Source organism: Pagrus major, chromosome 7 (assembly GCF_040436345.1).
Source record: "Pagrus major chromosome 7, Pma_NU_1.0".
Classification (NCBI taxonomy): domain Eukaryota; kingdom Metazoa; phylum Chordata; class Actinopteri; order Spariformes; family Sparidae; genus Pagrus; species Pagrus major.
This window is the reverse complement of record NC_133221.1, coordinates 7,524,733-7,591,059: the sequence shown is the minus strand read 5'-3', so window position 1 is coordinate 7,591,059 and position 66,327 is coordinate 7,524,733. Positions and strand designations below refer to the sequence as shown.

General features: G+C 40.4%; 4 protein-coding genes across 6 annotated transcripts; 3 read left to right on the top strand and 1 right to left on the bottom strand.

Moving 5' to 3' along the window:
- Positions 1 to 577: 577 nt before the first annotated feature.
- Positions 578 to 2,108, bottom strand: cebpb (CCAAT enhancer binding protein beta). Its single transcript, XM_073470347.1, has one exon. It carries the CDS (start codon positions 1,914 to 1,916, stop codon positions 1,041 to 1,043), a length of 876 nt encoding a protein of 291 aa, XP_073326448.1. The 5' UTR covers positions 1,917 to 2,108; the 3' UTR covers positions 578 to 1,040.
- A 4,860-nt stretch (positions 2,109 to 6,968) lies between these two features.
- On the top strand, positions 6,969 to 14,055 carry peds1 (plasmanylethanolamine desaturase 1). The gene is made up of 6 exons (XM_073469627.1): positions 6,969 to 7,148; positions 8,076 to 8,195; positions 8,295 to 8,386; positions 8,535 to 8,679; positions 8,834 to 9,046; positions 10,041 to 14,055. Exons 1-6 carry the CDS (start codon positions 7,013 to 7,015, stop codon positions 10,160 to 10,162), a joined length of 828 nt encoding a protein of 275 aa, XP_073325728.1. The 5' UTR covers positions 6,969 to 7,012; the 3' UTR covers positions 10,163 to 14,055.
- Positions 14,056 to 15,415: 1,360 nt separating this feature from the next.
- LOC140999298 (ubiquitin-conjugating enzyme E2 variant 1-like) lies at positions 15,416 to 19,895 on the top strand. Of its 3 annotated transcripts, none has more exons than XM_073469629.1 (4): positions 15,416 to 15,498; positions 16,503 to 16,651; positions 18,217 to 18,342; positions 19,261 to 19,895. In XM_073469629.1, the coding sequence occupies exons 1-4, from the start codon at positions 15,477 to 15,479 to the stop codon at positions 19,405 to 19,407; spliced, it is 444 nt and encodes a 147-aa protein (XP_073325730.1). In that variant the 5' UTR covers positions 15,416 to 15,476; the 3' UTR covers positions 19,408 to 19,895. The 3 variants fall into 3 exon arrangements, with proteins under 3 accessions (XP_073325730.1, XP_073325729.1, XP_073325731.1); XM_073469628.1 differs by having other exon boundaries at positions 15,489 to 15,557; XM_073469630.1 differs by lacking the exon at positions 15,416 to 15,498 and adding an exon at positions 15,586 to 15,707.
- A 3,209-nt stretch (positions 19,896 to 23,104) lies between these two features.
- On the top strand, positions 23,105 to 29,564 carry slc52a3-1 (solute carrier family 52 member 3-1). Its single transcript, XM_073470434.1, has 4 exons — positions 23,105 to 23,327; positions 25,533 to 26,616; positions 27,497 to 27,620; positions 27,924 to 29,564. The coding sequence occupies exons 2-4, from the start codon at positions 25,616 to 25,618 to the stop codon at positions 28,134 to 28,136; spliced, it is 1,338 nt and encodes a 445-aa protein (XP_073326535.1). The 5' UTR covers positions 23,105 to 23,327; positions 25,533 to 25,615; the 3' UTR covers positions 28,137 to 29,564.
- The last annotated feature ends 36,763 nt before the right edge of the window (positions 29,565 to 66,327 follow it).

Genomic DNA, 66,327 nt, shown 5'->3' with positions numbered 1-66,327 from the left:
CAAATCAATGAGCACACAGAGGAAAAACAAATGGCATAACCACATAATAGTGTGGAGAGTTGGTTTCTTGCTCTGGTCGGTTAGGTATTAACCTCACCTTTGTATTCTATTTAATGGCAAAAATAAAATCTCAACAAATCCTCATTTTATATTCTCGATTCAGGACCTGAGGAGGTTTCTTTCACCATAAAACTGCGTTGATCAATCCACTACACGTCATTGTTTGCTTTGTGAAATCCATGACTGATTCTGAATTTTGGTCATAGTGATCCAAGGCATTATTTAAACGTTGCTGGTGACGTCTAGATTTATATAATTCACTCTATATCTATAAAGAAACATCATGTTCCTACATCAGTTTAATACCTCCTGAAATGTTGGCATTTGGCCTGAATTAAAAGGTTGTAAATGTGCCTTATCGTCTAGCCAGTTTTTATCTGCAATATGTTGTAATTGACATACACCATAGTACACAGTCTGACTATCCTTGAGTGTGAATATTTAAAGCGAGCGTGCACGTCTGTCTGAGCCTTCACCTGCTTCGAAAAGGACAGAAAAGAAGAAATTACAATTGAAATTGTTTAAACAAAGTATAAATCTGTTTAATTCAATAAAATATCAAGTACAATTAAAGCATTTCCCATTTTAATATTAAATAATTAGACTTATTTCATTCATTGCCAATAGTATTACAAAGAGTTGCATCATTTCACTGCAGCACAACTCTTCCCTTGACAACCACTGCTCCAGATACACAAAATGTAGAAATTCACTCGCATGTATGTAAAACCTGCACAGAAATACTGCATACACAAAATTACATCTGAGAATAAAGCTACGGTGACATTTGAAGAATGGTGAATGATTGCGCAATCCATGCACCCACTTCTACAGTCCCATTCAAAGTGTCCTTGTAAACTGGTGGTCACTGTCTTCACCTGTGAAGCGTACCGTTTTTCACCTCCGGCTCTAAAGTCCACCAATGATTAGACAAGCGGCCCAGTGATCCGTGAGGAGTCTCTGGAGGAGGTTTTTTTTTTTTAACATTGTCCAGTGGCGGAGAGCAGGTTGCGCAGGGTGGCCAGCTCTCTGGACAGCTGCTCTACGCGCTTTTGTAAACGATCGTTCTCTGCAGCCAGTTCCAGCACTTTATGTTGAGTCTCCAAGTTGCGCATTTTTGCTTTGTCCCTGCTCTTCCTCACGGCGAGGTTGTTCCTCTCCCGCCTCACCTTGTACTCGTCACTGTCCTTGTCCAGGCGTTTCTTTGACTTCCCGCTGGAGATTTTGCCCCCGTGCGATGGTGACCTGCTTTTACCTGACGGGGCAGGTGTGCCGGGCGGGCTGGAGCAAGTCGAGGACGCAGTGGAGATGTTCCCCAGGCTGCCGCTGGTGGACTGGTAATGAAGGTAGGACCTCATGTCATAACCAGACGACCCGTTCTCCATCTTTGCGTCTTCCTGACTATCGTCTCTCTCAGCAGCGGCGGCGGCGGCGGCGGCGGCAGCAGCTCTGTAGCGACTCAGTTCAGGGCTGAGCACACTATCCACTCGGGTCTCCTGCAGCTCGGTGTAACCCAGCGCGTAGGGCTCCCTGGGGTCCCTCAAGTTGTCGCACTGACTTGTCTCCAGCTCGTTCAGCAGCGAGTAGTTCTTGTAGCTCTGCAAAGCTGCAACTCTCTTGATCTTGTTCTCCGCCAGGAAATCTGAGTACACGTCCCCCTGTTGATGCTGCTGCGGACAGTGCAAAGCCGAGTCCAGGTAAACACTGAAGTCTATCGCTCTCTCCCGCTCTTCGATGCCCAGCTCCGTCATCGAGTCACCGAGCCTCCAATATGAGCCGCTGCTGACGGGACTGATAATGCTGTCTCGATTGTGGATAGCGAAGCTGCCCTCGTCGTAGAAGCCGGCCACTTCCATGGATCTTAACACCCGCCGGATTGCAGGAGCATGGAGGGCAGAGATCAGACGCCCCGAGTGGTTCTGGTCCGGTGGTCTCAGATGTTAAATGGCTCGAGTGTGTGAATGTTGTTTGTTTAAATCCCCTTAGTCACTGCCTGTGACAACACGCAGTGAAACTACTTTGAGGAGGCAGTGCGACTGGATAGAGCAATTGACAGGTCTTCCTGTCTCGTGGGGGTTTTTATTAAAAAACGAGGGGCGGGGTTTAGCTGGGCAGGTGTGTGACGTGCATCGAGGAGCCAACCGGACAACCTGTGCTGCTTTTAGAGGGCCTTCCTCACATTTAAACGTTTGTGTCCGGACATAATGATTAAAAAACAACTTAATCTGTGTTTGTATATTTGTTCTTGTGTTTTGTGTCAGTGTCACGGACTTCAGGCTGCAGCAGCAGAATAAAGAGGGGAAACGCAACTTTAGTGGTTTTCATTAATATGCCATTAAAGGAACTAAAACAGAAATAAAAAGTGATCATAGAAACCCAGAGAGCCAGACAACATCTGTCAATACAAAATGAGACGAATACTTCTGGTTGACAGCCCGTCCATTCACGCCCTCTACAGTCACAACTCATTAACTCGACAATAATGGAAAAATCCCATACAGAGGCAACCATTTTATAAGTTCACGCTTGATCATTTCATAAGAAGATTCTCCGGAAAGCAGCCGTTAACACATCACCAGACAGCTGTTTCCCCACAGAATCAACAGACTGGTTAAAAACAGTCTGTGTGTGTTGTTGTGTGGCGAAAGTACAAGATGATGCATCAACTCCAACACTGTATGAGGGTCAGGGTGGGTGTTGTGAGAAATGTAGTCAGCCTGGTTTGTGTCTAAAACGGTTCAGTGTTTTCTTAATAAAGTCTGACAAGATTTTCTATGTCTCACCGTGCATCTTGATTTTACTCGAAGAATATATGCTCAGTAGGTCTAATCAGCTCAAATGACTGTTCATAACTTGACTTTTTGCTCTTGTTACAGAGTATCACAGTACAAGGTTGGTTTTGGTTTCAATGTGAGGTCTTACTGCCATCCTGTGGTGAGCTTCATGAATGTACATAAGCAACATCTCTTACAAGAAGAAGTTTATCCAAGTGTGCTATGCGTTCAGTTTACTTTACATGTACTTGTCAGAGAGATACTTTACAAACTTAAGTTAAAGTTTACTTGGTTTATACTGAAAAGTATACAGAAAAGTATTTGGCTTATACTTGTACTTAAAGGGGCAGTATTTAGTTTTGAAAAAGAAAATCAAACTCAGAATTGTAATATTTACAATATGAATGAGGTAATGACCCCTTGGCACCTTTAAAGCAGTATAGTTGCACTACAAAATAAAACTTTGATGTAAACCAGTTGTATACTCAAAGTTACTAGTCATACACTTAAAGTATACTCAGAAGTATACTTTTATAAACTAAAAAGTGGGTGAATTTAGTCCCAAGAAGTACTGAAGTAGTACACCTCTAAGTACACAACTAGTACACTGATATAAGTGCATTTACTACATAAAGTAGACTGAGAAATGTATTTGAATTGTACTTTAACTGTCAATAGTATTCTGCTTTAACTTATCGTAAGAAGTAAATGTTGATTGCAGGAAAAGGAAGGTTAGCTGGTGATACATTTCTATTATAGACTAAATGTTTGAATAAACTTAAGTTTTATCCTGTGTTATTGTTATTAGTGACTCTGAGGAAAACGGAAGCAATCCACTTATCTTTGCAATAGCGGTGGTAATAATAACACTTGGAAACGCTAGGGGGGAAAAGTCATCTTTTGCCACTTACAGTTTACTTGATAAAATTAACTTGAAGTATGCATAGTTTTCGTGAGGGATAAGAGAGTTCATATAAATGTTTAGGACATGTGTACCTCTTCATAAACTGTTTCACTGGTGTGCAGCCAAAAACACTTTCCTGTTTGGGTATGTTGTCAAAACATCTCCTGACTTCGCCTGAAATTTACATCCTTCCCTTTTATTCTGTGACTCATTAGAATCTGTGACCTAATTGCTCTGTTGTCTCCTATTTGTTGTGTGGATTAACTGTTAAATGCAAAAATTGTGACTCCGTAGATAGGACATACGCTGCGGCGGATCAACATGTTGGAAGGCCCTGGAGCAAATATTTGCTGTTTGGCCCCTAATGACCAACCACCTCCAATCAGTTAAGTATGTCCTCGGTCGCCTCCGAGTTTCAAGTACACTGACATTGTCCACATGGCAGCTTCATTATTTGGCCAGAAAGAAACCAGGACTCATTATGCTGGGAAAATACCACCTGACTCCAGGTTTTCTACATAGCAAAGGTCTAAAAGGGTATGTTCAGCCAAAAAAGAAAATTCAGTCATTATCTACTCACCCCCATACCAAGAGAAAGTCAGGTGAAGTTTTGTAGTCCACAAAACATTTTGGAGCTTCACAAAGAAACCACGTTGCTGCACTCTGCTAAACAACTGAAGTAAATGGGGACTTGTTTTAAAATATTTAAAAAAACAACAGAAAAAAACTAGAATGGCTCAGGCATACTCCAAGTCTCCACAATACACGAGATCCCAAATTATTTGAAAAGACATTATTTACACACTCTACACCTGGTCTAGTTTGTGTATCAACCTTAAACAGAGTGTGTTCTTAAACGGCTGTAAATAATGTCTCACAAAAATAATTAGAGAGATAGATTTTTGACACAAAGTCTCTCAAAACCTGACCACAAGATTAACTAACAATGTAAATCCTATCGTAGCTGATATTGTAATATATTGGTGCATTCCCTACCAAATTTGCAATTAATCAAATCAACAAAACCAGTTGGCACACAGTGAACCTTGGACTTTTGACCCCTGGGGGTCAGTTGGCACAATTATCTTGGCTCTTAATCCAGCCTTGAACACACATTTTGAAGTATTGAGATCTGTGTAACTAAAGTTAAACTAAAGTAGGAATAGCACAGTCTAAAATACATGCCAAGTCCCTTTCACACTATCAAAGTATAATGTATAATTTATTACAACTGATGCCTTGATACTTGTACGGGTCAGTATACTCACTACAAGTACTAGTAAGCAGGGTCTAAAAGCTTCCCAACCCCCCACACCTGTTGACTTCAGATTATTGGTGGCTGTAAAAGTACTTCATAAATTTTTGTGCAGTTGAATCTATAAATGTTTGCCACATTTTATTATCTGATTAAATGGTTGCGTATGTAAATGTAAGTCAAGTGCAGTGGAGTAAAAAGTACAATATTATTTACATAAAAATGTATTGGAGTTAAAATAAAGTATAAAGTAAAATGGAAATATCAAAGTACTACAATATTAAAGGTTAAGGTACTTACTGTTATTACATATTGTACCAAGACAAATAGTGAATACAATTAATATTAAGATACTGTAAGGTCAGCTTGTTAGTTGTTGCACAGACTGTTGGCTGGTATAGTGTCTAAATATGTAACTAAGAACATTTTATTCTAATACTATACTACTACTTGGTTCTTGTAGCCTACTTTGCTTGAGTAATTAATTTTACTTCTACTTCACTCTATCTCAGAGGGAAATACAACACCTTTAACACCGCTATAGTGACTGACTACTTTGTGGATTCATATCCCTCATAAATAAATAAAAGCCAGGCGAGTGAATGTGACACACCTTAAATATAAGTACTGTGGTACACAGAAAAGTCTATTTGGCTTACACTTGTACTTAAAGTGGTATAGTTGCACGGTGTATTTGCAGTACAAAATAAAACTTAGATACAAACTAATTGTGTACTCAAAGTTTACTAATCTTACACTTAAAGTATACTTTTTATAAACTACAAAAGTTGGCCAAATCAGTCTCAAGATGTACTTAAGTAGTACACTTCCAAATATACGACTAATACAGTGAGATTAGTTTATTTACTACATAAAGTAGACTTGGGAAATTCACTTAAACTGTACTTAAACTGTCAATAGACAAGTTTTCTGCTTGCATGTAATGGATATTAAAAAAAGAAAGTATCTGAGTACATATATGTAAGTACTGTGGTTAAGTACAATTTGAAGAATTTCTATTTGATGCTTTATTTACTAAACTTCTACTCCATTACATTTTAAAGGATAATATTATTTATTTCCTCCACTATATTTACAACTCCATTATATTCATAGTTAAATTTAAGCTTCAACATTAAGCTGCTGACACAGTAATGTGTATAGTATTCAAAAATACAGTACTGTAACTCTGACAGGGGCCATTCTGTAAAACTTATGTTAACTTCCTCTTGTGGTACCTTAAAGTACCTTTTAGTGATAACACCAGGACCTACAACTTACTTGTAAAGGACTACTTTTACGTCGACAATAGTGGCAGCTACATAATAATGGAAAATGCTAAAATGTCGGCTAACAGTAAGACACAGTGAAGTGCATCTAAAGTTAGCTAACATTAGCTACGTTAACCACCGACAGCAACTGGTCCCACCAGACCAAGTGAGGCTTCAGCAGCAAAACCCCTGACTGTAATGGACTGAGCAACGGTTCGTTTCAGTGTATATGAATTAAACTTTGAATTTGTAGGGGGGAAGAATGTGTTATTTCTTATTTTAAAAGTTAGCTACACAAGATCTCAATACTTCTTCCACTGGGCCGTGAACGCCTCACCTGACTGAGTTGACAACCATGAGTCTCCTCCACGGTTAACGCTGTAAAATCAAACTATCTAACGGGTGACAGATGTCGCTACAACACCTAACTACTCCACTTTTTTTTTTCATATAATGTGAGAGGGCTCCATCTACTGTACATCCAGCAGTAAAGGCTGAGAGAGAGAGCACAAGCGAGCTTCAGAGAGGACGGGTGGGGTCAGGAAATGCGGTCTTTCCCCTCGCAGTCCCTATTGGTCAATCGGCTGTCTGTGTAACGTCTCCCCGACCGATGATTGGCTGCTGCGCTCAACGGTTCGCACTTGATTGGTTGAAAACGCTACGCTGTCTGTGGGCTGAGAAGTTGATGATTCCGTTGGTTCCTGACTGTGAGTAGAGAGATTGAAGGGGCTGGGCCCACGGTGGAGAAATGGCGAGAATGGTTAACGAGAACGGTTGTGGAGCGGAAACACAGAACCCAGAGCCGCAGGGACCGGGCCGGGGTACGGCCAGATGGGGTCCACAACACGCCGGTGCCCGAGAACTGGCCAATTTATACTCACCAGGTGAGTGGATCCTCTTAGCGGCTCCGTCTAAACGAGCTCATTCGCCCGGTTCAAGTGTCCATGAGTGGCGTGACATAACGACAGGCTTGACACCGCGTAGTCAAGAAGCAACAAACTGCAAACAACTACTAAATTCAACAGCAAGAACACCGGTTTGTCTTCAGCTGCCACTAATACATGACACCGAACAATGAGCGACAGTGCTGTGTGTGTGTGTGTGTGTCAGTGTGTGTGTGTGTGTGTCAGTCACACTTTTGTTGTTACACAATAGGAATCATGTGAGATTGGGTGAATTTGTGTTTGAGTCGTTGTTGTCCTTTGACATTTCGAGCATCAGGCAGAGGTTAGAAGAATCCACTGCCTCTGCTTTAGGCTCAGGAGCCTCGTTTGGACATGGAGCTGGCTGTGACCTTTCATAACAGCGCTGCTGCTAAGTCAGCCTCATGGACTGTAACTCACAGAGGAAAGCTTTACCAGCAACTAAGGATCCAGATAGTTTTTAGATTACACTCAGACAGTCCTCCCACCACCTTCCATGCTGTTTAGTGTAAAGCCTTCACACCCATTGTACAAATACTTGCTCCTCATTATCAGTTGAGGATCTGAATCTGAGTTTTACCTGCCTGAGGGGCTTTTTTTTAAATATATATACTAATTAGGACTGTAAAGTGTGGACAGGTATTTCAGGCCCAGCTGCTCACCAGTCACGTCCCAAGTAAAGCAAGAGGAACGTTACCTCACTTGAGTCTCACTGTTATGAAAAAGCAGCTGATAATAAACGGCACTGACTAGATTAACTCAACCTTTGGACATTTTTAGATTGTGTGGTGTAATGTCAAGTTCATGTGCAGGACTGGAGACATAATATAACTGAGAATCTTATCAGGGAAGTTTTCCATGTTTTAATCACGGTGTTTTTCCTTTAAGGCAAAAGATGTCAAGAATGGATAAGTGTCGTCCTCTGCTTCTCTCTCATGGCCTTCAATTTCATTCACCTTCTTGCCAATTTCCATCTGGGACATCTGTGGTATATCCTGTTGAGCATTGGTAAGTGCTGCCTGAAAAATTACATCATGTTCTGATGTTTTTGTCAAGTTTTTCCAAGCTGTGTTGGTCGTTCTCACTTTCTCATTCCCTCATTTTCAGCGGCAGGAATACTCACCGCAGACTTTGCGTCCGGATTTGTTCACTGGGGAGCTGACACATGGGGATCAGTGGATCTACCCATCTTCGGAAAGGTAACCATGAGCCGATTTCTGTTTTCTTTTTTTTTTTTCTTTCCCTAAAGTAGAATCATTTGTTTGTGCTATAAATACTCAGAACATTTTCCTGCATTTACATTGTGTATTGTTTCTTGTTTGACACCCTGTCTGATCTATCCTGCAGGCCTTTATACGACCATTTAGAGAGCACCACATCGACCCCACAGCCATTACCCGTCACGATTTCATTGAGACCAATGGTGACAACTGCATGCTGACCATAGTCCCTCTAGCAAACATGGCCTTCAACTTCCTCACCCTCTCCCCCGGTGAGTTTTGCATCAACAAACTCAGCCTGACATTTACTTCTACATGAAACTGCTGTGTCATTTTCTAAGCTGCTACTTGAAAGTAGCTGATCCAAGGAAATAGGAAAAAGACAACAGAGTTCTGTCTCACCCTGTCTCTGTTTCCTTTTCACAGCGGAGATTTACCATAACTACCCCTGGTATTGCTACTTGTTTGCACTGGCCATCTTCGTGACCCTTACCAACCAGATTCACAAGTGGTCGCACACGTACTTCGGCCTGCCTCGCTGGGTGGTGTTCCTACAGGACTGCCACATCATCCTCCCCCGCAAGCACCACCGCGTCCATCACGTCTCCCCTCATGAGACGTACTTCTGCATCACTACAGGTTCCTCTTTATTTCCTCGTTATGAAAATTCACCTGTATGTAGTGTTTTAAAGTGAAATTGAAAACTTTATGGTCGGGTTGGGCAATGTCTACCAAATTGGCATATGATGACGTCCACATTGAAACAAGAATGATGATGACGTTGTTGGGCAGTGGTGTTAATATGGGTTTCTGAATCGGAGGTAGTGTGTCCCCTCAAAAGTTGCCATATGGCAGGAGCTCAGGGCTTCGGGGTGAGACTATTTTGGTTGCACATGCGCACAAAAGTCTAGCACTGGTGTGCCTGAAATGTAGTTATTTACTTTATTTATTTATATTTTTTACACAGTTGAGGTTATCACAATTTCTTGTTGCATGTGCTGTGATTTAAATGCAGAAAAAGATGTATTTGCACTTTTATTCCCGTTTACAATCGTTGACATAATGTGTTAAGAAATAAAATTTATTATTACGTGCATCTAAATGAAAAGGTTAGGTGCTCTAACAGCACTCTCCAACCGTCTTATCCAGCCTAGAAAACTGTCTCCCGTTACCAGCAGAGTCAGATCAACTCTCACATTCCTGGCTGGTGAACATTTGACATTCACCCTTGTGACAGATTTAAAAGAGTCTTCGTTTCTGCACCACGTCTTAAACTTAGTTGTGTTCAGCCTCAGAAGCTTGAAGCAGAAATAGAGGGAGAATACTGAGGAAGCCAAGCTAACAAAACATAAATAACAACGGCAAGAAGTCAGACAAGGGTTCACCTAACAGGTCAGGTTTATTTTGAAAATAATAAACGGAACATGGAGATGTGTTGTTCGTGCATTAAGCCGCAACAAACTTCTTTTAATTTCCTCTCCTATAACGCCAACAACTCTCACCTCACGGCAACTGTGAGGGGACACACTGCTTTACTTTATAATCATGATGTTTCGATGGCATCGTCCAATGGCCCAACACTACTTTATGGATGAGAGTCAGGCAGATTCATCATTGAGCTCTCTCCCTCCAGGTTGGCTGAACTACCCTCTGGAGAAGTTTGGTTTCTGGAGGAACCTGGAGGATCTCATCCAGAGTGTGACAGGAGAGAAGCCCAGGGCGGATGACCTGAAATGGGCTCAAAAAGTCAAGTAAAGCTGCAGGCTAACTGCACCCTACCTCAGAAGACGCTGGTTCCGTCCAGCTCATCCCCTCTTTTTGCCTCACTTAAAACTGTAATCCGTAGGAAGAAAAACTAACAAACACTTTCTGATGCCATAGCTTTAAGTCTTGCACATTTTGTCTGTTTTTCAAGAAGAGGGCTCTGTTGACGGATTTTCTTTCATTACTCACTCACGGAGATCGTCATTTCAAATTGCAATATATCCTTCACTCTTCGTATGTCGAACACAACTCAACTATGAAGGTATGGTCAGATACAGAATTTGCGATCGCTTTCTGAGGAGATTTAAAGATTTTTCCCTCACGACAGAAAATTTCAAACGATCCCAAGAAAGAATACTTGAAAGAGTGAACTCTCCCTTCGCCTCCTCCAGAGCCACAGCCGTTTATTTGGGGAGTGGATGAATCGCTTTATATTTAGCACTGCTTTATTTTCTCTGGATCAGTCTTTTTCATCTCTTTTAAAGGGTCTTTTGATGTGCAGGTAATAAAATTGGATGTAGGTCATGGTAAGTAGTAGGGATGGGGTGATGTAGCGTTTTTGGATGCTTTACCAATGTTGAAAGCTTAAGAACAAATCTGTTAATTACTGTTACATTTGTTGACATCTTGCACATTTGATTTCCGCTGCACACTTTTATTTTTAAAGAGAGGTGATTGCAACATATGTTAATGAATTAGATTATTTTTCATTACTGACCAAGTCCCATTTTTGTTTGCTACAAATCAAGACGCAGCCATATTTAATAGTTTAGCCATGGATTTGTAAATCTTAGACAATGACTACAGTTACAGTTGATGCAAAATGAGAGGTTTGACAGCTCAGAAAAGGAGTTTTAAAGAAAAACAAACCAAAAAAGTAAATAAGAACCGTATTGCTAATATTGCTGTCAGATCCCAAGCTGGCATTTTGATTCAATTTTGCTTTGTTTTGGACATTGAAACAGTCTGCATCTACATCTTTAAAGGGGCTCTGTGGAACTGCTGTGTTGTGCTGGAAGACGGTCATTAGTTTATGTTTGCAGACTCCATTACTAAACTATTTTTGTTAGCTATTGTTTGCTCTCTGTTAGCTGAGAGAGGCATTTGAGAACGTGCTTAAAGTCACATACTCTGGACTGCTGCCAAAAATGTGAACCGCATCCTTCAACAAAGAAATTCACAATCAGATGGAATCAAACAACTTAAAAAACCAAGAGAGACGGAAAGGTCTCATTTTTCACGTTGACTCACATATGGTCAAAAAAAAAAGTGATTAATACATGTAAATTGCTACAAATTCTTGCACAGAGCCCCTTTAATGATAATGGATGTGTAATTTTCAGGCCAAGCTATTCGATCAGAAGAAGTCACATTGATAAAAATGTGTGTGACTGTAGTCGGCGTTGATGCTTAACCATAAGAAAACCTGTCCAGATAGACTTGTATCATCCGGTTGTTCTGCTGAGTCAGTCTCAGAAGACTTTTCAGATGATTGTGTGTCCTCTGTGAAAAAGCATTTTAAGTTTTGACTCGTTGTACACAGACAGTTCTGCAAGAAAGAGGCGCATGCAGTTTTGTCAAGCTGCCTTAGACACCACAGACGCAGTACTTGTGTGTTTTTGTTGTTTTGTTTCATTTGCAGCGCTTCTCTGTCTTTCTGGGATTTGTGTCTCAGTTAATCAGACACAGATGCTCTTAATATGTGCCAACAGTGTGTAACATTGTTTTCAATCCCCACATGTTGCTATTCTTTTGTATTGTGGGAAAGAACTGTCAGTTTCAGAGCGTAACATTCCCTGTGAGTTATGTTGCCACCGTGTACCGTCTTGGTAACTGTGACAAACAGACTTGGTGATGTCACAAGGGCTTCGGTGAAGGCTGACGATCCAGGAATTTATTCACGCTTACAGATGAGATTATGTAATTAATCAGTTGGTTGAGAGTTTTTTAACGGTTAAGTCTGTTGTTTGTAAATGTATTGTACAGCTAATAACTATGCAGTTTAATAAGAGGCCCTTAACTATATGTCTTAACTCATCCGATTAGGTTAAAATGCCTTTCTTTTTCTAATAGTTTACACCTAGTTGCTAAGTTGGAAAACTGGAGCTCAAAAATTTAGCTACTTGATGAACTGCATGACAAAATTACTTTTACTAATTAAGATGTCACAGACGTAAGAATGCGTGCATGCCTACAGCATGTCGGCTTGTGCAAGCAATACACCAGGTCACCAGCTTTTCTTTGGGTTTGCGTAAAGCAGACGCTGACCGGGGAGGATTGTGCTCGCTCCAGGTGAAATTAATCGTGCTGCTTTCAAAAGACGACCCGGTTTTGAACCCCCAAAATGTTCTCCCGTTGCAAGGAAAATCCTGTCAGAGGTTTTCGGGTTTAAATGGAAGGAGCTAATCTTGCTGTTCGGTTGGGTTGCCCAGGTCAAAGGCTGAATTATTAAGCTTCTGGTGTTCTAGTCAAAGTAGACAAGTTAATGATAGTTAATTTTTAAGCCAAAATTCTGTTTTATGTTATGTAATATTCCAGTTTTTAAATCCTTCATACTTGATTATATGAAATTATTCACCATAGGTCAACAGCAGACTGCAGATTGCATACTGCTTGTAGAGTTTTGTGAGAAGCAGTTTTGTGTACTCTAGGTAGTGTAATATATGCTGGTATATGGATACCGTTAAGTGTCTCTGCATCAAAGTTTAAGGCCTGCGTTAGAAGTCCTACTCCTGTAGTTCTTTTTAATCAGTGTTAGGCGAAATATTATTTGGGCACCGCTATCTGCAGTCAGTAGACAGACAACTTATTTTCGGCTCTACTGGATGTTTCATTGCTTCAGTACATTGCTTTTTGTGATAATATAAGGTTGATGACAGTTGTAAGGACGTTTTGTGTTTTTGTAAAACTGCTAAATAGGGCAATAGCTAAGGATAACGGTTAGACACGCCAGCTATGATATGCCATAATTAGTTTGGAGATTGACTTAACCGACACCCTTTAAAAATATGTGGTGAACTCACAAGGAACCCATACCGTATTAATCTTGCTATAATTGCTATTTATGGCTGTCATAGTCGGAGTCTGGTTGCGAGTATCGATCTAACATGCATCGATTTATTCTTCATTCTCATTCTCCAGATGATCTCAGGATTGTGGTTAGAGCGATTTTAAAGTAGTTTATTATGAATTCATTGGGAAAACAAACACTCCATTAGTGAAGTTAAGGCCTTTATTTAGTCGATAGAAGTCGTTTAAATCATTCATCTCCATCAGATTCTGTTGGCCAAAGAAGCTGAATGATTTTAAATGCATTATAGGTTCTGTTGTAGCCATATGTCAGTACAGTTAACTTGGCCTTCTGTTGTTGAGCTAGAAGTTGTGATTAAGCTGTGTTTGGTTTTCCTGCTTAGAGACAATGGGCTTCAGTGGATTTGAAGGGTACTTTGTAATGATGATGTGTGGTAAACTAAATATTTCCCCCACTGGAAACAATTTTGTGAAAGCCAATGAACTTGTTGGTAAGTGGTGTGGGCAGTTGTTGTTGGTATGTTTGACATTCTGTGTTGAAATCACTTTTGTAACGATCCTTGATCTTTTTATTGAATTGCCTTATCCTCTCCCTGATTGATTTACTGTAAATCTTGCCAGCGATATGGGAAAACAATTTATTGACCTGACCTTAAATTTACTTGCCTCTCACTTCTTCTGAGAAAAGACCCATATGGATGTTGTAGTTGGTTCTGTATGCTGGTGGTGATGGAGTTTTAGATATCAGAATAATGCCTTGATGCCTTTTTGTTGTCTTCAATTTGGGAGACTAACAATGTATATATTAAACTGTATTTATAAATAAACTAAATAAACGGTTGATAATTACACTACCTGTTGTGTCTGATTAATGTCTTTCTTTATTTTTTGCTCGAAGGTGTTGTAGCTATGATAATTAGACTGCACTTTCTTTATATTGTTACTCTCTCACTTTGCCTGTATATCTCACTTACTCTCCTTTTAAGAGTTTACATTCAGAGCACACTTCACTGTAAAAAACACAATTGTGAATGAACTGGTTAACAGAGACATTGTAAATATTACTCGTAACACTTGCTCTTTTCCTTCTAAAAAAGAAAAAAGTCAAATATCTGTATTAAAAAGGCCTGTTTGTAATTTATTTTTTTAAAGGATGAGTTCACCCAAAAATGAAGTTGTCATTATCCAATCACCCCCATGAGGAAGAAAGGTTTGGTGAAGTTTTGTAGTCCACAAAACATTTCTGGAGCTTCACAGCAAAACAACATTGCAGCATTCTACTAAACAACTGAAGTAGATGGAGAATTGTTTTAAAACATAAATAAACAAACAAACAAAACATTTAATGGTTCCATACAGCTCAATCACAGTCTCAGACTGATTTGAAAATACTTCATTGACACTCATTTTAAAGCCAAAGTCTCTGTTAGCGGAGTGGAGAGAGGAACTGACAGGAGGCACTCGAGAATGTGGATAAAGTCTCATCCTTTAGATTGTGGAGGAAAATCCGACCCGAGTCCTTCACAAAGAAATCCACAGTTCCAGCGGCATTAAACAACTTATTCGTCCACAGGCTTGTATAGGCAACTGAGAGATGGGAAAGGTCTAATTTTTCACGTCACATTACACTCCACTCATGCATGGCCAATAAAAATGTGATTAATGCATATAAATTGCTACAGATTGTTACACAGAGCCCCCTTTAACGTTTTAAAGGTCCCATTTGTACGAAAAGTTGATATTTGAGTCTCATCCCAATGTGTCAGTTTTTCACGAGTTAGTTGAATACATTTTTCTTACAAATGGCACCTTTAAAACAAGTCCCCATCTACTTCGGCTGGTTAGGAGAATGCAGAAGTGCTGTTTTGCTGTGAAGCTCACAAATGATTTGTGGACTACGAAACTTTCAGGTCTATTTAAGTCTCTGGTTTTGTTTTGTCTTTCAACACCAAACACATTTACCAACTCATCCATCATTTTCACACCTCTGTTGCTATGTCACACCCCATGCTTATGATTTATCTACATAGTTTGCATATTTCCTTTGAAACATGAACACTTGTACTCGTCCTGTCCTCCTTTTTTTCTAACACTTTCATATGGTTTTGCGAACAGCTGTATCAGTCTGTTTCAATTCCGCTTTCAAAGCAGCCGCATAATCGATTCCTCGCAGCACGAGCTCAACAAAGGAAGCGATGCGCTGCGTTACTCGCGCGCACGCACCGTCAGCCACAATGGCAAACGTGCGTGCGCGCTCCCGCTGTGTAGCGACAAGATGGCGGTCGCCGCCTCATCAGGTAAATGTTGAAGAGAAATAAATCACCAAGAGATGCGGCCGTGATATCATCGGCTCAGGGTATTTTTATAACGTAGCTAACGAGCTCCATTGTGAGTTTAGTTATCTAATAATGCAACTGCGGTGTAAAAAGACGGGAGCTAGCGGAAACTGGAGCTTGAATAGAGAACAGAGAGGAGAATGAATAGGAAGCGATGTTATTAGCTAGCGGTAAGCTAACGTTAGTTAAGTTAGAAAGGCGACGAGATGCGGTACGACTGCCGAGAATGGAAATACACGTCTTGCAATGCTTTGACACCATTCGTCTGCATACTCAACATTATACAAGTTGTCGGCTTTCGTTTAATAACGTGATTTAGCGTGGTAATGGTGTATATAGCGATGACGCTAGCGAACCAGTGTTAGCTTGTTTGCGACATAAAATTGTGTGCCGACTCTGAAAAAGGAAGTGTCACAACCCGGATCATTAGGTGGTTATCGATAGATGTCGGTGCATCAACATTCAGCTTTCGTGCATGTTTAATCTGTGACCCGTCAGACGTCAACGCCTGTACGTCTTCCGAGACAGACTTCCAGCTAATCCAGACGACATGATCTGTGTTGAGTTTAAATAAAGAGCTCCAGAGATGCAGGTGAAGTCAAATTGCTGCACCAGCTTGGCAGCGTGACTGTTTTTGTTTGCATGGCTCAGTTAACGGTGCAGCACCACCTTACCTCACTGCAGAGGATAAATGATGCAGCATTGTTGAAGCCAGATGCTAAATTATAGGATATGAATGAACATCTATCATCAAAAGGCTGCCGAAAGCTGGTTGGGGCAGCTGCTCCACATTTTCCCGTCACGTTGGCTGTGCCTGCATGAGTCATGCCAGCTCACACCTTTATAACTGCAAGTCATTGCTCTGGCTGGAGCTCTTGCAAATTGACAGTTTTGGTACGCTTGGCGTTTATGTGTTAGGATAACAGTCTGGCTGGTGGTTTTTGTGTGTGTATGTCTACGAACAGGCGTTAAAGTTCCTCGCAATTTCCGGCTCCTGGAAGAGCTGGAAGAAGGCCAGAAAGGTGTGGGAGATGGGACCGTGAGCTGGGGTCTGGAGGATGACGAGGACATGACCTTAACACGGTGGAGAGGGGTGATCCTTGGCCCTCCAAGGGTGAGTGGGGCCATTGGGTAGCACTTAAGCGAGGATTGTGCAATAAGCACTAAAGTGGCTGGCAGGTTAACAGACTCATGTGACCATAAGGTGTCAGGTTTGATCAGCGCAGTGTACAAATCAGGAGCTACAGTATATTGGGGGTGGGACAAATATCAATATTGCAGCATGTTGTATGGCTTCCTCCTGGATAGGATTATCGATACACTGGTGCCAGATATTGATAATCGTATTTGAGCATGCAGTTTCTCTGAACAGATTCCCCTGACTGAGTCACGACTATAACTCCTGTGGTGTAAACTTGATTTACATAGATTAAATTTAAACAGCTTTTAGTGCGGTATAGTTTTGTCCTTTCTCTAACATTTACCTCCAGACCAGAACTATTATGCATCCTGGCGGTTGTTTCATCTAAATTTATGTCAAATTCTGTGAAACTGACACCAAAAAGCAGTAAATAATTACATTACTCCTGTACTTTAACATTTTAGGGGTATTCTGTATTCCTCAGATAGACAAAATCACTGTATTGTAAATTGTACCTTGTGATTCCCACCCTGACATTATATGGTTTGAAACGAAAACTAAGCAAGCTATATCTTAAGATTGACGCACAGGGATTGAGTGTAATGAATGATGCTACATTAGTTGTGGAATCGAATTTAAGGCAGCAGCACATTAAACCCATTATTGACAATAAAAATGACACATAATATATTACTGCAAAATTACTGAGAGCAACAGGTCATGAATCACATCACAGAATTTGTTCCTTTTTGAAAGCAGTCATGTGAAGCATTGATTCTTTAGATGCTAATGTAGGAATGTCAATACTGTATGCTGTTAACATGCTTGTTTTTGCTTGACTGCCTTTGGGGACTTGTTGCAGCTTGATATGGATCTGTAATTTATATAACTAGAAGAACCCTAATGCTGCATTCCAGTCAAAGATTCAATAATTTCCACCTTCTGACCTACAAGTGTTTCAGTGCACAATGCCAAATGTTAACAAAAAACTCAGCTCACTGTAACACATTTATGTCTATTTGGTGACTACACACAAGTGAAATCTCAGCAGGGCAGCCTCCCTTGCATATGTAAATCAATTAGAGGAGGGACAACGACACATGACGCCATTATACATTTTGGTATCTAAATATTCAATTCACAAGCTTAATACAATAACTGCTGTCTACAAATACATCCTACCCCCCTCCCCATGGGTGTATCCATTGTTTTGTGACGTCAGACAACTGCTCCCTCATGGGGTAGGGGTAAATGGATGTGCCCTGAGTTTCCAAGTAAAATTCTGAGTTGTCTGGAACACTTTATAGAGGACTGTGGATATCACTGTATGTCAGACTCAGCCAATTTGTGCTCTCCTTAAGTTTAAACACATATTTTTTACTGTTCTTATGGAAATGGGTAAAATATAGTTACCTTTCTAATGATTTGGGTTATTTTCTTTCACAGGTGTTGTTGGGGAAAACATTAAACATTGTTTACTGATTATCGATCTTCACTGTGCTGTAACCTCACCTCTCCCTCCTTGTTTCTGTCCACAGACAAGCTATGAAAACAGGATGTACAATCTGAAAGTTGAATGTGGGCCAGAATACCCAGAGTTACCACCGTACGTCAGATTTGTGACGAAGATAAACTTGAATGGCGTGCACACCTCCAGCGGTGTGGTATGTAAATCTTTAAACAAGTTTGTTTTGTTTTAGCTTAGTTCCCTAAATGTGGATGCCTCAGCAGTAGTCTTTTGAAATAGATGGTCTTGTTCATGCAACATTGATGAATACATCTGGAGAATATATTTGACGTATGTAGATTTTGTAATATCAAAGTATGTCCAAATCCAAATGAACTTCTTATGATGAAGAGCATTTACAGAATTTGAGGGTATCTGCATGTAGTGCATGCTTAAATCAGTTGAAAGTTGATGCAACATTGCATTAATTTTGGCACAGAAGAATAATGTAAATGGTGTAAGTTATCTACATCTGCTTCATTTAGGATGGATTTGCACATCCTTTAATGAATGTTAGTTAGGATAGGATACAATTGATATGGTTTGTGATCTAGAACACATTGGTTTAATCCCTCATTTTTGAGTGCCCCCTTGACTTTCAAAACAGAGTTACAAGGGGTAGTGGTTGAGATCTGTCTCAATGAAATAGGACAATCCTCCAGGACCCTTACACATCATCAGTAGCTGTCGATGGCATTTATGTAAACTGATGCGACTCGACATTTCCAATGTGGTGCGTGACTTGCCATTTATCTGATGGAGACAGAAAAGCATGGTTGCTTGCACTTTGCATTTACATTCAAAGGACAGAGAGTTGTCATAACCCTTGGTTTGAAGTGTCCTCTTAAAAACACTTCATTTGGAGGGCCATGTAGCCCTAACACTTTGCCCTATATGAACTGAGACACCCTATCCCTAGGCGTGAACACTCAAAACAGAGGGGTAGGGCTAAGTGGTAGGCGCCAGGGGTGTATGGGGATTGAGCTATTGTCCTTAAAAAAAACCCTACTTGGCAGTGTTTATTAGCTTTGCAGGATTCAGAGTGTCACATCCTTTCTTGTTCTCTGTCCTGCAGGTTGACATGCATGCGGTGACTGCACTGGCCAAGTGGCAGAACTCCTACAGTATCCAGATGGTGCTGCTGGAGCTGCGACGGCTCATGACATGCAAGGAAAACATGAAGCTTCCTCAGCCACCTGAGGGCCAGATCTACACCAACTGAGCCCCTGCTACTTTTGCTTCCACCACCCCCACCCACCCCACCCCCAACTCTTCTGTTTTGCTTTCATCCCTTTATCCCCATTCTACGCAATGTGACATTCCACCTCCTGCCGACACTTGGGCAGAGCGCGCACACACACACACACACACACACACACACATAAGTGCACACACACACATAAGTACACATACACATATATCAGTATACACACACACACACACACAGCAGAAGACTTAGTATACAATGACAGATTATGCAAACAGACACACACATTTATCTGCATACACACAAACACACAAACTTATTGAGCATCATGAAGGTCATTCCAGGCACTGGCCCCCTCGCTCTCCCATCACTGGAGCTCTGGGTGGACTCAGTCCACACCAGATGTGATCATTCGAATACTGTACATGTTACTAATCTTTTTTTATTATTATTTGTTAAGAAATGCAGATTGTACAATAACATAAATAATCTTATTGAGTGTACCTCGTTTGTGTGTTGCCTTTTTGTAACATTGAAAACAGCCTCATAAATAACATAATTGCACATATTTAACAAGACGTGTGGTTGCTGTTAGTTACAAGATAGCATACAAAACCTCATATCCAAAACTTCTTCAAAAATGTGAAGTATGTGTTGTCATGTGGCCAGATGTGTGTTGACACATGTCCTTTAGTAAATTTATGATTGCAGCTCAGCGAGGTGCCTGGAATCGGTCACATTATTCACATTTTCCCCTTCCATGTCAGAAGTGTCCAAAGTGAACATTGTACATGTACAGTATCTACACCACTATATCTGATCGTAGTATGCAAATCTACTGTAGGTCTGCAGAAGTCCCATGCTTGAAAATGGAAGTGAAATCAGCTACCTCTTCAGGTCCTGTGTAACGTCAGGGGAGTGATCTGACTTGTGAAACTGTCTTTGCTACTTCATGTAACAATTTGTTTTACTTTCTCCAGTCCTACCATAAATCTGAAGTCATGCTTTTCACACATTTGTGTCGTTTCAGATCACTACGTGTTAGTGCTCATGTGCTGCAGGGAGTTTATGTGGAGCATTTCTATATGATAACTTCTCTTATTTACTAAGTTATTTGTGTAACTTCTGGCTCTGAATCACCCAAGCTGATTCTGTGTGATGCAATCACTCTTACATTTAGAGTTGAATTAGATGACTGATACCAGTCTCGAGTCCATAAACAACACGGAAGCTACAGCCAGCATGTGGTTAGCTTAGCAGAAAGGAAATACATTTAAAGCTTTTAAATAAGCCTGTTGTGTCCAATTCAGTCTGACTGGCCAATACACAAAATAGCGAGATGCATCTTGGAGTTACTTCTTAAAACTGCAAGAAAGGGAATAAGCATACTTTCCAAAATGTGGAACTATTACATTAAACTTTTGTTTGCAGTTAAGCTCTTACTGGCTCAACGTCACCGTTTCTGCTTCAAAATTTCAATAAAGTTTACTCCCAAAATATAATAAACTAGTTAAATGTCCAACTATTATTGTAATGTATCCAAATATTATGGTTTATTGGAAGAAAAATAGCCATTTTGCCACAAAAATACAATAGAACTTGTTTCCATCAGACAGCACTGGTGGACCATCTTTTAAAACCCTCAGTTTTAATTGTTATGAAGCCTTCAGTGATGAATGTTCTACATTTTTTCACACTTGTGAAATTCTTTAATGTTTTATCCAGCTGATGCATCCAACTTCAACAACTAGAGGCCAGTTTCTATATTACCTTTGAGTGAATAAATCCTTGAGGAGACGGTGTCCTTACAAATCCTGGAGGCCTGTAACCATATATTTTAAAGGTTTCAGTTCCAGACAAGAATCACAGCACTAGAACAGTTATTTAAGGTGAATATAAATAAATAAATGAATTAATGGTGTCTCCACCGCCTCACTTTCGTGGCGAGCTAGCAGGTGAGTCTTTGTCTATTTTAGTAGTTTATAATGAATTGCTGTGCGCTTGATCTGTTCAAGGTTTTCAAAGTATTTAAAAGGGGTTGCTATAGCAATTTGCCACCTGTTTGTACGTTTAGCCTACTCAACCTCCAGTCCAAGTACATTTTTGCTTTGTCTTACCTTACACAAAAAAACAAGCAAAAACAAGAAAACACAACATTAATAATAATGCTAATGATAAGATTCAAGATAAAAAAGCTCTTATAGCATCAGTAACGGTATCTGCAGATATTCACATTTAGATTTCGGAACTGGACCGTAACCGAATAAAGTGAGCATTGCTCATCCATCAAAAATCACACTAATCATTAATGCTTTTATTATCTCTCGACTGAATTACTGCAGTGGTCCCATTAAGTCTCATAAATTGTTGGAAAATGTGAGACTACCTGCTCACCTGCATGCATGTGTACATGTGTATTTTATTTTGTCCTTTTTAAGTATTTGATTGCCTTATGCCTGCCCTTTGTAAAGCACTTCATAAAACGTTAATATCTTTTTTATTATCATTATATGATTGCAGTGACAATGTCACCGACGTGCTGACACTGCAGCAAGAACACTTCCAGTACAAACATCTAACATGAGTCTTATTTGAGGTTTACCCAAAGTCCACAGGCAAGAAAACTGGTTAGGTAAAAGCCAAACTCTTTGTGTTCATTATGTGGTCAGACAGAAAGGTGTTCTTATGTTCGCCTCACAGTTTGTACAAACATAAGAACGCCTTTCTGTCCGTCCACATAATGAACACATTAGTCAAACAAGAGTTTGACAATAATGTTGGATTTTATGACATTTCCACTAGGGCTGGGAGATATATAGACATATCGTTATCCTGATATGAGACTAGATATCATCTTAGATTTTGGATATCTTTATATGGTCATATGTCACAAGTGTTGTCTTTTGGTGTCCTGGTTTTAAAGGCTGCATTACAGTAAAGTGATGTAATTTTCTGACCTTGGCAGACTGTTCTACTTGTTCTTATACTTGCCTTTACCCGCATAGTCATTGTGTAGTTATTTTGTGAAAGCTCATCCCTACAATAATATCACAATATCATATTGGAGTATTTGATAAAAAATATGTGATATTTGGTTTTGACGTCCAGTCCTAGCATTTATGGAGTACTTTTAAGTAGATTTCAAAATATTGAGATCCATACCGTGTATTGGGATATAACCTTTTTGCTTTATTATTTTGAGGCCATACTGCTGAGGCCTAATTTTCACCGTTTGAAAAGCACAGGTGTTACTAGTAACATTACCAGCAACTGCATTCCATTCAGGTGAGTCAGTTACCGACTCCTTAACCTACTGGAACACAACCAGAGCCATTGTTCATGTTATTGATTACACTGTGCTTCTCCTGCTATGATAAGTCAAAATGTTGTAAACATTTATGAATCAGCTCACCCACTTCACAAGAGGCACATTTTGTGGGCTTTGACGTGAGGACAGCCGTATCTTGTTACCAAAGAGGAATGAAGAATTAGTTACTTAACAGCAATCATTTTGCAACCGACCCTTCTACTTACTGCCCAGTGCCAGATTGCATGCTGTATCCTGCACCTGAGGCCAGCAGGGGGCAGCGCAGGCCTGGCATGTCAATAACAACTACTGCAGCACATTTTGTTTTCTGCTGGAGCAGGCAAATGTAGGTGAGCTGTAATGTCAAGGGCACCTCATAGTGCTGCAGCCGGGACCTGACCTAATTAAGAAGTGGGTGCAGTAAAGACCAGTGGATCAGTGGATATAGACACTGCCCTCTGTTATCCAGTGGAGCTGATCTGCAGCTGCAGTGGACTCTGACCTACCCAGAAGCCATGTGATTCTCATCAGTGTGTGTATGTAAGAACAGCCAAAGGAGGTCTGTCACTAACCTCTATATAAGATGACAGCAAGTCGTATTCAACGCCTCCAGGGACTGAAGACACTTGTGAGTACATTTCTAAAACATGTCTAACAGGCAGTTTATTTGCTTGTCGGAGTGAGTGTCACTGAGGTAAACTGTGTTATCTCTTCCTCTAAAATTTGACAATCTGTTCTGTGACCGCACTTTCTCTCCACTAGCTTAGGTGATTATCAGACATTATTTAAAGGTGTAACACTGGTTTTTCTTCAAAAAACTGTCTTGAACCAACATAGTTATATATCACATGAGCCTTTACACAAGTCATTTTCTGACGTGTTTTGTCCATCATGAGATCAGCTTGAAAGTTTTGAGCATGCTGACAGTCAGAGCACTGAGGCCCACATGGTTCGGTGGATTCCTCCACCATGTGTGAAAAGGGATGTGAAACTTGTGTCAGCTGCTTGAAACTTGACTTGCAATACCGTGCATGTGAACTGAAATGACGTTGATATCACACTGGCTTTATCTTTGGAGAAAGACATTGTCCTTGACTTGACTTGTTTACTGAGAGTGACTAATAAACTCAACTGGCCTCATCTGACATTTTCTCTCATTAATAATCAGAGATAGGTGTGTTTCTTGGTCTACAGTGTTGCATGAAGGAATCAAGTCTGAGCAGCAGTGGAAAGTAAATTTACAGTACTTCCTCCACAGTAGCTACTATTTGTAAGTTCAGTTTGTCAGACACTTGAATATTTCTATGTTTTGCTACTTTATAGTTGTACTTCAGACGATTTCAGAGAGAATATTTATAAGCCAGTACATTTATTTGACAGATATGTAGTTACAAGTTCTATGTTACAAGTTATATTTTACACACAAAATATGTGTCATAAAATATGCTACAGATTAAACTATAATCATAAAAGTGTTGCTCAGACATTAATGTAACCATACTAGTAATTCAATAATACAGTATTTCATAACATCAACACAGGGTATTTTTTTCTGCTAAATAAGTACATTTACTTTTGATACTTTTAAGTTGAGTTTCCTAATAATACTTTTCTGAATGAAATAAGAAAACAGGACTTGTAATTGAGTTATTTCAGATTGCTGACTGGTGCTTTAAAAAAAGATCTGAGTCCTCCAACACTGGCTCTGAACACGAGTTTTAATAACTCACTGAATCTGATCCATGTGATCGACATCAACAGAGCGCAAATGAGTGTCCAATGTTCTCCTTCACATTTTTAACATAATTTTAACAGTTATGATTAAGACGATGTCACCAGACAGATATTTGGTACGAATAAACTAAGTCACTAATAGATTAGCTGATCACATGTGCACGATGAAAAGTCTACTATCCAACTATCCACTTTCCAAGATATTTCATAAAGTATAATATTTAAAACCTTACAACTTACAACTTATTTTGAAACAGTGGATATGGTTAAGAATAACGCTTCAGACTTCAAAGATGGACAGCATTTCTGTTAATTGCATTTGAAATATGTCTTTCAATTATTTGTGAGTATTTTGTAATTGGTATTTGACACTACTGAAGAGATTTTAACGTAAATTGGTACAAGATACTTTAGAGCATAATCATTTTGTATTTTTAAAATGCTCATTATTTTCTCAATGATTCATTACCACATAAAAAAATAACAAGACCAGGCCAAAACCTAGTACATAAACTGCTTCCTCCAGCCTCCAAGATGATGATGAGAAAAAGAAAAGCAGTGACCACAAACCACAGCAAGGCTGAGTTACAGACCAGAGGAGCCCCGCTTTCTCTGGAGCTGTACCCACTGATTAAGCTCCTTTTTAATCGATTTGACACAAGCCTCATATCTTCAGCTCCAGTTGAGAGACTGTCCTCATTTTCAGGAATAATATTTCGTCTGCACAGGAGGCAGTTAACACAAAAAATATTTGAAAAGTTAGTTGTGTTTTTTAATAGGACAGAAAGCGAGTTTCTATACTGTACAAGAAAAAAACATTTCAGTATTTTTTTTGTCGTTGTTGTTTTCCTTCCTTCCCGTAGGCGTTCAAACTCTCACCAGAGCCTTGTGTGTGATAAAAATCTGAATGTTCTGACATTTTGTGAAATTCAGATAGCTCAGTGTTACAAATGTAATTTCCTGTATTTTATCTTACATCTTCTGGCACCAGCATCTTGCTTTTTTTTTTTTGATACAGTTATTTGAAGGGCATTTTGTTTTTTTAATATGATACATTTCGATGTATCTTTGTTCATTTCTGCCTAACTTTTTGTTCAAGGTATGACACACAACAGAGGTGGAACCATTCGGTGAGACGGCTTCTTCTTCTTCAGACTTTCTTCAGACTGATCCGGCTTTATCATGGCTCTGCTGGTCCACATGCTGGCCTGTGCCTTTGGCCTGGGCTCTTGGGTGGCGGTGAACGGTCTGTGGGTGGAACTGCCGCTCATCGTCAACACTCTCCCGGAGGGCTGGGAGCTCCCCTCTTACCTGACAGTCATTATCCAGTTGGCCAACCTCGGACCTCTGCTCGTCACCCTCATGCACAAACTGTGCCCGGGTCGTCTTAAAGAGCATGTTGTCATTTACTCCATCCTCTCCATCGGCGTCCTCTCCTGCATCCTGCTCGCCTTCTTCTGGGACAAGACTACGATAGTGGTCGGGGCTTCACACAGCACTGCCTTCTTCATCATCACCTTCTTCCTTTCTCTGGTGGACTGCACCTCCTCAGTTACCTTCCTGCCTTTCATGATGCAGCTTCCAGCAAAATACATCACCACATACTTTATTGGAGAAGGGCTAAGTGGTTTTATTCCAGGTGTAGTCGCTCTGGCACAAGGTGTAGGCATGGCCAAATGTGTCAACTCCTCTGAGACTGCAGGAAACCAGACAGGCGGGGACATGTGGTCGTTACACACAGAGTACCTTCCTCCCAACTTCTCAACTGAGGTGTTTTTCTTCTTCCTGGCAGCCATGATGTGCATCAGCCTGGCTGCTTTTGTTGCACTGAACAGGCTTCCTCGGACATACGAGCTGTCCACTGAAAACCTTGTGCCGGACACTGCCGCATCTGTCAGCTCCGGCCTGGACAACCCTGGAGCAGAGACTGATGGGGAGGGTGCGAAGAGCCAGGGTGAGGGGCCAGACAAGAGCAGACAGGCCAACACGAAACACACCGCGTACCAGCTGACCTTCATCTACTTTATGGTGGTGTGGGTTAATTCTGCAACCAACGGCCTGCTGCCCTCTGTGCAGACATACTCCTGCATGCCCTATGGGAACCTGGCCTATCACCTCTCTGCTGCTCTGTCATCCGTGGCCAACCCAGTGGCTTGTACCATTGCAATGTTCTTCCAAAACAGGTAAAAATTACAGATGTATAGATTTAGATTTTTCATTAAAAGATAGGTTGTCTTAAAACAATAGTCAGGTGCCCATATCACAACTTGTAGGTGCCATTTTAAAGATTTCGATCTGGTAATTAATTTTTTTCTGCAAAAACAGGTCAGACACACGGAAGATAATTCTTATGTACGCCTTAATACCTGACCCATAAGCCCTAGATCTTAGTGGATAAGATGAGTGAGTCAATGAGCAAATTGACGCGGGTTCAGACTTTTATAACAGCAAAATTACTTAACAATATAGCGTTGTTGAATTTTATGGTTATGAAACCAAGTGACAGTAGGCTTAAGTACACAGTAATTTTTTAAAAAATGTGCTGCAGTGGATGGATGCTGATCTTTTCTTTGAAACTGGAAAGTCAACCACAAGAACCCATTTCATCTTTTGGAGGAACAGAAGTGATGTGAACAGAAGTGACTTTGGCTCCAACAGTTTGTGTTACTGTCCCTCTACTGCAGCTCAGGAAGGAAGCACAATTCAGTGAAGGCTCATTAACTTCTGATAAACTGGAGTGTATTTTTGCACAGAACAAGGGGTTGTGGATTTTGGTCCCCAAATCATTAAATGATCAGTATGACTCCAGCAAGCACAACCTGTTTCAGTGTTGATATGGGGACCTGACTGGAGAAATTGTGAATGTATCCTTTATCTTGTCTTCTTATTTTTTATATTTGAAGCGATCACTATCACTCAGATAAATTGCTTTGGCACACAGTTAATTTGAGATAATAAAAGTCAATCAAACTCTCCCTTTCAAAGAAAAGTTATCTATCATCTCACACTGGCTTCTTAGAAATAAAGAACCTGCGGCTGATAACGAACCTCTTGTGTGTTCAGGTCTCTGGTCTTTCTTGGTGTGCTGATGGCGTTCGGGACAGGATTCGGCAGCTATAACTTAGCTATGGCAGCCATGAGTCCATGTCCTCTGCTTCAGGGGTCTGTGGTGGGAGAGATGCTCATTGTAAGTGAAACACAAACATGTTACGTAAGAGAAATGTTAAAATACGGAAAACATTGCTCTGTGGCTTTATCAGGGAAAAACGTGCCAAAGTTCAACTCCTCTTTATTAGTGTTGAGCAACTCTGCTTTCTCTCATAACTGATGATGACGTGACATGTGGACTGTTTGTGTGTAGCTCAGGTATCAGCATTTCAAAATGACGATTTGTGATATTCATTTTGTCCGACTCAAATGATGTTAAGCATTTCCCTGATTATTATTCAGATGAACTGTTGAGTCCTTTTGTTTTTTTTGCCCTCACCAGGTGCTCTCATGGCTCTTCTTCACCGGGACGATGACGTATGTCAAAGTAATGGTGGGTGTAATCCTGAGAGACCGGAGCCACATCGCCCTGGTCTGGTGCGGAGCTGCAGCACAGATGGGCTCACTAGTCGGCTCAGTCACCATGTTTCCGCTGGTTAACGTCTACGGACTGTTCAAGTCAGGAGACTTCTGCAACACTAAATGTCCCTTATGACATTGATCTGAGATCTACAGTACTAAGGAGGCTAGAGACATTGTGATTTTAAAGGAATAGTTCAACATTTTGGGTAATATGCTTGTACAGTTCTTGCAGAAAACAAGATGAAAAGATCAATACTGCTCTCTTATCTGTGTGTTAAGTATGACACCAGAGGTGAGAGTCAATTAGCGTAGCTTAGCATAAAAGCTGTAAGCATGGAGATACTGCTAGCCTAGCTCTGTCCAAAGCAAGTGTACCAACTGTGATGTCACCCATTGGTTTGTGGACTAATGTTGGAAGCCTCAAGTTTGGCATTATGGTATCGCCATCCAGATCCAAACTTGGATAAGAGGGTGAAACTGGGGAGGATATCCCGGTTTGATCTGACCAGCACAGTTGCCAGAATAAAATGTTTAAAGTTGATGTTTCAGCAAACAACTGGAGACTGCATTTCAAGTGTGAAATCAATGGAAGTTTTTAAGGAGACTTCAGGACATCTCCTGCTGTGTTTGTGGTGACCAAAGCAGGTATTTTAAGCCTAAACATCAGCTTTTCCTAAACCTCACCAAGTGTTTTTGTGTCTAACCCTAACCAGACCATAAGTAAAGCATTTTCACAAAATAAAATTGAAAAAGAAACGTAAAGTTGTGACATAAAGAGATGTTTCAACATATCCGTGGTTTGCAGAAATGTATATTGCCAACATTTATTCTGGTGACTGGCTTGATCTGACTGAGATCCTGAGGAGCTGGTAAGCACATTTTTAACTTTGGACAGATTGTTTCCTTTACTTCCAGTCTTGATGCTAAGTTAAGCTAACTGACTGCGGGCTCCTGCTTCATATTTAGCCCACACACATGAGAGTGGTATCGATCATCTCTGGGCAAGACAGTGAATAAGCATATTTTCCAGAATTTAGAACAACTTTGAGGTTCTTCTGTTTTTTCTGTTATTTTCTTTCCTTGCAGCTTTATGATTTTGAAGCCATGTTTGCACTTAACTATCATTTTTTCTGTCAAAGGCATTGAAAAAACTAAGATGGAAAAACCTTTTAACTTATATAAAATATAAATATACTTGTATAAATATGAATTATAAGATGTTCATCACTGGGAAGCAGCTATTTTTTCTTGATTCAAAAAAGTGCATCACATTAAACTGTCAGCCCGTTTTTGCCCACTAGATGGCACAAGTACACTTCTATACAGTATTTTAAAACCTGCCACTCCACATTCTGCAGGTACTGACCACCAATCCTCACACATGAAACACATTTATACTGTGCACATTAAATTAATAATTAATAAACTGATTTATTTTTTAAAAATGTGTGAGCTAAAGATTTAATGCTGACCTTTAGACATGTATTATATGGTATGTTTCCGCTCAGATATAACATGCATGTATAAAATGTACAGCTAATAAAAAGAGGTTGTTGATGCATTTTATTGCTAACTATACTACCAGCTCCTGTTCAGCAACAATCAGTGGGATATAATGTAGATGTCCAGGTAGGGTGAAATATAGTTTATACAGAGAGTGGACAGCACAGGTCCTGCAGTAAATATTAATCTGTGAAGTTTAAATGGATCAATTCATGTTGATCTGTTGTTATGTTGGACTGTAGATATTGTACCATTAGTGTCATGTGTACCGAGCAGTGGAGAGTAACTAAGTAGATTATTGAATAACTCTAAGTAGAATTCTGACAAACTTGTACTTGGGTATTTTCCACTTCAACCCCACTGTTCAAAGGGAAATATTTAAGCTTTTACACCACTGTAAAATTTAAAAAAACCTATCAGATTAAGATTTTACATCTACATAAACATGCAACGATCTTAAAATACAACACAACATTAAAACAGTGAATCCCAACCACATGGCTTGTGACCCCTCACAAACAGTGTCTGGTTTGGGCCTTTTTGCCATGTTTCAGACGTCCATGAGTTGTTATCAGTTCCACCAAAGAGACATTTATCCTTTAGACTTCTCACATGAATTCATCTAAATACATTTTCAAGGCTGCAAGAGTTAAAAATGTTCAAGCTACAACGTCGTAGTGTACACATGTGCTATGGTCTCATCTCAGGATATACAACATCACATTTTTATGTTAATATGTTTTTTGTGTTTTTGTGGCATTCAAGCTGAACATTAAGATTGCAGCACTTGATAAATATTAACAGTAGCTGAGTTTACATTGACCTCATGTAACCACCTGAACTGAATTGATTGACCCGACCTGAATGCATTTTCAATCAGATCTAGAGGGGTGGTGCAAACCTTTGATCATCCTTTAAATAAGGGAATATTAGCACCTAATGAGGTGCTTTGTTTACATGGACAATATTTCTTCATTCTGATTGAAGATTTCTGGTCAACTGTTTACATGGGACGAGATCAATAGGATCCAGTGGTTCCATGCAACAGCAAATTTAATTGGAACAGCTGTGTGACGTGCACAAAAGTGAATGAAGCCTGAAAGTAATCACGTTAAATCGTTCACATGGGAGAATTTTGATTTTGATTTGTTTATGAAAAGGTTTAAACTACATCTCTGCAACCAATTAAAATTTTATTTTGGTTTGGGCCTGTTTATTCTGATCGAGGTGTTTATTATTTTCATTCTGTTTGGGCTTTTAAACCAATTATAATCTATATATTAGGTTCCATGTTAATGCAGCTAATGTAACCGTGTAATCTGATCGTTTCTCTTGTGGCGTTAACATTAGGTGACGTTGCTGTCCGGAGGGACAGAAACATGGTGGTAGCAAACCAGAACTGGTCTGTGGCCAATAAAACCTGTTTTAGTTGGAGATCTTAAAAGATTTAAGGATTTTTGACAGTCAGAGGCTCGAAAAGACCTGTTTAAACAAGTGTTTGAAAAGATGCCGAATTCACTGAACCAGAAACTGCTGAAAACCAAAATATTGCGAGGTCAGTGTTTTCTCCCAATATTGTTTAGTCCTACCTATAATCGAGCATACTTAGATTGCTGTAAGTGCTTTAAGTAAAGGATCTGAGTACTTCTTCCACCACCACTGAGAATTCATATTATTTTGTCACCACCGCTGATAAGAGCAGCAGATAGTTTAATTCTTAGCTAAAGTGACCATGATAAGCTTTACAAATGTATTATTTATTACAGGCCATGCTGCTGTTATTGTCCACTTATTGTAATTTATTGTTCACGTGATGAAGACTGCAGACTGGATTAGTCATGGAAATGGTCAAACAAACGGAGAGAGATAAACAGCCATGGGAAACCAGACAGACTTGATCCTATAATATGTCTGGTCCGAGCCCCTTCATCCCTATCAAAGATGCTGCTGCACATCCTCTGAGGAGGACGGAGGGACGCTGGTCATCCATGGGAACCGCAGAGTGGTTTCCCATCAGCAGCTGTTCCTCCTCTCTGCCCCCTTGCCCTTCAGAAGGAGAGCGAGAGGTTCCCCGGCCTGGAGGAGGAGGAGGAGGAGGGCTCTAATTACTGATGCTCAGCAGGGGCCGATGGCTGTTGCTCCTGCCGCTGGTCACTTGGGAGCTTCCCTGACCCCGACACTGAGTAAAAACAAAAAGATAAGGAAGGGAAAATGGGGCCACAATTAGCCCTATGTAGCCTCCAGGGCCCAGGATCAGTGGAGGAGAAGCACAGATGGGACTTTCTCACTTGGATTTGTTGAATCTACATTGCAGTATTGGGTAAGCTGCACAGGAATCACTGCAGTCAGTTGTTGATGCAGGATGGACGTAATCACTTCAAACAATACAGTCACAAATCAGATTTATTGTTTTTGTCTTGAAATACAAAAAAAAAATCAAGACTGGTTATAAACCTGGAGCGTTCACCTGACGACTGCATATAAATGCTGCTCTCCAGTTGTTAATGTGACCTTGGGTATTTATGTGTAATCAAAAGGATTTTCTCTAAGCTTCATTAGCTAAATTCCTTGATTGGCTCAGGGCTTTTGTGTCGGGACAAAACAAAGCAGCAAAGAAAAGTGTATCATTTCCCTGCGAGTGTCAGATGGTCCCATCGCTCCTCCAGCTGGTCAGGAGGGGCTGTGGCCACCTGGATTCTGTGTCCCAGTCCTGTGAGATCCTGCAGTCTCCTCTGCCATGTGAAGACTCCACTTACTACGCCACTGAGAGGTCCATCTGCTCAGGACGACACCTCCCAAAGAGCCCCCCCACTCCCTCTACCACTGCTCCCCCACAGCTCCCCTCCCTGCAGCCAACCACTGTGCCTCTCAGCTAAATGAGCAGCGTGTCAAATGGAAGGAGGATTTACCCTTCCTTTAACTGGATAAGAGAATGAATTCACAGCGCCATGATGCAATGAATGAATGAACCCACCTGCACTCCTGCTGAATCGACAGATATGTCACGTGTGTCTGACTTTGCCCGATCTTCTTGTTCAGCGGTGGGTTCACTGAGTAGCATGTTAACGTTTGACACGATGTAAGAGCACGGTCACACAAAAGGAAAGGTTTTTTTTCATAGACGAAAATAACAGAACGCGTTGATATTTGCTTGAACCGTCAGGCCGACAGATTTTGGCAGCTGATGTTCAGGTGAACAGCTTGTGGGTAAACCAATTGCTGATGCATGCAGACAGGCACAGCTCAGACAGCATCTCTCCCATCAATTTCCACACACAGCCCATTTAATAAATGCTGTCATTTTATTTGAAATTGGATGTGACAGCCCTATGTCATTTCACTATAGTGTCTTGGAGCAGACAGTGATGCACATGGGCCCACTCCTCGTTTTCTATCAGCAGGTATTGATGTTGCTTTAATGAAGTGCCTAGCACTCCACCCTAGGAAGAGACAAGTCTGTCAGCATATGTAAATGCTTCCTGCCTGTCATTGTTGTGGGGGGTTCAGCATGGGTCAGCATAGATTCCCCCTCTGGGAACCCTTTGTTCTGGGGCCCGACTGTGCCACATGAGGGGACCAATTACAGAGCCGCACAGCAGGACGGGGGTGCTAACTTGTTACCCCGCTGTAGTGAGCTAATTATTACCTCCACTCTGTGGGAAGTATAGAGCCTCTGCAGCATGGATGTGTAACAATAGCAAGCTTGTCTGTATGCATGTAGCTTCTACATAAATTGTATTATATTTCCAGTATATGACGAGACGTTTCGCTTCAGTGAATTGGTTTATATCGAAGGCGCCATCATCACAGTTTGGGAAAAGGTCATCCTAATTTTCCAGCCATAAATAGCTACTGAACTACTTAAATCCCAGCGGAGCTCCTTTGCATTGTCAATGCAAAGGCAATTTACAGGCTACAGACTGCCAACCACATAACCTTGATGTGGTGTCAAGAAATGATTTATGAAAATGCATCCTGCTCTCCCTGTCCCGAGTGAGACCTAGTTGGACCCGGAGTGTTGACACAAAGCCCATACAGCCGAGCAAACAGACACTCGCTGAATTATCATTCATATCATAACATCTCAGTGGGCCTTTGTTCCCACTTCCTGATGAGATACTGGCAGTCTGTTTCTCATCAAGGAGTGCAAGACATTTGCCAGGTTTTCAACGAGCAGCAAAATGTTTCAGCTCCTTTATGCAGTCAGTGGAGATGTTACGTCAGCTATCTGATGCAAAGTAACAGTAAGCAGGTCGACCTAAATGTGTAAACACACCTGAGCAGTAGCTGCATTGTAGAGGGTGAAATAAAGGTCGTATTTTTGGACAAAATACCAAACACACCTCTTGATGCATATAGACGCCCTTCCCTTCTTGCTATTAGCCCCCTCCCCTTTCATGCAGCCCATTCATCTCCTTCTCCCCACCCCCAGTGACCAGTCTGGCCCAGCTGCTAGGGGCTACCAGTCCCCCTCGTGTGTGGGGCCAGTCAAGTGGAAAATGGCTGCTACCGAGAGAGCCCACTTTAGAGAGCCATCATCCTTTGAAGGGGCATGATGGCCTCTGACAGCCACAGTGTTAACATGGAGCCCACACGAACACAGCACTGCTATTATCGTGTTTACTAAAGCAAGAGGAGAGAAGAGGGGATCAAGGGGAGACTCTGTTGGTTGATGTTTGAATCCAGGGGTGGCGGGGTGCTTGTCTGAGCCACGCCACAGTGGCATTGTGGGGAAACATGACATGGGATCACTCACAGCCAGGTGGAAGTTGTGTTTCAACATGTCAGTCGAGCTTTTAGTGAACAAGTCACTCAGTGTGTGTCGTGGTGATGTGTTGTTGTGTCTGTCTCGTGCTTTCTAACCTTGGTGCAGAGACACTATATTCATTCACCTGTCTCAGGCAGATATGACAGGTAACATCAGTCCTGCACTTACAGTTTTTACAGTTGCTTTGGCACAAAGTTCAAATGAAAGTTCTTGGAGTTTGATTATAATCAAAGTTGTCATCAAATGGTACAAAATACTTTTTGTGCAAATAGATTTGTTGTGTGTATTTTAAAGGAAAATATCTGATGAGATGGCGTGATACTCGATACCCAGTGAGTAACAAATAATTGTTCCTTATTTAAATGAATTTTTCTATTTCCTGTTGCTTCATATTGGTGGTAAACAAACAGGAATTTAATCTGTCAGCTGCAGAAGATTTTAACTTACTTACTGAGTTATTGGTCTTTTTCCAGCAGCGGCAGTGAGGTGTGTACGTTTCATAGATGACATTTAGCACATCCACTGACACGAGAGGATAAAATGCTCTCAGGCAGGATGTGACTTATGACACCACGGCATCTTGTTTTGACACTGACCTCTATTTTTATGCAAAATTTTGACATGATTTGATTTGTTTTTTATAACGTATTATAATTTATCCAACTCACCTCAGCTTCATCATGACCGTCATCAGCCTTTCTTTTCCTTATTGACCAGTTCACCAAATCTGAAGAAAATTTAAAAATATATAATTTGACAAACAAGCTACATGTAGGCTGAAGACATTTACAGTGATCACATTTTGAAAATATGTGTGCAGTGAAGTGTTGAATCACTCTGTCTTAGTCTCAACAAGAAATGACTTGAAGAGAAAAACTTTTAGTGTCGTCTTCACTCTCACAGACACAGTTCCATAAAACTTAACTACTGTGTTTATTTAAACCTGCAATTAACGACTTTTTTGAAGAGAAGAAACAGAAACATGTCACGAATATAAAATTAATATAAAATCACTTTATGAATGGATATGGTGCACTTTTTAGCAAACAGTTGCGTATTTACATCCAGCCATCACAGAGCAACATATCATTCATTTGAGGTTGTGTTTCTGGCCACCTGATGAATGTGATATTCTCTTTTTTTGGTCTCCAACAACTCCAACCTGCTGTTTGATGCTGAGCAGGTAGTGTACAGTAAGTTTTTAGAGCTTTGCTGCTTGCTTTGCCTAAATTAATAAAAAAAAAAAACACTATGAGAGCAGTAAGAGTGAACGAGAACAGCATCGTTGCACCCTGCACACCTAAACAATGAGATGAAACCCGCTATAAAGCTCCTTAAAGCCGTGGGGGAGCTGCAGGTTTAGGTGATAATTTTCTGTTCTTCTGTTTCTTCAAGCAACCTTTCTCACATTGTCATTTAAATACACTGTTGGTATAAAGGTAGTGATTAAAGCTGCTTTATGTAATTATAACAGAACATGTTATTTTGGTGGTTGTAAATTTATTTATTTTTGGCCTGAGTGAAATAGCTGCAAGAATAGCTGCTGCAATGCGGCAGCTAAGGGGGAGCCTCACAAACTAAACTAAATGTTTTTGAGTGACTGTCAGCCTTCTGCACGACAAATAAACAATATAAACTGATGTGGTGTTTGCATTTATTGTTTTGGTGCAGAAAATGTTCCTGAGCAATTGGGAAAAACACCTCATTAGCTCATTAGCTGGTGCAGTGCGCTCTTATCCACCTTTGACCTCATGTGATGTGTGCAGCCCAATTTATGGATGCAGTTTGGATCAGCAGCAGATAAAAGCTGACATCGTTTCATCCGGCCCTGCTCTGGCTGGCTCGACTCCAGCGGCGGCTGACTGCTGATCTATGGCTGTAACTCGACCGAACTGCTCTCGCAGCTCCGGCACATGTTGCTGGAGGACACACGTGGAGCTCAGAGTGAGCAACAGTGATTTTAACTGCAACAAATGGTCGAGGTTTGTCATTATCCAGATTTTTGGTGAAGGGATCATTACCTGCCACAGATGCCACTGTTGTTTTGTGTCTCCATTTGTCCTGAGGCTAGTATAACCACGATACTTGAAAAGAGCAGGAGGTGCCTTTGTTTAGACGCACACCTGATCTTAGCAATCAATTGGCAGCTCTACCCTAACACAAGTCTCTCAGGCTCTGCCTCAAGGCCGTCCATCTGTTGCTGCCTGGATGTGTGGCTATGGGTGAATGTGCTTGCGTACAGGTCGGCATCTATCTGTGTGCACATGCGTGTCAAGAGTGGGAGGCTGCAGAAAATATGTAATTTGTGGTTTTGTGCCTGTTGACACCTCTGCTCCCAGAGGTGTAGCTCTCTCACTCTCTGAAGCCATGGAACTGATATTTAAAGCAGAAAGAGGTGACAAACTAATGTGGCAAGATGCTCGGTGTGTAATTAGTGCAAAACAGATGTAGTATTAGAGAGCTGGAGGAGGAGGGGAAGGTCTATACATCTATACAATGTAAAGAAATGAGCATATTATGCCTTTTATCTCCCCTGTAACCAGAGGTAAAGATTTACATGCAGTGAAGGAATCTGAGGTGAAAAGGACACAAAGATGCAGTCTTTATACAACAGATTATTATTTCCTGCTGACTCTGCACTAAACTGCTGTTCATTTTCTCTTCTCTGAGAACATTAGAAAGGCTTTTGATGGCGCTGTTGAATGCCTTCAGCGTTAAATACTCCTGCGTATGTGTGTTTGTGAGTGGAAATGCCTGGACATTTAAACCAAAGTGTCTTATTTCATTGAAATTCAATGAGAAAAGCAGTGCAGAAGAACAGTGTAAATGATCAGAACAGAAAGACTTAACGTCCTTGTGTAAAGGAGATTTTAAACTGATTTCTGTCTCATCCATGAAGCACTCGGACGGTCCATCGCTCAGCATGAAACACGATGACATTAAGAGGAGGCGAGGACGGTGAAAGAGCATCCATAGTTTATAATCACTTACACTTCTGAGAATAATGTAACCCACTCACTACAATAAATGTCATGAATGTTAACAATAAATGTAAACTTCAAATTTAATATGTTGCAACTGGAGGTTCCAATTTCCAATCCACACTTTTCACAGTGGTTTAATTCATCCTATAAATCAGGCATCAAGACAATATTTGCTGTTCTTTCTGGTATTTAAACGAAGTAAACATAAGAAATATATCGTATATAATATAAAGTATTATCAACCCAGTTAAAATAAACTACCAAAACTGCAGGGGTACAAGTAAGGTAACAGGGCTTTGGGAAAATCCTTTGACTATGAGGTGAAGGGATTATTGAAGAACCTATAAAATATGTGGGTTATGTTCCCAGAAAGACAACAGTGGGACTCACAAATGTATAATTTGTTCTTACTGTATAATTAAATAGTAAAAAGGGGAGAACAGTAAATGCCTTTTATCACAGCTGACTGTCATTTTGGGAACATAACCCATTTGTTTTATATGCTCTTTAATAACCCATCTGAGTGTCTACATTTATTACATGACTCTGTAAAACACGGGCTGTATTATAAAATGTTAACACAAATTGTACCACTTCAGTGCTGTTACATTATCTTTAAATATTTGGTGGATGGTGTTGCCGTTCCAAGTCGCAGGGAGGGTTTTCCTTTTTATAAAGTGAAAGATAATGTTAAATCCTCATGCCAATCCTTTTCATACCATCCCAAAAGGCATAAAATTACTGAAAAAAAGGCACATGTTAGAACATATAACTAACAAGCCAAAGACATACAGGCAAAAAGTGCAAAAAGGTCACGGCACAATATACATATCGTCCTGTCTTATGATGGAATACATGAAGTAAAGATCCTGATCAGACAAACTACAAGAATGAAATCAAATAACTCCTGCAGGACAATTTTATTTAACTAACGTACGACACGGTGTGGATTTTAATCATTTTGGACAACAGAGTTTAATGGTCCTTAAGGTGTCTGACCCTTTGGATCTGCTTTATCTCTCTTGACTATACAGTTAAAATGATATTCCCCCTTTTGGTTAAAGAGGAGTGGCCTGTCTTTGAGCTGTTCTGTGTCATCTCTACTTTTTGCTGAACTCAAACCTGGTAGCGGAGCTTTTGTTGCTGCTAGCCGTGCTATCGAACGACCAATAACCGATAACAGACCGCTGAACAGCGGCTAAGTCTGGGGGCACTCGATTGATAATCCTTGCTTATCCCCAACACTGGCTACTTAGAGTAGAGATAGCGAGCTTATTGCGTTTGGGGAGATTCTTATATAGCAGCAGCGCTAATTATTTAGCTGATGAATGCACATAGGGAAAACACTGCATAATGTATCTGGGCTTCGCATGACCTTGTAAATATCGAATCTCTCTGATGCTTGCGCTATATGTAACTCAATTCATGGCTGTTCTGTGTTGAGTCTGGTCGTTATTGATTACAGGATGTATAAGAAACTGATAAATAATTAATTGATAATGGAAAAAAAAGCATGTGTTGCACTGTTCTGAACTGTTACCTTCAGTCTCTCCATTGTGATAAAAGAAACATTTAATTTGTGGCATGCTTGTGTGTGACATTTAGATCTTTTTATTTTTTAATTGGCGTCAAAGGACTTGTTGGTTGTTTGTGACCTGTTGGGGTTTTTAAGCTTTAATGATTTATTTCATTATCTCATACAGATTATTGATCTCTCTCATGCCTGCGCTGCTGCGCTGGAAGTGGAGTAGTTTGTAATGAAAAACAGCGATGTGTCATGTTCAAACCGGTGCCCTCTCTCCCTGTGTGCTCTCACTTTAACATGATTTAGTTTATTATGGGGGATTTGGTGCTGGAGAGAATGTCATATGCTAAGTTAACCTCTGCATGGCTCACTGGCTTGGTGCCAGTTATGAAAGGACACGAACATGAAGACACTCTCTTTGATGACGACAACTGGCAAAGTCCCCAACCTTTAAAACAACTCAAGCCGCTGCTGGATGTATCTGATGGTGTGAGTGCACTCAATAAATCTGCAAGGGTCTGATTCAGACTCCCACACACATCGCTGTTCAGTGTCCTTGAAAGCAGCTAGCGAATGCCATATCAGTTCAGGATACACAAGATCTGTCCGCTGTGCCACAAGTCAATGAGTCACTGAGAGCCCGTTTAATTGTGTTGATAGCAGGCGATGTCCATTTCATAAAAATATCGAGTAAAATACTCACAGATCATTTCAAACCGGCCCTCTGAGCTTGTCTTTTCATTGGACGGCCTACTGCGAGGACAGCCAACAATCCCATTGAGAAATTAGCAGGGTCCCCTGTGCTTTCCTCTCCTTTAATGAATAATTCAGCTGTCAGGGTGAAAGCAGGGCGAGGAGACCTTGTCGGTGACGACTGACTCAGCACTCTGTGGCCTGAGGGTGACACTCTAAACCTGAGCGCTGCATCCTGTTCCCTCCATAACAGGTAGCAGTGCTACAGTATGTATCATGTGTTGTCAGCCACATGATTGTCAAAGTGCAGCGTAAATAGAGATCCATATGGATCCACTCATCATCAGGCTCCCTTTAAAAGTTCTGCTGAATAAGATAGTTTTTTGGTTGCTGAAGGACTTTCGTAACGGTAGCGGTCGACTCACCACTTTGACCCAGACTGAAACATGTCAACAACTATTAAATGGATTAGCATGAAAATCTGTACAGAAATTCATGGTCCAAAGAGGATGAATCCTAATGAGTATGGTGATCCTTTGACGTTTCCTATCCCCGAGTTTCCAGGGGAGGATACTGGGGAAACGTTTTTGGGTGATACTTCCGGAGGTCACAGTATCATACTAACTAGCTAAGTGGGCTTAGCAATAATAATAGTGTTAGTAGTATTCATGTGATTAAGTCGCTGTCCTGTCCTGAAATCACGCCCATAATTAACGCAAAGTATCATGGTTGCTAGGAATAAGGTGGATAGGACCACAAGCAGGTCAAAGTTTTCACTTATCCTGTTAAGTATCTCAATGTCAACTCGATGGATCAGTGCCAACACAAAGTTTATGGTTTTGTTTGACATATTGCAGCAACGATTCAATAGACTGGCACAATATTTGGTACAGACATTCAATATACCCTCGGGATCAGTTGTAAAATCTGTGGTGATGCTTTAAGGTTTTTAATCTAGTGCCATTTCCAGGTCAGATGTTCAATATGTCCAAAACTTTGGTTCATGACCTGCAAAATGAGAATGTCCTCCCAAGAAGAGTGATTGCTTCAGAAAAAAAAACTCCACAGAGGCAGCGGAGTGGCTGGATGAGACAAAAAAGTTAAACACAGTAGTCTGACTCACTGGGTGCACACTGTTGGTGCGAGCTTGCCACTGGCCAACTATTTCCGGCGACATTCTGCTTCCTTCCGCTGTCTGTGTGCTAGCTTTTTTTAAAATCTCTGTATCTATGGGAAACACCAACAGCCTCTGAGCAACTAGGCGACAAAGGTACTCGAATTATTATCAAAATCACAATATGGCCTGTTGTTTACAAATGTTGCTCTCCAGATGTAACAAAAATTTGTACAGACACCAAACGTATCAGTGAAGCAATGAAAATTATGATGCATAAATGATTATTTCCACTACTCCTTCAAAATCAAAAATATCAAAGTCACATTTTTTTACCATATGGTGTAGCCTTACTAGCAACCTACATGCTGAAAATGGCAAATTACCTTTACATTAACCTGGTCGCTGATAGTTAGGGTTAGGGCAAGCTGGCAGTTTTCGCCATTTTACCACCAAAACAAGTTCTCTCCGACACAATTTTGCAGGGGCACAGTTGTTGCATCTTGGACTTTGTGCTACCTAAGACAATTATGATTTGATTAAATAAGTACAAACAAGCCAAAGCATTTTTTCCCCTATATCTGTGATGCAGCCAGACCTTTCTCCAGCCTCGGCAAAGCGCTGTGAAGAAAGATCTGGCTGTGCAAGAGTATAAACACTACAGACCATGGCTCAACACAGTCAACACTGGTTTCTTTTAACCACGACAAAGGCTGCTCTCTGGATCAAGTTGTAATTATTGTAACAGTGATGAAAAAAGTTCCCTAACCTTAAAGTAATCATTTCAACCCAAACCACAGTGTTCCCCTAAACCTGAAAGACATTTTGTGCCCAAACCTAAACAAACCCTCACCATGGTTTTGTCAGATCATTAAACAGATTTAAGTTCCCAACAATGATTTGTAACGGTTGTTGGTAAGCAGAAACAAATGTTGTCGTCCTGTCGATAATGGCGTTAGATCATAAATAGCAAATGTTAGCATGCTAACACACTAAACAATGATAGTAAACATGGTCAACATTATACCTGCTTGGGTTAGCATTTAGATCAAAACCCAGCTGTGAAGCCCTCCAGAGCTGCTACTACATAATCTTATGACATCATCTACACATGCAGGAGATAGCTAATTACGGTCAAGATATACTATTCTCCACACACCTCTTTGAGCTTATGTCAAACACATTTTTCCTTCCATGTGTTTACCCTGATTCCTTACACCAATTCTTATTCCATAGTATATTTTGTCTTTCTGTCTTTCCATTGGCTGCATCATGCCTGTGGCTGTCTCCTGCATACACAGCCGGTGGAGAAGGAATGGCATTTCAGCACAGTTACAAAAGATGATTCCACATCCAGGGCACACAAGCCCCCTGGGCCTGGTGCATTTGCCTCCTATGGTCTACAGAGCTCTAAGCAAACATCTGTTTTGCTCTGGAAAAAACCTTTGATCTCAGAGCAGAGACTTGCTGTCAAATTAATGAAGAAAAGTGATCATTACAAACCCAGAAAGTGAACGTGTCAAGTCGGTTTTCCTGTTATTGATCAGGTGTACGTTTGAGGTTAAGGATGATTCATTTCTTCAGCCTCTGCTCGTGAGCTTATCACACTGGATCGATGCATTTCAAGTTAGAGGCCCAAACACAGCGAGTGTCACGGAGAAAATATTACATATTATGACCCACTGTGAGTCCATTAGACCTGTGCAGTACAGAACTGTTGACATGTTAGGTTGTACAGTATGCAGTATTTTACAAATACTGAGGTCACAGCAAAGAAAAAATTTAAAATGTTTAACATTTTTAGATGGAATATATTGACTTAGTATTTTAATTCATATTTTCTGAAAGGTTTATTTAAATTAAGCATCTCTTACAAGGATAAAAACAACTGCTCATAAACTCAAGTAACTAAAGTAAATGTCTCTGGAAAATCTCCACTTTCCCTGTTTGTAGTACTGAATTATCTTGTACAGACTTCCAATTATAATTATAAGGAAACTACTGACCCATAAAATTAAGTGTTTTTATTTCCCTGCATAGATAAATGCTCCTGCCAAAAAAGAGCATAAAAAGCTTTTTGACCTTTGACTGTTGCTAAAATACACAAGACATGTCTTCAGGCTTCTCTGGTTTTATAGCAACAACAAACTCATTCTGTGGAAAAAAAATGCCATCCTGATATTGATTATGCACTAATGCAAATGTGATGCAACTCTATTACAGTTACACCTTTTTTATAAATAGAGCTCAAATCTGTAAGTTAGAAATTACACTGCTTTACTGCTGTTTTTTGCTTGTATTTAACAGAACATGATGGCATGCAGTTGCTTATAATTTTAGACTTTTGGGAGTAAAAACAATTTAAAAAAACCCTATTAAAGACACTATTACATAGTCTTCCAAGTTGTATTCCTGTGGTTATTGTTCAGTTATATCTTGGTTTTGTCAGATATGTGTCATAGAGTCCTGTTGAATATTCACATATCAAAACATCTCTCTTTTCTCTTCCTCTTGTATATTTTTGATGAATCATCCTGTTCGTGTTGATGCATACATAAACTTTTTCAAATGTGAAACTTGCCCATATGTAAAACTGTACAAGACTGTTAGCAACTGGGTAGCTAGCAGAGCACTATCACAGGTCAGAGCTGTCTTGTTTGTTTACATTTCAGAAAGAGCACGGGTAAGCTCTAATCCCTCTCGCATGACTTAACCTTGAATATTCTGTTTCCCTCAGCAACTTTACAGAAGATAAAGACGCTCTAACTGCGGTTTCACTGTGACACCAGGCATTAGTAGTTTAGCGTTTACTTAAAGGTCTAATTTGTAAGAAACACCCAGATTTCAAAGATAGCTAAAAAAAACATAGGGGGCAGCATAAATGCTTATTGCTGTTAGCAAGTAGCTCAGGTAGCTTCGGATCTCAGTGGCCCTATTAGCTGATGGGAGTCTGCCCTCACTGCAACCTCGGATCACTGGGGGAGTCACAGTGGACAACAGGGTCTCAGTCAACCAGCCTCCGAGTGAACACGGCTGGACACTAGACTGGGACTAAACACAGCCTATGAGACTAACAGATACCAGTTTGAAGACGGGATACGGCATGGAGGTGATTTACAGTGGTAGACACGGCAGGCGGGAACAGGGCTAGCTGGTTAGCATGTTAACTTAAGTAGACATATCTGCAACACAGATCATAGATTTCTTTGACATAACGTTATTACCATTGTCTCCTCACAGTCTGTTGATAAGTCTGTTAGTTCACTTTTTATATGTTTTAAACTAAAACTCTGGCCATATCTGACAAATTATCCCTTTAAAAAAACAACCTTTGAATTGGCACAATGCCCATTTTTTTGTGTTATGAATAAAATCAATAACAATATAATCATATTCCATGAGAAAGCCATCACTGCCTGTGTTAATCCAACCACGTTAAATTTCCATCTATCCAACCATCCATCCATTATGTATACCTGCTTATAACATGCAGAGCCACAGGAGGGCTGGAGAGTATCCCAGCTCACACTGCGCGAGAGGCAGAGTAAATTCTGGACAAAGCCCAGCCGACCAGAGTCAGGATAAATATGGCGCATGAATGTTTTGTTTTGTGATTTAAAGGGCACATACACATTTTCATAAGTATACAGTGTACACATTAAATGAGACCAGAAGAAACTGAAGCACACACCAGTTTTTTTTTGTACCTGTTGAGGCTCCTCCGTCTTTTGCATATTGCATGCCGCGGTAGGCAGCAAACATTAACTGGGTGGGGTAAGAAGATGAGATAATGGACCAAAGACCATTGATTAAAAAAATATATATTTTAGCTATTAACTGTCAGTGTGTACAGTAAAGAAGAAATGTAGCACAGCTTTCCATCATTCAATCATGTCCGGATGCCCATGGATGCATCAACAATTCTTTGACTGTTTGACTTTTAAAAGCTGATTTGACAATCATTGTGAGATCTAATTTTCATCCACATAAACAAAAACATAGCTGTCAAAATTATATTCAAAAAAAAGCAGACTACCAATTATCGGTGATGTAGAGAGAAAGATTAAGTGACAACAGCCTTCTCCCAGACATAAAAAAGCCTTTTATTGAGAATTCAAACAGGTGTCATACTGGTTTCTGAGAGGCAAAACAAATGACAAGCTACTGAGCCGTAAATAGCACAGCAGACGATGGGAGATTGGCCATATGTCCGCTGTGTGTGTGAGCGCCAGCTACACTGGCTTGGTTTGAGATAGGATTCTATTGGGAGCATCCCAGTAAAAGCTCCTCTGGGACGGAGAGGGATTCAACTGCAACATCCATTCACTCAATTTTGGTCTGCTGAAATGCATAAACAGTGCACTTGTCTCCACTGAGGTTTGGATGTATTAAAATGACAATTTTTTGCTGAGTGTCATCTGTCACCGCGAAGCAATTAGAGACAATCAAAATGTCAAACACAGTGAGGAAGCATCAGATGGTTTAAAATGTTGTCAGAGCTTGATATCAGTTTAGAAATCATATTTGTGTACCTCATTAGCCCTCTTCATTTCCCCTCACTACCAAGAGTGCAGGGTCTCCAGACTCTTGTGTGTGTGCGTGTATGTGTGTGTGTGTGTGTGCACACGCATGGGTGTCAGGCAAGGATAGGGCCCTCTCCGAGGAGCACGCACCTCCATCTGGGCCAAAGTAATTGGTCTGCTATTCCTATTCAGCGGTGTAATAGCCTCTAGCTGTTCATACAGTCACACATGAACTAGTTACATTGAGAACAATCAAAAGATGGGTCGACCCAAGTGTCAGCTTTTCAGGAGGGGTTACCGAAGCAACATGGTGAGAAAATCTAACCTAGTTTGATTGGACGCGTAAGTCGATAAATCCTTTTCTGATTGAATCTGTCGAACATTATCCACGGGCTTTCAGTCTGCAGCGTTTAACAGGAGATTTACATTTCTCTGATGCAAAAACACTGCTGGATTGTGCTCATTCCTGGGACTATGAAGGTTAAAAAAATGAGTAGTGAATCTCCATTAACAGTACCTGCTACACTTTGAATAAAAAAGAAACATCTGCCCACCTTTCTTTGAGAAACGCCTACAGCAGTCTTGCACCCTGAAATGTATGCAGTGAATTATCAATTACTGTGGCAGCTTATGGTGAATTATCATCATGTTGAATAAATAATCAGGCTATGTTAAAACACTAGAGAGTGTGATCATAATAACATGCACAATAACATGTTTACTGTGTTGTGTTTACTGTGTTGTGCATAAACATTTCTCTGGCAGCCAAGAATAAACTGGATCTATTTCACCATTATAACCATCCCTTACCACCATCAGTGCAGTGGGACCAGTTTAAAGCCCCCTGTTGTAAAGGTAGGCTGTTACTGATGTTTTTCCTCTGTAAAAATACCTATAATTACCTGCGTAATGGAAGAAAGCACCCATCATCATCTGATCATTCCTCAACAAGATAAATATGGTGGTCAAGGCATTTAGAGACAAATGCTATCCTCTTGGTGGCAAGGGTTTGGAGTGGTGTATTTATCATGGTTTGAAGTGGTGTCTGAGTCTAACCAAAGTACTGATTATTCAGAGTGAAGAGGAGCTGCCAGCCGATTACCTCCGAGAAAATAACAATGTGAACACCCGCCTCCCTGGTCCTTCCCAATGTAGTCTGTCAGAGCTTGTCAGCTGCAGCACCATTCATTCAATCTCAACAAGCACCGTGTTCCAGGATTCATTCCCCGTCCTGCTCTATCTCTCCCTCCCTTTTAGTTTCACTCTCCCTACACTGCCTCGCATTACCTCCCAATGTCTTGCAGGTTGCCCCCACACCCCTCCCTTCAGCCCCACCCCACCCGCTCACTTCCTCCCATTCTGCAAGCCTCTGCTGCTCCACCCCTCCACCCTACTTGGTCCTGATGAGCCATTGTGAGATTCAAGCAGATGGATGGGGAACAAAGGGGTGAGAGGGGGGCCCCCTCTGCCTGTCCCCCTTGTATCACTGCCAACCAGGCTCTGGGTAATCTTCTCAAGCTTTCACGGCAGAGCAATGAATAACCTCAGCCTCCTCTCTGAGACCCAGGCTCCGCCGCAGCCGCCCCCCTCTTATCTTACCCTCTGCAGACTCGCCAGGGCCGGCTGCTCCCCGGATAGCATCTCTCACCCTCGCTTTCTACTCACTGTCTCTGCCCTCCACACCCAATCAGGGTTTTTTTTTGTTTCCAGGGGCGTGTTACAAGGCCCGGAGATTAATTGGGGCTGTGGCTGGATGACATCTGGTCCCAGCTTCATAAAAGTCTGGGTCCTTGAGGTCTGCCGGGTTTATAATGAAGTGTATATAAGTTAATTTTCTCATCAACAGAACGTTAATCAGAGCTCCTACAATGGCCTCTCTACACTTATCTGTGTTTAGTTCAGAAAACAGTTTGTTAAATTTGATTACCACAACCTGCAAATGCAGCAAAAAAAAGAACTGATGACTGTTCACTTTTATAAAATATAATTAACCTGTTTACCAGTCACATGTCTTATTTAACTTTAAATAATATGCTTGGAGATATTCATTTTATTAATTATTATTTTTTTACTGTCATCAAAGCTCGAGAAAAACCCAAAACTGACAATGAATTGATCCTTCTGACAAGTATTGACTGTGTATCCAAAGCCTAATATATCTTATTCCCCTGTGCCACAGAGCTCCATTGTTGCCCAAAAAACTATTAAGAGCACATCAATGAGCCACACTGTTGCACTGGGTGACCTGTCCCTTCATTAACATGAACTCACACAGACTGTAGTTGATTTTGACTCAATCCCATATACACCTGCTGCAGATAGACCACAAAAAATACACCATTCACTCCTGTTTGAGTAACATTTAGTAAAAATAAAAAACACAGTGCCTCGCTGTTTTGTAACTCTTATTATTTTTTAAGACTTTTGAGCAAAACAGGCTCATAGATAGGACTACATGACAAAAATCACGTAACTACAGTTTACATTGCTAACTCCGACTTCGGTAACACAAACATGTGGAAAGTACAAGCAAAGCACCCAGATTTCTCCGTTGTTGTCTGCTAGAACCAACTCAAACATCTTCATCTACTTCCACCATCCAAGGAAATGAAGACCCAGTTGATTTTTTTTATTTTTATGGAAATGTTCCTACAACAACTGGAAAACTCTTACAGGCTATGTGTGCGAATCTATTTTACTTCAAACTGCTTTCTCAACGAGAGTCAGCTACGTAAAAAGCTGGATGCACTTTAAACCTCAAGGATGGATCGTTGCAGGCTAACCTGTTGAACTTAGCGTTAGCACAATCTGTGGCTAATGGATAGTGTAAGCAATGCTGGAGTATTTAGTATTAGTATATTTAGTATTAGTTAAGAGAAATTGTGCAAACATTAAGTCTCGTTTGAAGCCGTTAAATAACTAGATAATAACCTGCATCATCTTTAAGGCTTCTCCTCCAAGAACACATGTAGGCCTATTGCTCATTTTTATTCCTATTTGAAGCCAATTAACACACTTACTTAGGATATGACCCCTTTCGTTGCCAATAGTGTGAAAAGAGGTAGAATCATGTTTGAGTGGAGTATCCCTTTTATTTTTGTAATACTGTGATATAAAATTCAAGATTATACTGTCACTGTAGAACACACACACACAAAAAATACCATGATCCTTGTGTAACCAATCACAGCACTTGGACTGGAGAATTAAGTTAGAGTTAATTGTTAGACCTAAGCAGAGAAGCAATAAGAGCTTTATGCTTGTGCCTCTACACACACAATCTCCCCCCCCCACACACACAAAAAAGCAATCCACCTGTTCTACTCCACAGGAACAGCTCAACCACTCCACAGCTTCCTTGCACGGCCCTGTTAAAATATTGAGCATGTACTTAAGTGCTATTTGGCCAAGTGTCATTTAGGCTGAAGGGCTCTCCATCCACAAAAGATGTCTTGAAGTGACTGGATCAGAGCTGGTAGTGAACCGCTGAGGAATACACAGGTGTTGAATTATTTACTCTCCATAAAATATTTATACTTTTGTCCCACAAACTACTAACTACAACTAAGAAGTAGGGCTGCAGTCACACTGGGAGAGAGCAGGAGCCCTGTTAGTGAATCATGCTAACTTTATGTTACATGTGTTTTACTAACGCCATATAAAGTCGTTGTCTGAGATCATTAAACCCAAATTTACTACAACTCGTAATACAAATTTAACAGGCCTTTAATTTGTGTTTCAGTGAACGTTTATAGTGAATGTAATGTATGCTTCGCCTACATGTACTTATAATGTAGCATTTATATAACATGATTTTAATTTAGATTTTGTAATAAAAGCTTCCTGGACTTATCTCAGCCATAACTTCTTTAAACCTGTTGAATGACAAAAATAATATAAAACAATAGCTGTTACTTGTTATTCTAAATCCATTGTCTTTATATATAAAACATCATACAGTTTTTACTTTGAGCTATCCTGAAGAATTCTCTTTTATTCCAAACTGATTTATTTCACAATAAGCATATAAAATATATGTTGTTAACCCACAGAGTGCCTTCAAACTGAGCCTATTGTTCACAAAGGTGATCGGCTGAAAGCAAATTCTTCAATACCCTGTAAGCCCTCCATTTTGCTTCATAAACTGTGATGACATTCTCTGATTAAATTAGAGCTGTATTGACTTTTGGGAACCCACTTGCCTAAATCTACAAGATTAGCCTATGATTAATGATGGACACTTAATCCTTTGCTCAAATTGGACTGTTCAAAAAGAACTGTAGCGGGAGAGACAAGACATTCACTTTCTACTCTACATTCACACCTGCCACCTGCTGAAAAACAGCCTGTAGAACTAAACAACAACAGCATGCATGTTTGTGTCCTTTGTCCTTTCAGAAATGCCACATAGCGCAGGTGTATCACTTTCACACAGATAAAAATGTTTACAGCATTACAAGTCTGTCTGGGACCTTTACGTGATATGAAAGGCCAAGTAAGCTCCTGTAGCCTCAGCGCAAAGCATGCACTGTTGAATTAAGACACGAGATCGACTGTCTGGATGTTTATGCAACAAGAAAGAAAAAAAACTTAGATGGTCCACTCAGTTCTTAGAAACCAAGACGGAGTCCAAATCATACTCAATGTAACTGCATTGTGTGTTGCATATTAGCAAAGTTGTCTCGTCTTGTTTTTTATCACCTAAGCAATTTACATATCTGACAATAGAATATACTATATCAACTATGAAAATATGTCAGTGACCATTTCAACCTGTGTGGTCTGAGGTTGTCAAAGAGAAACTTGTTGGCTGTTACCATATCAGGTCTAAGACTAAAAGGATAAGTCCACCCACGAATGAAAAATCAGTCAGGTGAAATTTCGTAGTTTAGAAAACATTTCTGGAGCTTCACAGTAAAAAAGTGTTGCAGCATTTTCCTAAACAACGGCAGTGAATGGGGACATGTTTTAGAAATGTAAAAAAAAACGTCTACACATGATTAGCTTTTGCACGAAACTCATTTTTGGGGGGAATTTATCCTTTAAACCTGGATTATTATTCCCAAATGGATGCGTACATGGACAGCTGTGGACACCACAGACACTTAGTAGTTCTGCTCTGGGCTGGGAATTATTTTGATATTTATGGTTGGTGTGATATTAGAACATATATTGTCAAAGATTTTGAATATTGTTATATCGTGATATGTCATAGGCGTGTATTTTCCTGGTTTCACTTTGTTATTAAAAGATTTTTATTTCATTACTATTTCTTTTAGTAGGGATGTAGTCATCCCTACAAAATGTATGATATACTGTGATATGATATACAAAAATATCATATACTGTTGCAAAATTGATTTTGAGTAGTGTAGTCAAAAACATGTGATATTGTTTTTTTCTGCCAGTCTGATTTCAAGATATTGAGATATACAGTATATCATCAACTGCTATGTAGCCTAAAAATATGGTGATATTATTTTAAGCCCATTGCGCCCAGCCCTATTGATGGACACGTTCCACACATGCCCAGATGTATTCTATAATACAATATATTTAATTTGGGTGATTTGTTAGCATGTGTGTATGAATGTGTGTAGTATTTATGTAACATCTATGTTTGATTTTTAAGGCTTACTTTTCTCACATAAGTATATGTTTTATTAGGGGATTTTTTTTCCTTGTGAGGCACTTTTCAATCATTGGTTTCTATAAGTGCTATACAAATAAACTTTATTATTTATTGCTGCTGTACTATTTATAAAAGCAAAGTTCTTACAAAATACTCTACTGTGAGATTAAATAATATTACAACTCAGTGGTAACCATGTTACCTTGGCAAATCTGCTCAAAATGCTTCATTTTTATGAAAATGTCATGATCAGCTTGGTCTTTTAAAAAATGTGCTATTTTTGTTACAGCCTGTATTACCTGTCAGAGGAGCGTATATTCATGTGTCACATAAAGAGAGCGACCATCAGAGGTTTATGGATATTTCTGAAAGACAATGAAGAAGAAAGAGCTGCAGCCTTATTTAGACAAAAAGGGTTTGCTGGAATATCAGACATCATCGTGTGACACTTTAGTCACACACTGAGCGCTTGTTTATACATAATTCCTTTGTAGTTTCATGAGCTCGTTCTGTGGTTGATCACAGCCTCTTCTATCTGTGTTCAGAGGCTGACCTGTTGTGCAGAGATGTGCATATTTACTCTATTCATAGGCTCCACACAGCACACATGCTACAGGCACATATTCATTACTAAGTAGCCTGTGGCGACTGTCATGTGCAGACAATGGTGGTAGACAAAAACAGTGCATCTACCACACAGGGAATCTTCCACACTTGTAGCCACACTATGCAGATAGCATGCCCAAAAAGCGTGTATTTTTAATCATATTCACATAATCTTGTGTGAGTCGTATGTGGAATCACAGATAAGCCTCCTTATGTTGCTCAGATATTACTGCAAATGAGCATGTCTGAGAAATGTAACACCTTGCACAGACTCTTGCATTTTAATTTCTGTGGCATCTGTGACCAGTCCGTCATGTCCCTAACCCCCTCGGGGGACCCCCAACCTATCTGCTGCAGACCCCCAAAACCCAAGAGGCGGGGAGGGTGGGGTGGGTGGGGGGCAGGGACACATTTGATTGATGATGGTGTGAATTAAACAGAAAGAGATGGAGAGAATCCTTTTATCAGGCCAGAAACACGAGTGGATTAAAATGTAGTTGTACAACCCCTCTGTATAATGCAGCAGCCTGGCCGCATATCACGAGGCACCAGAAGCCAAGACGGGAGCTGCTCGTTATTATTGCCCCCTCCTCAAACCACCGCATGAAACTTTGCTGAAGCAGGAAAACAGGGCTGAAACACGTGAAACAGGGCTGAAAATAGAGCTACAACAACGTGCGGATCAACAGGAAAATATATCTGAAACTGTTTTGACAATCCTTTTGGTCTTTTTCAAAGACATAACATTTTCTGTTGTTTTTTTCTTTTTACATTTAATCAACTGAATATCTTTGGGTTTTGGAATGGTGATCAGACAAAACAAGACATTTGAAGAGGTCACCTTGAACTTTAATAATATAATGAGCATATTTTTGTATTTTCTGACATTGTACTTAAAAAGAAAATCGATTGCTCACTCACCTGGTTATTTATCCTTTACAACCTATCTACATCTCATCATGTATATCAATTATTACCTGTTTATACCTATAAACATCATATTTTGTATATTTATTCACGTGTCTGTCTACAGTCTGTTATTATGCATATACATACTACTTCATTGTACAACCTGTTTACATCCCTGTTTGTACATCTAATTATTACACACAATGTTATAATTTGCTTTACATTTGATCTTATATTATATTTAATCCCTATATTTTAGCTGCTGCACTATTTTAGTGACGTCTTGGATTTTTATCAGATAACGTTCCACTTTTGTGTTTTTTCTTTAAGCATAATTTGTCAACATGGTATCACAGCCAACCGCGTAACAAACCCGCCACTCCCTGATGTCACTGTCGCATTTGGCCTTGCCTACCAAGGTCTCTTCCGTGGTTAAGTTACCATTAAGAAAGATGCTACATCTGGTTTTATTCTCAAAATAAAGGGGGAAAAAATGCATTAGTTAGATTTAGGAAAAGGTCAGTCTTCATGGTTTTGCTTAAAATAATCCTTCCTCAAAACAGTAACCACCAGCTGTTTGCGTCACCAAGGACTCAAACCTGGTCACCTGGGTAAAAGCCCTATCAAACCCGCCCCGACACAGAATTTCTGTCTCTCTGAATTGCGTTTGCCTATTGATCCCGTCATTATCGCCCACTGCTGGTAATGCACCTTCATACACACATGTACTTTTTGTGACTGGTCAAGCCAAAACATCACCTTCACAGACTGACCTGTAGTGGATCCGCAGGTCTATTAAACATTTTTGTGTGAGACTGGACAGTGATATCAAACTATCTTAGTAGAAGCTGCTACATAAAAGTGAGAAAATGTTAAAATGCAAAGTTCTCTGGATACTTTCTTAGCTGTATGTCATGTGATCATGCAGGTGGAAGCCCTTGACTGTCCTTACACAACATCACTGAGTCAACTCCTTCATGACCACGTCTGAGTCTTTAATGGACCTGCAGCATGTCTCCGTCTGGCAGTAGCCTCTGTGCCCGACTCCACTGCTGCTCTGCTGATGTTTTGTGCCACTGCATAATTTATTGCCCTCTTTTCAGGCCTCTTTCCTGCACATCCCCTTCTTGTGGTGCAGGTGAGAGTTCAGCTGTTTGGTTTAACACATCACTGAGAAAGGCCTCAGACCTGGCTCCACAGCAACAGACCCCACATGTGACAAATGCAATTAGAGGGAAATATGCAATTACTGCAATCCCTATTCTCTCATGCGGCCAGACAAGGACAATTTGTCAATGAGGCCCCAGTGGTATCTCCTGGGCCTGGATAGGGACCTGAAGGTACTATTGTCCCTGCCTCCTTTTCAGGAGCTGGCCTGTGGTGTTGGATGTCCTGAAGCCCTCGGGAGGCCTGGCAGAGGAAGATGTATGGCCAGAGAAAAGATACAGGGTTCAATAATCAAAACCAAACCCCTTGTCTTTGACTGTTTCTGTTATATGCCGCCTTTTTTACTGTGGATGACAGAAAGGCCACATTTAATAAATCTCACCTGCAGGAAGCAGTGCAAAGAAATACTGCGTCAGAAAGCAGTGTAAAAAAAGTTTCTTTTTATGATTTGTTTCATTTCAAATTTTATTTCAACATCTTTTAATTAATAAATGTGTACCGTATGGACAGGTCTGATGTTACTCGATAGAAAGCTGGAACATTTAAGTTAATGCTAAGCTAATTACATTGTTGTTGTTTTTGAAGCCAATTTTCTAAACATATGGAAATTGACTGCAATAAGAAAAAAGACATGACATACTTAGTTATTAGCGACAAATGTCAGGGGGACTTTGAATAAAGTTTTCTTACTTCTCAAATGGAACTCAGACGTTCCTGTTTCACCTTGACCCCTCTACTAATCAAGTTTTTCTCCCTTCAGCACTGCTTTGATGAAAAGCCTGTAAAGGTCTGGTCACACCAGAAAGGAAAATGTGTATTCTCATGAAACTGTGCAATAAGATGATGATGTAGAAACTACTTGCAGAACAAGTTAATGAACCTCTGTACAGGCAAGCTAACCGCTGACATGGTAGCAAGTGCTTACATGCTAGTGCTATTTAGAAACAATAGCTGTCTGAGCTCTAAATTCTCTGTACTGTATAGTTTGCTTCCACCTGGCATTTTGTTCAAAGAAATGTTCATCATCTCATTCAGCGAAGAGTTATAACTGTCACTTAGCAAGCTCGTCAGCTTGAGATCACTTTTATGACTCTCTAACAGAACTATAGGTTCTTACAGTTTAAACAATAAACATTTACACAACAACACACCGTCACTCTTCTGTCATAACTGTCTTCCAACTGTAACAGTAAATAGTGCAACACAGCTAATAAGCTAAGTAAGCTTCCTCCATTTTGGGCTCTCGGACTCTCCATTCCCTCAGCACTGTCAAGACCATGGATCTGTTGAGGGAAATCTGGATACATCGCAGAGATGGAGCCTCGCTCCAAAAGTTCAACTTCCTGGGTATAAAACTACCCAGATCTTCTGCATAGCTAGCGCATTTTAGACTTCCATCGGTTGAGCAGCTGATTTGAACTAATCCACTGTTTTCCCAGCTGCGTCTTTAACAATCTGGAAACGTCCTTCTTGGCCAGCGTGCATCACATGAAGCTGCATTTCCAAAGTTTGGCCACTATGTTAAATTGGCTTTAAAACCTGGCACTGTTCCTGGGGGCTTGGCCAAGAAGAGGACCTGTTGTTGGTAAATAGCGCAGTTTAAGAGTCAATGTTTTTGTGTCCAATTTGAGCTAGATACAAAAATGTACCCCTGCTTGCAGATCCACTGGTTGCTGTGATTTCACTGCAATTAACTGATTATACCATTAAATTTCACTATTTGAATGCTGGCCTGACCTAGCCTTAAGGTGGACACTAGTCTATGTTTTTGTTTGTGTCAAATCAAATATGATAAATTAAACTCTCTACTTACCCTCCTGTCATCAGTCTTCTTCTCCTTCAGGAGCATCTTAAGGTCCTTTGGATGTCACTGCATGGCGACGCGATTAATCACTTTATATCTGTCTCTCTTTTAAGAGATGTTGTCACCTTATACATACAATAATAATAAAGGTAGTAGTTTCATATCTATGTGTGACTTGTCCGAAACGCTCGACACTGGCTGACATGTGAAGTGCACGACCTGCTGCATGCCTTTGTTCTCTCTTTGAATGGACATGATAGATAGAACTGGAGCAATGGAGGCAAAGACCATGACAATTTGAGCACTGACCTGGTTTTCACTGTAGTCATCATAAAACACAGAGCCAGCGTCCTAGGGACATGTAATAACATCAGGCCTTTGGTGTAATTCACTATCTCAGTGTGTGGCAATACAGCAAAAGCCATTACATTTGCCTTGTAATTTGCTGTCGCCCCAGCGAGGGATTCAGGTGACTGCGACCCCCGTTAATGGAGTTCCAGTGATAAGGACAGGTCTGTTTATTAGCCACATGCGGTCAAGCGTGGCAGGAACAGCTGAGCGTAGGCAGGTGTCGGGCCCTACGAGGGCTCAGGCACCGCTGGCAGGGCTCGGCGCTCATTTCACGCACGTTACCGTCACACTAGCTAGGTTTAAAAAAGAGGTCGTTGGGTGCACAACAATATAACTGCTGAGCGATGAGGTTTCCTCAGAGTCACACTGGAGTGCACCACTCCTGGCAATTTGGTTTGTTTGTAGAAATCAATGAGTCATCTGTGGTTTTGTTTATAGTTGAGCAGGAGGAGGAGCTCTATGAATGAAACATTGTGTTTTTTTTTTTTTTGCCTTTTGGAAGCCACTTCAGTTCAAAAGGAATGCCCTATCCAAAATGTACACCCTTCCACGATGCCAAACTGTAGTAAATGATAAGTGAACATTTCATTAGGACACAAAAATAAAAAGATCACACGCTGCAAAGAAAGGTTATCTCTTCCAGCATGCGTGCTTGCAGACATTTACAGAGCCTTGAGGAGAAAATGAACTTCAAATTAAAATGTCTATTTGATGCATTATCCTAATAGGGATGGATGGGAAAAGAGAACTCTATAGTGCTCTCATCCTTCAGCCCGAGGGGACAGACTTGGGGAGTTGTCATTACCAACTTAGCCCACCAAGATGAGCCTGTTGGGAGGTGGATTCACAGAGATTGTCTGCTGTTTTGACAGGTGTCTGTGCTGGTTAATTTATCAGGCAATTACAGAATAAATGGAGCTATCTTTACATGGGAAACATGATTGATCCTGTTACAGTATTACAGTGTTTAATTTTGAGTACCGGGTTGAGTATTGGAGGAAAAAACTCAGAATAACAATATGAAGGCAACCTAACTGAAGTTCTAAAAGATTATTGCCTGATGATTTTATCTTCTTGATATGTTTTGTACATTGCTGAGACTGATGGGCTTGTAACTGCATCTTGTAACACCAAGTGTGACGCTATCTGCCATCTTAAACAGAAACACAGACGCACCTCACAAGGGAGATTACCTGCACAGGAGAAATGATAAACCTACAACATTATGTGAGAATAGGGTGGGGCAATACATCAATATTATAGCCTTATTGTGGGTGACTTTTGAGGAGATTTCAAAATATTGAGATATATATTGTGTATCGCGATCCAGGCTAAAAATAATTGATAATGACTTGAATGGGGCTGCAACTAAGGAGGTACAAGATGGAGGTTATATTTTCGCCCATTTCCATTTGTTGGTTGGCTGGTTTGTCAGCAGGATTACACAACTGAACACATTTCCACAAAAGTTGGATGGACGCTGTGTCTCGGCCCAGAACAGACCCCATCAACTTTTTGACATTTTCATTAATTTCTCAGGAAACACAGCATGGATCTTGATAAAATCTGGCGTATTTAGGTGACTGGTATCTATGAGTGCGTACTGTTTGATGCAGATACTAATAAAAATCTATTTATTTGGATTATTTGGATCAGGCTTGACTGAATTAAAGGGGACTGTTGGGCCTTGCCGGAGGTATGCACTGTAATGAATGCCATTCTAGTTTTCATTGTTCATTTATCTGACTAATACTTTCTCAATAAATCAACTGACTGTCAAAAAGATAAAAGAAAGGTAATTTTTCAGAATCACAATTTTCTAAAACCCTAGTTGGCACCCTAAAATCTCTTAATTTTTTGACTGACAGCCCAAAATCTGAAGAAAATCAATTTATTATCACGTCAGATAAAGAAAAGAGAGAAATCCTCACAACTGAGATCCTAGAAATAGGGAATTTGTGGCATTTTTGCTTGAACAAAACAAATAATTGACAGATGTTTTTTTGTTTCTGATTTTCTGTCGATTGACTCATCAATAAATCAATTAATCATTTCAGCTCTAGACTTAGCAAAACAAACAGATTCAAATGGTCCCAGCACTCTAAAGGCTGCGCAACACAGCCGTTATCAATGGGCCAGACAGCAGACGGGCAGGCAGCCTTTATGTAGCCTATATAAAGTGTGACCCAGGAGCCAGGGCTTTCTGTAAGTGTGCCAACGTGGACGTGCTTCCAGCAATAGTCATGCTTCTGCCAGCTGCATCATCTGTGCCTGCACAAAAGCATGCCCTTTGAAAAGCGCTCAACACACACAAAAGCAGTGATGCGTGGTGCGCATGCATCAGTGTGCAAACGTGCATGCTCACATTACTCTGTAAAAAATAAAACTCTTTGATAACAGATACATTTCACATTTGGGAAATTAAATCTGGTTTCTCTTGAGTTGGATTTATCATGCTGTGTTTAAAAATTGTCTCCTGGTAAATCTTTTCTTTATTTAGACGTAAATCTTGCACAAATATTCAAAGAGAAAAGAAATACTGAGGCTGGTTTAAAAAGATTTGAGGTGAAATCTAAACACGTCTGCAGATTGAAGTAGAAGCAACAGAGCTCATCTGTCCTCTGGCAAAAGACTCACTGTGAGTCATACCAAGTGCACACATCACTGTAGAGACACTCAATTATGATTCAAATCTCCATAACGGGGCAATAAAGCCATTTGTCATGTGACCATCTGCAGTGCATCTCCACTGATTCTGCCTGAATGTAGTTAGCCTCCTGCACACTGTGAAAGTGCAAAGAGTGGAACGTGTGGATTTATTAGTGTCAGGCTCAAACTGTAATCACCACAGGATCAGTGCTGTGCCGATAGATTAATTTCATTTTCTGTGAATTCTATAGCCTCCTGAAAATCTCTGGGAGCTTGGAAACAAAGACGTGCCCCGTGGCCGTCTTTGTTGTACTTTTTCTCTTCAGATTTAAAACAATGTGTGAAGGGAAAGAGCAACACCAGTTTAGTCCCAGCACCGTAATTATCGCCTGCTTTCGTCTCCCAGGGATGTTCATGGACAAGGGCCTCATAACAGGTGACAGAATGCCTGCCAGCCGCCCCCAGTTCCCCGCCCCCACCCCAGAATGGTGACTATTATAAACCAAAAACGTATGCTCTCAATATATATGCAAATGATGCTTGGTCCCAAGGTGAAGTTCGCGGAGCAGCAACGCCGCTTGCCTCTGTTTTGCTCATTTGCAAAAATGTTGAGAGTAACAAAGACCACAGGAAATTGAAAAATTGTTACTAAGTATTAGAAAAAGCAATCATTTTCCCCAGGCAGCCTAATCCTGTGGAAATTGATCTCACCTCTCTCTCTGACATGCAGTGGTAGGAAAAACACATAAGAGGAAAATGCTTGTTTCGATGTTGCCTTGTAGAAAATTTGTTTGGTTGCAGATTTCTTTTATTTTTTTCATAAAACCCACCGCCCTGTGCCGTCAGGAACTAGTCACTTTGTTTGTCCCCTTGGCTGCGAACAGGTGTAGTGAATCCTCAGAAAGAAAATTAGTATCTGGTGTGTGATTGTTCTCCAGACTTGCTGCTGCTGCTGCTGCTGCTGCACACAACAGTGAGTAATCTTTCTGCTGGGCTGCTCCATCCATGCAGCATGCATGCAAATCTGTCCATTTGTTGTCTAATTTTAAACACGCTGATACCATCTCACTAATGCATTTGCTCTTCCTTTGCGTGGAAGTACAAATTGGAAACGACAGTCTATTACCCACTGCTCTGACCTTCGTGATGGAACATAATGTGAAAAAAACCTACGATGCCTTTATTTGAAGGAGGGAGGGCGAGGACACAGTGGTGATTAATTAACCCAATTAATTTAGACTAAGATTATCTGAACAATTATTTCTCGATAAATCAGAGCAAGGTGTGATGATGACTATTATGGTTAATGTTTAATTACAGTGCAGTACTAGGAACACAGTGAAACGCTTATGAATGTCTTTGGCTGTTAATGAAGTTATTATTCTATTTCTTTTGTAATAGAAAATAGGTTTTGGGAGACATGAAGAAGAAATCCCCTTCCACAGCAAATGTATTCAAAGTAAAGGAAATGTTCGACATATTGAGATAAACGGTTATGGGCTTTCTTGACAAGGGTTACATGAGAAGTTTGATACCACTCACATGTTTGCACGTAATTATCTCAGCCAGCAGCAGGCTAACGGAGCTTAGCATAACAACAGGAAACAGGGACAAACAGCTAAGCTTTCTCTGTTCAAAGATTTTAAAATCCACCAATCAAGGGGTTTACGAGGGGTTGTGTATTGGACTTTTTCTTGGCAGGCACCAATCAGTCCAAATCATCAATCAACTCCATAAATAAAACAATTAAACAACAAACTACATCACTGGTCCATGCTCTCCAGAATAACAAGTGTCATCTGATCTTAAACCACAGTGGTTAAGGTTTGATTAGCTAATACTCACAAACAACATGTTTAAATCAACCAATGTCATAAATATTTGTAAAGAACAATTGAATAAAAAGGACCTCCAGTAGTTGTGGTGGGCAGTGTAGCAGTAGCCAATAGTTCAAGACATGACCACAGGACAAGAGGAAGACGTTTTAAAAATGGCTGAACTTTTTGAGGGGAGGTTGTCATGGTTATTTCTGACGTTACATAGAGACAAACAGTTGCTACAGAACCGCTGGGAGGAGACCGTGGCGAAGAAAAAATGGAGGCCCGTGTGAGACCGATTTGACTCTAAGCGGCGCCCTCTAGTGGTTGCATTGCAAAACATCTATGACAACGTGAAGGACGTATGGAAGCATTGTCGGTGGTGGAAGCAGTGACGTTTATTATTATTGAAACGGACATATCCATTTTCGTACATAAAACGAGAATAAATTAGCCTTTACATTCATCAGGTGGACAGAAAAAAACACTATATATAAATGATAATGCTGCTCTTTAACTTGTGTATGAAAAAGTGACAATGAAAAGCACATAATATGTGGGCAGGGTTTAGCAACAAGATGGATTTAAATCCAATCATTTGATACCATAAAATGGCACATTGCAAATTTTATACACAGGTTTTTGTATGAGTCAAACAAACACATTATTACATCTTAATCACTGCGCTTTAGAGGTGTTGGTAGGCTGATTTTGTTTCCTTTTTAAAGAGGTAGGCTATCTGAGTCTCCCTGTTCCCAGTCTTTGTGCGAAGCTAACCAGCTGCTGGTGGTTACTTCTCATTTAACGTAAAGGCACAAGAGCAGCAACTTCACAAACTCTTGGAAAAAGAGCTTCTCTCAGAATATCAAACAATTTCTTCAATACCAAATGTTTGAAACTGTAACCCACATTTTGATCAGGCTTTTTTTTGCCTGTGCACAAAAGAAATTATCTGAGCCTTGGAAGCTGTCACATTTGTTCTTAGTGGCTGACATGAGAGCGCCTTGCTGAGCATGATAGTGGGTAGCTGGTAGAGATTTCATATGGTTTATTGCTCCCACTTTCACTGAGGTTATTTATTGAACTGCCATCATGGCCCCTTGTTCTCCACAGCCACCCAATGCTTCTGTGCCCCTCAGTGTGATAGAGGAATTTATGCCACATGAACAGCATACTGAGCTCGAGTTTAAGTGTTATTAAGAAGCATCACTCATGCATAGGATACTATTTACAGTAATACATTCACACATGTGGCGACTTCCTCTGACGGCTCTTGAAGGAAAAATGATGATAGATTGTGTGCAGGGTGTGAGGCTACAAGAGAGAGCAGGGGGGAGACGGAGGGGAAACTAGGCTTCAAGTATTCCACAGGCTAAATGAAGAACAAACATGCACCATACAAGACAGTGAAGGAGAAAAGATTATCATCTGGAGATGAAAGGCAGGGAGAGAGAGAGGGAGAGAGAGATTCATTCACTGCCACACAGCTGTCTTATTTGCAAGGTGTTGAGAAACCACTTTTTTTCCCCTCCAAGAGGATGAAAAGATTCTTCTGAAGCCAAAAGGGTCTGCTATCATTTTTGGGCAGCTTGAGCGGTAGAGATGTTATTAGCATAAATTATCTCCCCCACCAAAGAGATACGAACATGCTAGCTCCTTTCTGCTTTTCACACTTAATTGCCCTATTTACTGAACAGTTGCCCATGGACAACAAATGCACACACGCTCCGAGATGCATACAGGACAACAGGCAGACACAAGCCAAATAGGGCATGAGTGATACACTGAACTATCTGCCAAACAGCATTAGATACAGTACGGCTGGGGAAGCTGTTAAGACCCATTCAGACTTCATGTTGGACTGTGAATCCACAGCAAAATGTTAAATATTGGCTTCATGACCTTCTTCACTGAGCCATATTTGACCATGTTTGATAAAAAAGGGGATTTTGGTGCAAAATGCATGCATGAATGTTGCTACAAAATGTCTTTAAAGGAAACACTAAACAAGGATTTTCTTTTAAAAATGAATACTTGTTGCATCTAATGTGTGTTCATATTCTATTTTAAACTTTTTAATCATCTGCAGTTTTTCTAAAGAGCACAACAGCCTCCTGCTGCAGCAGCTCAGAAAAGCCTCATTGAAGTGACCCAGTAAGCAAGAGTGAGGTGAATTATAGATGGCTATGCTTAATGGACTCTTAGCTTCTCTTCACCTAGCCCAACAAGCTCAGAGTGACGTTATATAAGCAGTGCCAAGTATGAGGCGCTTAAGTTTCAGGTTTAATGCATCAGAGTCATATTTTCTGTTTAGTAATTCTTCTTTTTTTCATGTCGAGTGTCTGAATTAGCTGGAAGTTAAATGATTAAACAGACCTCACATCTGTAAATGGAGATAATAAATGTTCCTGTGACGGGGTAATTGTCGGTGGTGTCTCTTGTGGAACAGTGTGAAGGAACAAATCAACTAGATTGAGTTCATTCATTCGGCCGGCCAGGTCATCTCCATAACCCTGGAGGGCCATACAGGATGTTAATGAGGCTGACTGTATCACAGCCTCCACCCCCTCCCATCTGACCAGCAGCACCGCAGCGTAAAAACCATTCCTCCAGCCCGAGGGGGTCTGTCGCTATGGTAACGTCCTGAGGCAGTGACCACATGTCAGAGGGAGTCTGGGGGCCATAAGTGGACCCCAGCTCAGGCATGAGGAGGAGGAGGAGGAGGAGGTGGAAGAGGAGGAAACCATTGGCAGTGAGTTGCATGCTGCAGGATGCAAGTAACCTGAGAGATGTTTCAATCACAGTGTTTCCTTTTGTTTGACTCGATTCACCTCTAACCTGTAGCTCACTTGTTGCTCTCATTCTTTAATATATCAGTTACATTCATATGCGATGGGCTGGTGTAGAATTTAATAATTATTAATTTGCAGATTATGTTAATGTTAAGCAAGAAACTGAACCTAGGCATAAACATTTTAATCTAACACTACTGTAACCATGCTGGATGCTTGATCTCTTTATTAGTTACAGGTGGCCTCCTCCACTATCAGCTTTGGCTGGATGACATAAAAGGATGAGTTCACCCACAAAATCCAGTTATTATCTCCTCATCCTCATGCTGATGGAAAGTCAGGTGATGTTTCATAGTCTACAAAACATTTGTGGTCACAGCAAAACAGTGTTGCAGCATTCTTCTAAATAACTGAAATAAAACAAAAATAGCTCAAGAAACCACAAGATCCCAAACTGATTTGAAAAGATGTTATTTACACTACCGATGCATGGTTGAGTTCGTGCAAACACTTTAGACCCAGCTATAGTGAAGAATTTGGCTTTAAAAAGGGTGCAAATAACGTAATAAATGGTATACACATGCTAATTTTGGTTAAAAATAGTTTGAGTGTTTTTCGTACTAACATAAAATCATTAACTTCATTGAAAAAACAATTAATACATTTTTAAGGGAAAATATAACGAAAAAAGTTCCAGTTCCAGCCCAATAATTGATTTATTGCCCAGTTTCCTCAAAACTCCACAAACTTGGCATATTAATGCGAGTGTGCCATGTTTTTACAGAAGAAAACTGTTTGTGCTCCACTGCTCAGTACAAAGAGCAGAATAATGAGAGCTTCTGCCAGATATGAGCTGTAGTTCAGGAAGCATCAGGTTTGAGAAGCTGCTGGAAAAAGCTCAATATGAGTCAAAGAGGGTTCATTGTTTATTTAACCTCTCTTCTCCCTGGAATAAAGTCTGAAGAATAATTCAACGGCAACAAAGATTTGTTTTTTTCTCATGAACAAATCACGATCTCTGTAACAACCCAAACAAATCAACACCAGGAGAATGTTTATGATGCGAGGCTTGATCAGTAAAATATATATAATATATATAATACTGGTGCATTTAGATAATTAAAGACTTGGAAATTATTACTTTGTGTAAAATACTGCATCAAAGAGTGACTCATAAAAAAGATACTTCACCCCAAAAACTAAAATAAAAAACCCCACACCACAGCTCATTGTTATAGACAATGATTCTTCCACTGACCTTACTCGTCCTTGCCTCTGCACTATAAGCTTGGCTTGGTGACAGAAATGTGAACTTGTGCTGTAATGTACAATCACATACGTGTGATAAATCCTAACCTCACTGATTTAACACCTTCCCCTCTTGAAACCGGCCGCGAGCAGGCTGCAGGGTCACTGTTTGTGGTGGGGATGATTTAGAGAGACCCAGGCGAGAGGGCACCCCTAAACGTCTGGATAGATCTATAACAGTTTGAACTACATACAAGCACAATTTTAGGATCAACATGGAAAATCTAAATATATTAAACCTTTTAAAATGTGCTTTTTTTCCAGGGGAATCTACAAGTGGTCTTTAAATGTTTTGGCAAGGCTGAATGTGATTTTTGATGATGCAACAGAAAAAATGTAAAATAGCCATTATCAACCTATCTAACGGCACTTCTTACTGTACAGAACAGAAAGATAATTTGACTTTTCACTGTTGAAATAAATGAAATGATGTCAAATTAATACATTTTAATCTATTAATTGATTTGCGGAAAGCTGAAAAATTAAATCACCAATACCTTTATCTTTGTCGGTTTTATTTGACTTTAAATTGAATAATTTGGGGTTTTGAACTGCTGGACGCAGGAAACGAGCAATTTTAAGATGTGGTCTATGGTTTCTGAAAAACTGTAATGGGCCTTTTTCACAATTTTCTGACATTTTATTGACAAAAAAAATAAAGAAATATTTGAAAAATATGATAGGATAATATCATGATAACTCCACCATTACTGCTCAAACATACAACAGCCAACAACAAGGCCAAAATAATCAAAATAAAGCAGAAAAGAATGAACCCGCAGATGTGCACTATTTTCTGATGCCTGCACCTGCTATACTTATATTATGTGTGATACAACAGAAACAGAAGTGTTAGTTTTCCTTGAACAGTCATTAATTAGTTGACTTAATGCCATAAGACATTAATTAATCAAACAAGTGAAGTGACACAAGTGTTTCCTGTTGATTGTGAATCAAACAGGTGCACCATTTCTACTCTACTTGAAAATGTTCCACTGTTGCTTTCAGAAACCACAACCAGATTTATTTTTTCATTACAGATATTTAGCTTTCATTAATCTAATAAGAGAAGAGTAAATGTTGAGCTCTAATGGAAAAACAATGTATAATGTAGCATAAAATCCATAGAATGATCTAATGAGTCCACAAACCAACACAGAAAATATCTGGCCAATTTAGCAAGCATGGATCTAATTCTAGATTTCACCCTAATCAAAAAAAATGTAATTAATTAATCAGATAATTCACTGCCACGCATGGCAGGACACACATCTGTGCAGCGGTAATGGGAAGGGAGAGAGACGAGCTGTGCAGTGCAGCACTAGTACTTCCCCGTAGCCTGCTCGTCAACAGTGCTGGAATCTAGTGCAGCTTTAAAAAAAAAAAGGTCCAGCACTCCCAGACGCTCAGATAACCTCGGCTGTACTGTACGTGTGCTCTCAGCATGTGAGTACAGTGCAGTGTGTCGAAGGGGCGCAAAGATCTGAGGCTGTTTGAGGTAACGGAGATGACATGAGGGAGGCAGCGCCTGTACAAGGCAAACATAAACTGTGCCACTTCATCTGAAAACAATGGGGGACAGGACACTGAGTGTGCTCTCATCCACATCTCCATTGTCTGCCCTCCTCTTTTACTCCTCCTCCGAGCATGGAGCATAAGCGGGGTGAAAGAGGGAGGGGAGGGGAGGAGAAGGGGGAGCAGCAGTGGGGGCAGTGGGGGTCTGGCTGTGTTCTTTCTCCTCTGTCTGTGTGCGAATGCACAGACGGTTCAGTAGTAATTTGATGTGTGTCCCCGGGGACATTTGATGGATTAAAGCTAAGCAGCTCCATTTCGCAGCACCACCTGATCTTCCACTGCCTGTGCCCCATATAAAGGCTGGCGTGATTGCTGATCTCAGCTAGTCTGACAGTCTCTCTCTCTCCCTCCTCTCTCTGTCTGTCTCCATCTCTTCTCTTCCTCACTGGTCCCTTAAGCCTGCTGCATCACAGGAGCTATCCAGTGCTGAACAGGATCGCTTTTATTTTTTATTTTTTTATTTTTCTGGGGGAAGCTGGGGGAGCCAGAGAGTATCACACAGCATTGCCGTCAGCCTTGTTCTCCACTGGTTTCCATTTTCTTTCATATCTTATGTTTTTGGCCGCTGTCTTCACATTAACCAAAAGGATTACCGTCAAGCCGG

Coding starts and splice junctions, on each gene's coding strand:
- cebpb (XM_073470347.1), bottom strand. CDS start 1,916: ATGGAAGTGGCCGGCTTCTACGACGAGGGCAGCTTCGCTATCCACAAT.
- peds1 (XM_073469627.1), top strand. CDS start 7,013: ATGGCGAGAATGGTTAACGAGAACGGTTGTGGAGCGGAAACACAGAAC. Junction 8,196..8,294: donor GTATATCCTGTTGAGCATTG/GTAAGTGCTGCC, acceptor CCTCATTTTCAG/CGGCAGGAATACTCACCGCA. Junction 9,047..10,040: donor GTACTTCTGCATCACTACAG/GTTCCTCTTTAT, acceptor CTCTCCCTCCAG/GTTGGCTGAACTACCCTCTG.
- slc52a3-1 (XM_073470434.1), top strand. CDS start 25,616: ATGGCTCTGCTGGTCCACATGCTGGCCTGTGCCTTTGGCCTGGGCTCT. Junction 26,617..27,496: donor GCAATGTTCTTCCAAAACAG/GTAAAAATTACA, acceptor TTGTGTGTTCAG/GTCTCTGGTCTTTCTTGGTG. Junction 27,621..27,923: donor TGGTGGGAGAGATGCTCATT/GTAAGTGAAACA, acceptor TGCCCTCACCAG/GTGCTCTCATGGCTCTTCTT.
- LOC140999298 (XM_073469628.1), top strand. CDS start 15,503: ATGTTGAAGAGAAATAAATCACCAAGAGATGCGGCCGTGATATCATCG. Junction 15,558..16,502: donor CGTGATATCATCGGCTCAGG/GTATTTTTATAA, acceptor GTCTACGAACAG/GCGTTAAAGTTCCTCGCAAT. Junction 16,652..18,216: donor TGATCCTTGGCCCTCCAAGG/GTGAGTGGGGCC, acceptor TTCTGTCCACAG/ACAAGCTATGAAAACAGGAT.